The sequence below is a fragment of the Solanum lycopersicum genome, chromosome 3 (genome assembly GCF_036512215.1).
Source record: "Solanum lycopersicum chromosome 3, SLM_r2.1".
NCBI lineage: Eukaryota > Viridiplantae > Streptophyta > Magnoliopsida > Solanales > Solanaceae > Solanum > Solanum lycopersicum.
In genome coordinates this window covers 12,469,532-12,541,620 of record NC_090802.1, presented here as the reverse complement: position 1 = coordinate 12,541,620, position 72,089 = coordinate 12,469,532, and the positions used below count along the sequence as shown (strand labels likewise).

The 72,089-nt window shown below is 34.0% G+C and overlaps 2 protein-coding genes across 3 annotated transcripts; one reads left to right on the top strand and one right to left on the bottom strand.

Moving 5' to 3' along the window:
* The first annotated feature begins 27,181 nt into the window (after window positions 1–27,181).
* On the top strand, window positions 27,182–41,172 carry LOC101255771 (uncharacterized). The gene is made up of 9 exons (XM_004234640.5): window positions 27,182–27,315; window positions 30,629–31,033; window positions 31,244–31,325; window positions 31,737–31,812; window positions 37,719–37,799; window positions 38,840–38,973; window positions 39,590–39,839; window positions 40,005–40,068; window positions 40,383–41,172. The coding sequence occupies exons 2-9, from the start codon at window positions 30,649–30,651 to the stop codon at window positions 40,901–40,903; spliced, it is 1,593 nt and encodes a 530-aa protein (XP_004234688.1). The 5' UTR covers window positions 27,182–27,315; window positions 30,629–30,648; the 3' UTR covers window positions 40,904–41,172.
* Window positions 41,173–52,023: 10,851 nt separating this feature from the next.
* Window positions 52,024–62,164, bottom strand: LOC101255471 (nuclear matrix constituent protein 1-like). Of its 2 annotated transcripts, XM_069294867.1 has the most exons (9): window positions 61,436–61,835; window positions 59,786–59,858; window positions 58,209–58,418; window positions 57,355–57,608; window positions 56,987–57,257; window positions 56,820–56,903; window positions 54,568–56,609; window positions 53,129–53,288; window positions 52,024–52,641 (listed from the first exon to the last, which is right to left on the bottom strand). In XM_069294867.1, the coding sequence occupies exons 3-9, from the start codon at window positions 58,395–58,397 to the stop codon at window positions 52,354–52,356; spliced, it is 3,288 nt and encodes a 1,095-aa protein (XP_069150968.1). In that variant the 5' UTR covers window positions 58,398–58,418; window positions 59,786–59,858; window positions 61,436–61,835; the 3' UTR covers window positions 52,024–52,353. The 2 variants fall into 2 exon arrangements, with proteins under 2 accessions (XP_069150968.1, XP_004234687.1); XM_004234639.5 differs by lacking the exon at window positions 59,786–59,858 and having other exon boundaries at window positions 61,436–62,164.
* Between the last annotated feature and the right edge of the window lie 9,925 nt (window positions 62,165–72,089).

Here is a 72,089-nt window from a genome sequence, read left to right as displayed (position 1 = left end):
TTCTGGGAAGTAGCTGCGCGTCGCGGGGCCAAATCCCGTCATTTTTATTGAATTTTGAGTTGAGGCAGTGAGGTGCGTGTCAGCCTCTCATCGTGAGGTTGACTTTCAAATCTTGAGGCAAAAGTGTGTCGCATGATATGCCTCCACTTCTTCCTACTCGCAGGCTGCCGCCCACCCATGTTTGGGTCCTCCCCAAGGACCCTTAGGGTGGTCCTTGGGGTGTCGTTACCGGACATTTGGACCCTTTGTACTACATACTACCTATCCAAGGTCACTTTACAAGTTTTGGACTTCATTTGACACTTTGAAACCTTCACCAAACATAGGGACGTCAACTAGTTCAAATTAGCTAGTTTTCGGATGTCAAGGTCTTTCTTAGTCATTTTGGCTCTAACCTTTTCCAAATGAGTTTATTACATTAATATAGGTCTGGAAACATCATTTTAAACATTATTTGATGGATTAATTTCTATTCTATGTCATGGCATTTCCGGAGTGTTACATTATTCCTTCCTTAGGAACATTCGTCCCTGAATGACACCAAAATCTTTTGGAGGGTAGGAATAGACTCAATACTAGCAACACAACCAATCAACAACATAAAAATCATAACGAGCCATATCTCATAGGAGTATATCACAACTCCTTACAACACATACCATAACATTACACATAGCACTCAATTCATGATACACAATATATAAGAGCTCCATATTTTTAACACATAGTGAGGAATTTCCTTCTAAACCTTATCATAAGCTCAAAATGCATCAAAGAGTCACCATGCTATAGTTCTTCTCATGATGTCAACAAAACAGCAATATCTCAAGAAAATATATGCATACATATTTCACATAAGTCACAGAATAAAGTATGAAGACATTTTCTTAAAACTCTAGTTGGTACAACTTTTACCCAACATGCACCTATTTAAAAAACAAGTCGATTTCATGATCATGCATTAATTTCTCAACTAAGATGAATGTCTAACCTTAAGGAGTAAATAGATGAGGTTATCGGTACTTCATGTCGGCTTCAGGCTCCCATGTTTCACCCTCAACAAGATGGTTCCTCCATAGAACTTTTGTAGAGGCACCCTCCTTGTTTCTCAACTTCTTGACTTGGCGATGTAGGATCTCAACCGAAACCTCTTAATTGGAGAGGTTCTCATCAACCCCTAAACCTTCAATAGGTAGAATAGACACTGGGTCACCTATGCATTTCTTGAGCATAGACACATGAAACACCGGATGAACCAAAGCTAGTTCACTAGGTAGTTTCAACTCATAGGCAATCTTCCCAATTCGTTGTAAAACCTTATAGGGACCAACATACCAGGGACTTAACTTCCCCTTTCTACCGAATCTACCCTTTCATAGGTGAAATCTTGAAGTAGACATGATCACCTTTTTCAAACTCAAGTTCTTTTCTTCTATTGTCGGCATAAAACTTTTGCCAACTATAGGTTGCGTTCAATCTCTCCTTTATGATTCGAACCTTCTCTATAGCTTCTAGATGATCTCTGGACCAAGGAGTGACGACTCACCAACCTCAAACCATCCAACCAGAGATCTGCACCTTCTACCATAAAAAGCTTCAAAACGTCCCATGGAGATGCTCGAATGATGGCTATTGTTGTAAGAGAACTCAATCAAAGGTAAGTGATCATCCCTACTTCCCTTGAAATCAATGACACGGGATCTTAACATGTCCTCAAGGGTCTGAATGGTACGTTCCGCTTGACCATCCGTCTGAGGAAGAAAAGCAGTACTAAGTTTCACTTGAGTACCTAAACCCTTTTGAAAAGCCTTCCAAAAATGAGAAGTGAATTGGGCAACTCTATCCGAAATGATGGACAAAGGAATCCCATGAAGACTCACAATTTCATTAATGTAGATCCTTGCATAGTCTTCAGTCGTGTAAGTGGATGGGCAGATTTGGTAATAACCCATATAGAATTATTTTGCTTTCGGGTTTGAGGCAACCCAACAACAAAGTCCATATTAATGGCTTCCCACTTCCATGTAGGAACATCCATGATTTGGGTTAAACCACCCTATTTGAGATGCTCAGCTTTAACTTGTTGGCTGTTTGGACACTTAGCAACAAACTCTGCTATGTCACTCTTTAAACCATCCCACCAATAGACAACTCTAAGGTCATGATACATTTTGGTGGCACCCGGATGTATAGAATAGCGAGAACCATGGGCTTCTTCCAGAATCTGTTTTCTCAAATCCTCAACATTAGGTACACATAATCTCCCTTGGTACCTAAGAACACCATCCCCCCCTTGGGAGAATGACTCATTGAGCTTACTAAGTACTGATTCCTTCAACTCCATCAATAGAGGATCAAGGTGTTGCTTAGATTTCACCTCTACCACCAATGATGAGTCGGAGTTATGATGGACCATGAAACCACCATTTGGAGAATCTTATAATCTCACACCTAAACGAGCCAACCCATTAACATCTTTCACAAGTTATTTCTTCTCTTACTTTACATGAGAAACACTACCCATAGTCATTCGACTCAAAGTATCCGCAACCACATTGGCTTTGTCGGGGTGATAAAGGAAACTCATGTCATAATCCTTCAATAATTCTAACCATCTTCTCTATTGAAGGTTCAACTTCTTTTGTGTAAACACATATTGAAGACTTTTATGGTCAGTAAACACATCAACATGCACACCATATAAATAATTCCTCCATTTTTTCAAGTCAAAAACTATAGCAACTAACTCAAGATCATGAGTTGGGTAATTCTTCTCATGAAACTTGAGTTCCCTAGAAGCATAAGCAATGACCTTGCCATGTTTGATGAGAACACATCCCAAGCCCACTAGGGAAGCATCACAATACACTACAAAGCCTTCATTGCCGTCCGATAAGGTCAACACCAGAGCGGAGGTAAGCTTATTTTTCAACTCTTAAAACTTTTATCACAAGCTTCCGACCACTCAAACTTCACCTTCTTTTGGGTCAAAGGTGTCAAAAGAGAAGCAATGGATGAAAATCCATCAACAAATTTTCTATAGTAGCCGGCTAGACCCAAGAAACTCTTTATTACTGTGGGATTCAAAGGTCTAGGCCAATTTTTGACTGCATTCGTCTTCTTCAGATCAACCTCTACACCATCACTAGAGATAATATGTCCAAGAAAAGCAATCGACCTTAACCAAAATTCACACTTGCTAAATTTGGCATAAAGTTGGTGTTTTTTGAGGATTTGCAAGGCTAATCTCAAGTGACTCTCATGCTCATCTTCATTCTTGGAGTATATCAAAATATCATCAATGAACACAATCACAAATGAGTCGAGGTAATCTCGGAACACTCTATTCATTAGGTCCATGAACGTCGCCGGGGCATTTGTTAACCCAAAAGACATAATTAGGAATTCATAGTGACCATATCTAGTTCGGAAAGCTGTTTTGGAAACATCTTCTCCTCTCACCCTAAATTGGTGATATCCTGACCTTAAGTCAATCTTAGAAAAATAAATACCACCTTGTAGTTGATCAAATAAATCATCAATCCTAGGGAGAGGACATTTGTTCTTCATGGTTACCTTATTAAGTTAGCGATAATCAACGCACATTCTAAGGGACCCATCCTTCTTCTTAACAAACAAGACCGGAGCACCCCATGGAGAAATACTAGGTTTAATGAAACTCTTGTCTAGTATATCTTTGAGTAGGAGCTTAAACTCTTTCAATTAAGCTGGAGCTATCCTATATGGAGGAATTGAAATGGGATTTGTATCCGGTAACAAATCAATACCAAAGTCAATTTCCCGTTCGGGAGAAACTCCTGAAAGGTCATTAGGAAAAACTTCTGGGAATTCTCACTATAGGGACTGACACAATAGAAGGAATTTCACATTCTAGATCGTTAACTCTCACCACATGGTAAAAACAACCCTTGGCTATCATCTTACAAGCCTTCAAACAAGAAATAATTTGACCCCATGGCATAGAATTTCCCCCAATCCACTCTAGGATAGGTTCATTAGGGAATTGAAATTTCACTACCCCTGTTTAAAAATCTATGGAAGAAAAACAATCATGGAGCCAATCCATACCCAAGATGATATCCAAATCAAACATGTCAAGTTCTACCGAATCAGCAAGATTAACTCTATTGGGCAGCATCACATGACATTTCCTATAGACTCTTTTTGCAACTACAGAGTCACTCATTGGGGTACAAACCGAAAAGGGTTCAATCAAAACATCGGGAAGTATATCAAACATCCTAGCTACCAAAAGTGTAACAAAAGAAAGAGTAGCACCTAGGTCAAGCAAAGCATAGAAATTAACAGAGAAAACTTGTAACATAACATTCACGACGTCGGGAGAGCTTTCTTGTTAACCCTTAGCCTTGAGTGCATAGAAACAATTCCTTTTTGGAGCTTCAGAACGAGGATCGCTTGGTTGAGCTTGACCATTCCCCTTGCCTTGGATTCTCACATTAGGACAATCTTTCACCATATGGCAACCCTTGCCACAACAATAGCAACTATTAGTTCCAACAAGACATTCACCCACATGTTTGTTACCACACTTACCACAAGTTGGTCTCTCTTTTGGTGAACATTTCTCCCCTTTTGAGGTTTAGGTTATAGATTCTCTATCATTGCAATTTTTGGAGAAATTAGAAGGAACCTAATTTCAAAACCTCTTCTTAAACTTAGGCTTGTTTTGAACATCAAGCCTACTCTTAGAAGAGCAACTTTCAAACGACTTTGCTTCCTTAGCTTCCCTATTCCTCTTTCTTAGACTATTTTCCTCAACCTGTTGAACATTAACCATCAACCTAGAAAGATCCATGTTGTTATGAAGCATGGCTGCACGACATTCTTCTTCAAGCTCTTCGGACATACCCGTTACAAAACGGCTCATTTCATCCCTAGCATTAGAAACCAAAGAAGAAGCATATTTGGACAACTTAATGAATTTCAAGGAGTATTCCTTGACACTCCTACCTCCTTGATGAAGGTTAATGAACTCCTCTACCTTAGATTCTCTTTGATCTCTTGGAAAGAATCTGTCAAGAAAGGCCTTTTTGAAGATCTCCCAAGTCACTAGACCATCTCCTAAAGCCCGATTATACTTTCACTGGTTGTACCATATCTGAGCCACATCCTTAAGTTGATATGCACCAAGCTCAGCCTTCTCAATAGTACTCACCCCCATAGCAAACAAAATCTTGTAGATCTTATCAAGGAAATCTTGGGGGTCTTCATCAACTTTTGATCCAAAGTACATAGGAGGATTCATTCTCGTAAAATCTCTCAAATGACTAGCCATAGTACTAGCATGTTGGTTCTCTCGATGTGCAACCTCGCTGTTAGCTTATGCCAAAATAGACTGAGCTTGGGTGGTGATGGCTTGGGCCATTTGGAACAGGGCTGCCCTCACCTCACCATCCGTCATAGCCGGAGGATTCACCTGAACTTGATCATTTGCAGCAGCTTGCACTTGAGGAGCATTTCAATTGCATTGGGGAGTAGCTCCCGCATTCGCAATCTCTTCTCCTACTCTTCTCGCGGTTGTCCTTCTTGTGTTCGTTGCATATAACCATAAGAAAGTGATTAGATGCTAAAATACACATAGAGTCAAAACTCTAAAGGAACGACATAGGAGTATCAAGAAAAAGAGAAGTTTCCTAGTCATCACATAGCCTCTCATCCATAATTATGGCACGCTTCACAACCATGAACAAGACACTAGGTGACGTGGTTTAGTGAGACATTGATCCTAAGGATATTTAACCTCATACTCTGATACCAAGCTTGTCACACTCAGAGCGCATACCCCATATAAGACCAGCGTCGTCGTCCTCTCAAAGGACTCAGACAAGCCCTTAGCATTCGTCATAACATGTGATCAGTAAAAATTGCAGAAAAATTGAAACTTTTACATTCTACTTGAAATATACTTAGACTTCATACTTATCATTCATAAACCATACGATATTCTAAGAAATCTCACATATAAACCATATAAAGAGTGCAAATGTGGACTTAGCCAATACATAGTCAATATGCCATATAGGCCTTAATACAAAAGAATCCAAATAGCGTATTCTTGAAACTAGTAGAAATCTGCGTAAGCTAGATTATGAAACATAGCATCCCCGAACATGAGGACCTACCAAGACTTGGAGAAAGGGTTCCAAGCTTCTTCTAATCGACCTCCTTAACTTCAATGGCCGGATACTACAGTTGTAGTAATATAAAGTAATGGGGTTAGTATGCCACATGTACTAAGTATGAATATATGCACATAAGAACATGCATGAAAAAAGATCATTTATCATATCTTTAGAAAACATGCTAAGTCATGTGAATGTCTTCAATGCACATAACATAGAACCTATACAGGTTAAGGAATCCATCAACTTAAATCATGATCATAATCAAAGACATATTATCATAGAGTCATATTAACATTTCATATTCAAAGTCTCATATAACATACATGCAAAACACTTACCGATAATCCCATCCCCAACCTACAAGTGCAATGGTCATGTGAATCCCCATAACCATAAACAACCAAGTTAATAAGATAGGAGACCATAGGTAAAGCTTTGCTTTATATAACTTGTAACATAATTAGTCATCACATCGTATAGCAATATAACCCAATAACATATTCATCATAATGACCAACATCATGTATTATAAACATATACCTTTCATGTTATCATATTACATAAAAACAATCTTCTAGGAGTTCCATTAGAGTCAACTTGTGCTATGTCTAGGTAGAGTCTCATATCCCTACCTTTACTAAGTGGACTCCTCAAGTTACCCTAGTTAACGTTCATTTACTTGAATTTAATTTTACATGAGGGAACATACGCCTTAACTGACATAGACCATGTGAGCTAAACATGGAGTTCAGTGTCATAAAACCCCATACCGAAAAAAAAATGGTCTAGCGGCCAAAGTAGATTCTAACATGACATAGCTTTCTAGGTGGGTCCGCTAGCTATATCCTGTGGTGGCAACATTGTTCAAGAACTAGGAGATGTATTAGAGACTCGTAGTTCCACATACATGGCATCCTCAATCTCATGAAAGTCATTGTGAACCTACCTTCCAACTAGGGAAGGGATACCTCTCATATCTAGTTCATCGGTGCTTAGATTAAGTCCCTTTCTTGAATAACCTTTATGTTGTCTTTTATGATAAACTTATCATAGGTCATAGGAGATTAACTCCTTGTATAAACATGATCATGAGCTCTTTATGATTAGATGAGAATTCCATTTGATCATAAACCCTTCTTATGTGAGATTAACATAACATAGTCATCTTGTGTAAATCATACAAGAGAATATCATGACTTGCATTTATCATGTTCTTTTCATGATCTCACAAATAACATATTCATATCCCAGCATATCCACATAACAATATCATACGTACTTTCACAACATATCATCATGACTTATAGGCTAACATAAACATGGTAAAGTAATTACAACTTTAGAAGACTTACCTCTTGCTTCTAAGAACCTTATTTAAGAACTCAGTTCAACTTACAACATTCATAATCATAACATAGTGAAATACTCAATAGCATAACCAAGAACAACTCTTCAAATCATACACAAGATCAATGCATAATGTAGGGTAAAGAAAAGAGACATTTAAGATTCAGTGTAGTGTTAGTTTCAATCTCTACGTTTTCATATTATCAAGTAGTAGAAACAATCATATGAAACCATCGTGTAGATATGAACATGCTTCTCACGAAATTCAAACATAAATAACAACATACTCATCAAATTGTGTGGATTGCTTTGAAGGTTTATTGAGTGTATTATATAGAGGTAAAAAAGACCCAATTTAAATTTAAAGGTGGAGATACTAAGAAGTGAACATATGTAAACTGTAGTGAAATAACACTTCATGTAAGGAGATGATTTTGGAAAAGTTAAAGTTATAATTCTTTATTATATGAGTATATATAAGTCACAGTTAAATAAATAGTGGTTATCGATTTACCTCACGGAATAATACCAAAACAAAACATAGAAATATCAAATCATAATAAAATTGGTATGATAATGGTATAGTATTATGAAAACCAAGAACTTATATTAATTAATCGAAGTCTCAATTACGGCAAAATTGTATCTATAAAAATATGAATTATTCTTATCAACAATATCCAACTAAACTAAATAGGATTAATATTATGCGGAAAAAATAGAGGATAGGTACATTCCTTACTTCTTATTCAAAACATTGCTAATCAAAAACATTCCTTAAAAATTCTAAGCAAAAAAAAAGTGCACCTTTAAACCTTTAAATCACTACAAAAGGAATTACATAGGTACTACTATAGGTCCATAGAGCAGATGCCAGGGAAGAAAACTAACGTAAGGAATTGAGAAGCATTTGCCATAATAAATCTGGAAAGCCATCTTTTAAGTGTCAGAAGCACTTAAATGAAATATGAAAATAGAGAAATGAGAGTTCCTACTATATTGAAAGGGTAAAAAGTGGTCGATGGCAATTGAATAGTATTCCTTAAATTGGTTTCAATCATGATTGATCCATTTGGTGTCATTTGAGTTTTGCAATAATTTAACTTGTCAGATTGCTCCGGTGGCAACCTCATGGGGGTGGAAGCGGGATTTGAAAGTGGGATTAGAAGAGAAAATTAAAGAGGAGAGAGTTGCTTGTAAAGGATGATTTTATTATGAGGGGAAGCCCTCTTTTTATACAAGGAAAACTTACTACTTTGGCCAAGTAGCCGACACATTCTAATATTCTACTTTACACATGGCCCTTTTTATTTTGGTCGACACAAGAAAACAAAAGACTTTTTTTTAACATAACATCACGCATCACCAAAAATTGTCTGTTTGGCTAAAGAAAGTTCGAGATGATGCTCAACGTCTGACAAATCAAAGAACAAGTGATGAACCTCGCTCGTGGATCTACTACTTCGGTTCGCGATGATACCTACTACGACAGTTTTGACGATGAGGATGATTGTGTAGGAGTCACTCCCTAGCTAGTTTATATCTCTAGACATTTATGAAAATTTTTGTAAATTTGAAACGATCTAACAAACGTTCTTTATTTACACTATAATTTGGATCAAAAAAAAATATCTTTCCACCAACCTACTTATAATTTTTTAATCTGCATATATTTCTTTTACATTTCAAACTGGTAATAATAGCAAACTCTTTGATTTTAAATTGCAAGACATTTTCTTTGGAATGACGAATGTGTATTTCTTTATTTATATTATTCTACACAACCACTAAAAGATATAAACACTTGATAATTTGACCTTGATAGTTGCATTTGGAGATATTTAGGTATGGAGAAAATATGGTATCCTTGAATAATTCTGTATTTTCGTCCTTTATTGACAACACTAAACTTGATTAAATTTGAGTTGTAAGTAGGAACAAACTTTAGGGAGTGATTTGGAATATGTTTGAGTACATAATTCATATTCGGCAATTCCATAATGATGTTTATCAATCATAGTAAAAAGTTAGCTAAATCTGAATTTTTTCGTAGCTAAATACTTTTAGTCATAAAATACTTTTCTGTAGCATTCGTGGCAAGATGTAGGGTGGCTAAAAGTTAGCTACAGACTTTACATGGTATGTGGCTAAGGACTAATACTTATTGCTACTAAAAATTGTGTTATAACTTTCTTAGTAAAAAGGTCTTGCTACGGAAGATATACTTATAGCAAATATGTTTACTCCTTTACCACAATTTATTAAATCTATAGCAATTTTTATATCGTAGACACATATATTCTATTGTGGCAAATGTCTTGATTTATTTGTCATAAAAAAATTTAAAATTGTGGCTTTTTAATATTTTTGTCTCGTGGCAATGATACTTATATTTAGCTACCAATTAGAAAATTTATAGCTATAAAATTAAAGTATTTGCCACCAATATTTTTTCACAAAGCTAAGAGTCCAAACTTTTTGTCATGACAGACAAAATTTTTAGCTAAGTTTTTTAATTTTGCTATGAAAAATAAAAATATATCGCCCTATTTTTGATAATTACATTCAGATTTAGTGATAACTATAAAAATCATTACTACAAATTAAAGAATATTTTCATAAACATTATTCATAACAAGAATTTTCTATTGTAGCTGAAAATTAGATCTCAATAATTTTATTGCTAAAAATGGATAGATTTTCCACAAGCTTTGTTAGTAAATAAAAAGTTACATAATTTAACCACAATTACATTTTTGAGATTCTAAAATAATTCTCAAGTTAAATATACATGCATTTTACAATTTTGAGATTAGTCATAATATACAATTCTCAAAAGACATCATCTTGTGTGAGTCCAAAGTAGCATAGTCTTCTCCTATCTCTCCTTTCAAAATCTTCAATTGCACATTAGCTTGATCAACATTTGTCTCAATTTGTCATTTATATACTCTTATTCCATAAATATGCCTATTAATAATGGTAAACATTTTAGCACAAAAATATAATGATTTAGAATTTTAAAGAGAAAAAAGTATGTGTTTATGATAAATTTTTTTGCAAAAATGTTTAGCCAAATAAAAAACAAAAAACAAAACACAAACTAAGCAAAGAAGTAAACAAACCTATAACTATTTAACTTCTTAAAACCTGTAGATATAGATCTGAAATTTTACTATCATTATAAAACTTATACCTGGTCAACAAATTTCTTTTACATTGATAAATATATACAATCCATTGTAATATCCACCAATATAAGCCATAAATATAATCTCTTGAAAAATATAAAATATAATTGTGTATGATAAATCATGTTTAATTTAATATTTTCTTAAATCTTTAAATAATAGGACGTTTAGAATATACAACTCAGTAAAACAAAAAAAAAACACTCATTGTATAAAAACTTATCTCATCTGCTTGGAGGATGCTAGATAAGACCTACAAAAGAAAAGTTAACAAATTATTAAAAATAAAAATTGAACAAAAAACTTGGATAAAGAAAGGTGAGTGGAAGGGTGGACAAGAAGGAAATCGGGAGAGGAGAAATGATATATAGGTTTTGGTTAATTGAGTTTTAAAATATTGGGGGGAATTTTTAATATTTTGTAATTTTTTATTTTTTTTGGGAGGGGGGGAGAGAGGTTTTTGAGATCTAAAAGGGGAAGGGAGAGAGTTATTTTAGGTGAATTTTTATGTTTCACTTTTATAGTTATCATCTCTTATTATTATAGTATAATAATTTTTGCTTCTTTTAAAATTAATAAATACTACATTTGTTATATATAAAACAAAATACATTATTATACATGATAATAGAAAAAACTATCTCCATTCAAACAACAATAATTGATAATATGTTATAATAAAAACAAATTTATACTTTGCTTTAAGTTAATGGGAAAGGTCAATTATTTATAGAGATAAATATTTTTCTTAAATATATATATTCTTTGGTCCTATTAGTTTTGTTATCTATTATCCTTTTTAAAATAAATTTTTAATTTATACTTTTTATATCACGTATTAATTATCTAATACCCAAAAATTTAGTGAAAACTCCTAAGTGAGGTGTAAGAAAAATAAAGTGTATCCAGAAGCTATCATTATCTCGTGGAGATAGATAGACTATCGACTCATATTATTTGTTTATGTTAGAAAAATATTTGTCCTGAATTACTTGTCAATCTATGAAATCACGGTAGAATTAATTTTTTTTTTTTAATTTCCCTTAAAATTTATTCTTTTCTCTTTAGATCTCATATTTAATTAGTACTAGACTGAGCATTCAATATTATTTTTAATTTATATAAATTTAAAATGATATATGTAATAAAACATCAAGTTAAAAATAGAATATTTTAAAATAAAATAAAGGTTTCAAATTCGGAAAACATATTTAATCTATTTGTATAGAATTGGAGAAGCAAAACAATATTGTGTCGGAAGTGTCAATTACCATATAATTCAAGTTTGAGAATTATTATAAGATCGAAATTTTCAAAATAAAATAAGAAACTCAATTAAATTTTCTTATATCAACAATGTAAATTCAATTTCAAGTCAAATCGTTCAACTATAGTGAAAGTATACTTCCATATTGTTTAGTTATTTCGATTGAATTTAGATGGAGATGTGAATTTTGGCTAGTAGCTTTAAGTTTTTATTGAAAATTCAAAAAACATATGGATCAGAAAGTGAATATTAAAATAAGAAATTCAAAAATTGTCAATAAAAGAAAATTTTTTAAAAAAAGAATGAATTTCAATATCACTTTTTTGTATATTAATTATACGAATATACGTGTCTCGCGTTGCACGATTATTTGATAGATGTAATCATAAATATTAATTTACTGACAAATTTAAAATTTTAACTTATTGTAAGATAATAGTGTAAAGTAGATAATATTGTAAAGTTTATTTGACAATGTTGACATTTAACACCTTGATTTGTTATCATAGAATAATTATGTGAATAATTCAATATATAAGCTTAGTTGATTATCAAAATTTTAAAATAATATATTTTTGTCATTATTTAATCTATTTAAAATGAGAAATAATATTACTCTGTACATATTATCTTCTTATTAAAATAATAAATATATAACAAAATTTTATTAGTTAAATCTATATAAAATGTAACTACGAAAAGTCTTATCAAACTGTTAAGCATATAACAAAAAACTTTTAATTTGTTCAAATTTTTGTATTTTGTCTTTTAATTTTTCATAAAGTCATATATCAAATACGTCATATTCTAAAAATAAATTGTTAGTTATATTCTATAATTTAGTACAATATAAATCTTTCATACGAATACTAATTTTCTAAATTAATATTTTAAAATTAATTTAGTTTTAGTTGACTTCACATTTTATTTTATTTTGTCTCTTTATTTTCATTTTTAGAGATATTTTTATTTTCCATACCAAATATAAAAGTTATATTTTCATTTAAATAATCTTACACCAAGCAGGCTCTTAGTTAAACATAAACATTCAATCACCATGAATTTTTATTTTTGATATCACAACTCAGTTCTATTTTTAGAATACATTATATTTAAATAATATTAAAAAATATTTCATTTTTTCAAAATAAAATAAGAAAATCATATATTCATCAAATAATTTTTGTACGCTTCTCTTTTTCTCGATTACATTTTTCACTGCTTATTATTATATAGTCAAATTTGGCTAACATTCTTTTTAATGGTATATTACAATAAACAATTAAGATTTGAGCAAATATTTATGAAGAGTGTGATATAATTAACTATTACTAAAATTTGTATTTTACAAAAAAAAGTGAAAAGTTAAAGCAATAATAAAAAAATATTACTTTCTATTTTAAAAAAGAATTGATCATGGCTAAATTTTGCAAGGACGTGAGTTTTTTTTTTTTTTTTGGATTAGAAACTTTTTACTTTCTATTTTTAACTAATGCATATTATCTAGAGATTCTAAATTAATCACTATATTCTATTACATATAGATTATATTATAAATTTATTGTATGTTTTTATTTTTTTCATTTGAACTTATTACTCCAAAAGTTTTGATTATGAATGAGAAAGTAGTACGTAATGGAGTAATATCAGAGTGTAGTTGTTCGTTGATTTTTTTGTGTGTGCATTTTCATTCGTTTTCATTTGCTTCTTTATTATTTTTAAAATAATTAAATAAATAAAAATAAATAAAGATAAATATTCTAATTATGATAAAATAAGAGTTCCACATAAAATTCTAGCCTCATGTACTACAATTATCTTTTTTTAAAAAGAGTTATATTAAATTGTTCTAACTATTTTCAAAAAGATTATCTTAAATAAATTTATACTTTTTTACTTTTTAAATTTTACCGGATTTGTAATATAATTTTTCAGTTTTTACTTTTTTTTAAAAAAAACTGATTTTTTAAAATAAAATAGTTGAGAAACTTTATGGTGCTGACACACTTTTTACTTCTCTTATTATGTATAGATAGATTCAATAAACAACTGATTTCTTTATCTATATTCTAGAATAATACATATTGCATATTTCAATAAATATGACATTATTTAATAATTTTTTAAATTTATCATACATATTCTTTTTTATATAAAAAAATTCAATTACATAAAATTAATTAGACATAACTTCTATTTATTTTTTGTATAACTTTATTTATTTAAATTATATTGAAAATGGAAAAATTAAGATCGTGTAAAATTTAATTGATAGAAAGATTAACATCTCTAATTACGCTAGCTTGATAAATATATTGTTCGATAAAAGAATCCGAACTCATATATCGTAAATTCTTAATACAAGATAAAGCATCTCAGACCTTACGTTTCACCTTATATAAGATAATACGTATTACCTCAATTTACTCACATGGCTATATCATTTTGCCAAAAATAACTGTAACCGTTAATTTAATTACTGCAACAATTTTATGCTACTCAAAACATAATATTTATCAAGTTATAATATTTATTTTAAATTATTTCTTATATATGATCTTGAAAAAATTTAAAAATTAACTATAAAATTGTATTATAACAAAAAAGCTATTTTTATATTTTTAATATAACTTTTATAACTTGAAAAATACATTTAGCCACTTTTTGTTCAAATAATTTAATGTGGCCGAAAGATTATTATTATGATAAATTTAAACTCGTGAAAAAAACTTAATTATCAGCTATGAAATTTTATTATAAAATAAAATCTATGACTATTCTGTTTAATGATTGTCACAATATTTTATGACTTAAAAGCTAAGGTATTTATTTATCTACAAATATTTATTAAAATAATGGCTAAAAGGTTATTATTGTTAGGATCGAATTCACGCACACACATTAGATGAATGAAGAACACAAGAACTTTCTTGAGAAAGAGATGAGAGATCTAGAGAGCGAAAGAGAAAACCTAATATTTTGTGGTAACACCCCGTGAGTAAACTTCCATGGCAGTGAGGTATATTTATATTAATTAATCAGAGTATTTTTGGTTACAGAGAATAAATAGGAAAACCTAAACTAGAGAATAAATAGGAAACCTAAAATAGAGAATAAATAGGAAAACCTAAAATTAATCAGGCTCCACTACCTAATAATTCTCCCACTTGGAGACTAACTCAGTCATCCAAAAAATACATTCTCAAAAAAAATCTCTTCATCATCAACATCTTTACCGCACCGCAACATCTGTAGCAACAACTACAGAAGACCAACCGAGGTTTTACATAACCTCAGTTTCCCAACATCAACACATTTCGTCAATATGTCTGCCGCGTTCTTTGCACCCTCTATCTTCTCCAAGCACATATCACTATCCTCCACTGCCCTGCGAGTGAAATGGTATCGCTTTCTGATGTGCTTTGTCTTTGAATGATAGACTGGATTTTTCACCAACTGTATGGCACTCTGGCTATCTGAGTAAAGAATCTTCTCGCTCTGCTTCTTGCCCAATTCCTCAAGATAATCTGTCAGCCATATCATCTCTTTCCCAACTTCAGCTATTGCCACATACTCAGCTTCAGTAGATGAAACAGAAACACACTTCTGAAGCCTGTACATCCAACTCACTGCTGTTCCACCTATGGTATAATGTACCCGGATGTACTCTTGCTCGAGTCAATATCCCCACCAAGATCAGCATCCACAAAACCCTGTAGATTCACCTTGCCTTTGCCAAAACAAAGTGAAGTACTGGGTGTACCTCTCAGATATCTCAGAAGCCACTTCCCAGCTTCCCAATGCTCTTTCCCAAGGTTCGCCATGTACCTGCTAACTACTCCCACTGCATGTGCTATATCAGGTCTAGTGCAGACCATATCATACATCAAACTACCAACTGCTGAAGTATATGGAACAAGTGCCATGTGATCACGCTCCTCGGCAGTCTTGGGTGACTGCTCCTTTGACAATTTAAAGTGATTTTCCAATGGAGTAGTCCTGGGTTTAGCATCATTAACCCTGAATCTGCTCAGCACCTTCTCAATGTACAACTCCTGAGATAGATTTAAAGTGCCAGCAGATCTATCCTGAGAAATCTTCATCCCCAAAATCTGCTTTGCTGGACCCAAATCTTTCATCTCAAACGCTGCAGACAACCTTGTTTTCAGATTGTTAATCTCCCTCATACTAGATCCTGCAATCAACATATCATCCACATACAAGAGTAGAAAGACATATGAATCAGTGTATTTCTTGGAGTAACAACAAGGATCCTTTTCAGCTTTGCAGAATCCACTCTTGGTCATGAAGGAGTCAAACTTCTTGTACCATTGCCTTGGTGCTTGCTTTAGTCCATACAAGCTCCTGGTGAGCTTGCACACCATGTGTTCCTTGCCTGGAACTACAAATCCTTCCGGTTGCTGCGTATAGACCTCTTTGTCCAGATCTCCATGTAAAAACGCTGTTTTTACATCCATTTGCTCTAGATGCAAATTCTCCGATGCAACAACACTCAACAGAATTCGAATAGAGGTTAACTTCACAACAGGAGAGAATATTTTAACATTATCAATACCTTTTCTTTGTGAATATCCTTTAACCACTAAACGAGCCTTGAACCTTCTTTTGTCATCTGGTTCAGTCTTGATTCTGAACACCCACCTGTTCAGCAAAGCTCTCTTCCCTGCAGGTAACTCAGTCAACACTCATGTGTCGTTCTTCTCAAGTGACCTCATCTCATCATCCATGGCTTGCTCCCACTTGATCAAATCCTCCACATGTAGGGCCTCGTCAAAAGATTTTGGTTCCCCCTCATCAGTCAGCAATAAATAGTGTAATGAAGGTGAATACCTATCTAGTGCCCTGATGGATCTGTATGATCTCCTTAACACCTGCTCAGGTGTAACTTGCTCCACTTCAGATTCTTCAGTAGGAGTTGGTTGAGTATTTGCTTCGACATCTCTGGGGTTACTCTTCTCCAACTCAACCTCAACTCCCACTTGCTTTGTAATCTCTACAACCTTCTGCTCTCTGTCCTTGTACAGGACATACTCATCAAATGTCACGTCACAATGTCTCAGGATCTTTTTGTTCTTGTCATCCCAACACCTGTAACCAAACAAATCAAAACCATAGCCTATGAAGTAACACTTCACAGCCTTGGCATCAAGCTTGTCTTTCTTTTCTGGATCAACATGAACATAAGCAGTGCAACTAAAAGTCCTCAAGTGTGAGTACTTGAGTTCTTTTCCTGTCCACACCTCCTCTGGAATCTTGAACCCTTAAGGAACTGATGGTCCCCTGTTGATCAAGTATGCAGTTGTGCTCACAGCATCCGCCCAAAGTGTTTTGGGCGGCCCACAATGTAACCTCATACTCCTTGCACGCTCATTCAATGTTCTGTTTATCCTCTCAGCAATTCCATTCTACCTTGTCTTACCAGGAACTGTTCTCATCAATTTGATTCCCTCAGCTGAACAAAATGCCTTGAACTCTGATTTGTCATACTCTCCTTCATTGTCAGACCTTAGGCATTTGACTTTCAAACCGGCCTGATTCTCAACTTCAGCTTTCCACTTCTTGAAAGATTCAAACACATCTGACTTATGCTTCAAGAAGTAAACATATACCTTCCTGCTGAAATCATCAATGAAGGTAACATAGAATCTGGATCCTCCAAGTGATGATACTGGAGATGGTCCCCAAACATCTGTATGGACCATTTCCAACCACACTTTCTTTGGCTCTCTAGGAGTCTTTGTAAAGCTTACTCTTTTCTGTTTTCCCATAACACAGCTCTCGCAAAGACCCATATTAACAAATTTCAGACCCTCTAATGCTCCTTTTGCAACCAGCATCTTCATTCCTTTAGTACTCATGTGTCCAAGTCTGTTGTGCCACAGACATGAACTGGAAGCACCTTCAGCAACATCGGCCATGTTTATACACCCTGCAGTGGTGTACAAGGTTCCAGATTTGGTGCCACGAGCTACTACCATAGCACCTTTCACGATCTTTCACGAACCTTTCCCAAACTCTGCTGCATATCCCGTGCTATCCAACTGACCAATAGAAATCAGATTTTTCTTGATCCCAGGAATATATATGACATCCTCCAATGTCCACTAATTTCTCGAGGTGGTCTTTATGCAAACATCCCCCTTTCTTTCAATCTCTAAGGCTTTATTGTCAGCAAGATATATTTTTCAAAAATTTCCAGATTTGAAGTTTTGGAACAACTCCTTGCTTGGAGACGAATGGAAAGATGCACCAGAATCCAAAATCCATGATTCAATCGGGCTGTTCACACTAAGGATTAGAGCATCCCCAATGTCCTCTGCTGAATTTACAGAATCATTGTCATCTCCAAATTTCTGATTCTGTTTCTTCTTTTGCTTTGTACAGTTCGTCCGAAAGTGCCCTTTTTCTCTACAGTTCCAACAAGTCATGTTTGATCTGTTCAGTGATTTTCCTCGATTCTTTGATTTTGATCGACCATGTTGATTTTGGTCTTTCGTCTTACTTCTCCCCCTTCGATCAACGCTGAGAGCACTGCCCGATGAATCTCCCACTTCTCGTTTGCGAATACTTTCGCTAAGAACAACATCACGGATTTCATCAAACTTCAGTTTCTCAGATCCACGGGAACTGCTAATCGCAGCAACAACAGTATCTCAAGACTCGGGCAGAGATGACATCAAAATCAACGCTTTAATTTCATCTTCGAAATTAATATCCACAGAATTGAGTTGACTCACAATTATATTGAACTCGTTTATATGATCAAAAACGGATCCAGTTTCAGACATCTGTAAATTGAACAATCTACGCATCAAATATACCTTGTTCATAGTCGATGGTTTTTCATACATGTTTGACAGTGCCTTCAACAGACCGGACGTAGTCTTCTCCTTCACGATGTTGAACGTCACGTTTCTTGACAAAATCAACCGGATCAACCCTAGAGCCTGGCGATACTTGAGTTTCCACTTCTCCTCCGTCATGGATTCCGGCTTCACCCCTGTCAACGGTTCGTGAAGATCTTTCTAGTACAGATAATCTTCGATCTGCATCTTCCAGAAACTGAAATCGGATCCATCAAACTTCTCGATTCCAAGTTTCGAACTATCCATCTTCTGTGATCGTGTTGAATCTCCTTAGCTCTGATACCAGTTGTTAGGATCGAATTCACGCGCACACACTAGATGAATGAAAAACACAAGAACTTTCTTGAGAAAGAGATGAGAGATCTAGAGAGCGAAAGAGAAAACCTAATATTTCGTGGTAACACCCCGTGAGTAAACTTCCACGGTGGTGAGGTATATTTATATTAATTAATCAGAGTATTTTTTGTTACAGAGAATAAATAGGGAAACCTCTAATAGAGAATAAATAGGAAAGCCTCTAATAGAGAATAAATAGGAAAACCTTAAATAGAGAATAAATAGGAAAACCTAAAATTAATCAGGCTTCGCTACCTAACAATTGTCACTATGATAAATTTAAATTTGTGACAAAAAATAGTAGTTAGTTACAAAATTATGTGGTAGCAAATATTCTATTGCTATTTCATTTATCTATTATCACATTTTTTATAACTTGAAGCAAAATTATTTATTTTGCTACGATATTTTATTTCAAATAACTTATTATGGCTAAAGATTTATTATTGCTATAATTATTTTTATGGCGTAGCAAAAAATTTATAATTACCTACAAATTTTATTATAGCATTAAAATTGTAGCTATTTATATCATTATTGCCACTATTGTTAGCATATTATAGCAAATACAAGGATTTGACTTTGTCAAATTATTATTTGTGGCTAAGAAATTTTATGAAATTTTAGATAGCCACAAAATTTAAATTTTTATGGCTATAAGTAGGTAACAACTATCATTTTCAAATTCATAGCTTAGATTTTGGTGGCAATAAGTATACTTTCTTGTAGTTGTTTCACTTTATTTGATACCAAAATATAACAAAATATAATAGTCACACAAAATCAATTGCTCAGTATATACAATGACAAAATTGAATGTGATACAAATAAAAAATCTCATAATCATTATATGTTATTCAAGTATTATTTGCGCAATTAACTATGACTATGACACACTGTACAAAAGACAACCTATATGCCAAATTGTGATTTAAGCAACTATCTTATATAAAGTACTCTTCACTTTATTTGATACTAAATAATAACAAAATATAAAAGGTACATAAAACTAATTATTCTGTATATCCAGTAACATATATTTGAACTATGATACAAAATATAAAAATCTCATTTCCATGACATGTGATTCACCATACTATACTTGTATGGTACAATCCAAAAGAAAATGCAGGTAATTTTTCATTTATATATATATATTTTTTTAATTTTAGTATAGTAATATAAAGGTATTCAACACTTTATTCATTGGTAGTCTCAACATGATAGTCCTTTTAACGAATAACCTAAAAACTTAATAAGTTTCTTTGAGACTTACTACAGGACAATGCATTTTCAATAGTTAATATTGTTCCCCCAGGTAATATTGTTCAACTCATACTATTTTAAGAGAAATGAAATATTTCTCTAATTTGACTATGAAAAAAGCTTATATTCAGGGTCCTCAATTAATTTTGCACTACCAGATTGTATTAATATAAGCTTTTTTCATAGTCAAATTAGAGAAATATTTCATTTCTCTTAAAATAGTATGAGTTGTAGCACTATCAATAAGACACATATCTCCATTACTCATCTTGAACCAATTGAAGATTGGAAAATTTTATTTATCTCACAAGAAATGTTGTTCAACCTTAAGACTTTGTGCTGATAACGTGCTATAAAACTTAAGAATAAAAGAAGGAGAGAAAAAGATTATAAGACAATAGAGGAACAATATAAGCTATCTTTCTTTCTTTTCAAGTGTATCCAACATTATTATCAGCGCCACTATTTATATGACTACATTGAGGAATACCAAAGAGTATCATAAACATTACATTAAACCTTGAGAATTAATACCCATTAACAAGGAAATAAACCGAGGAGTTATGGTCATCTATTTGACCACATTATCAACAACATTACTACCAATAAAAGATGAAATTAACCTAGAGTTATGGTCATCCATTTAATTACATTATCAACAACAATACTGCTCATAAAGAAAGAAATTAACCAAGGAGTTATAATCATCCAATTAAACACTAAAATGATTTACAACATTGGTCATATAATTTTTTCATTACCCTTAGTTTTCAAGTTCTAGAAAAAACTAAAATTTAGACCAAATTCGAACCAGATTCTAAATAGTTGGGAACTTTTAGAAATTCACAAATTTCTCAAATTTATATATTATAAAAACAATCATTATTTATAGTCTTGAACTAAATTTTAATATTTTATACAAAATATATATCGTTATATATATTTTTATCCAAGCTTACTTTGAAAAGTCACTTTCAATTACAAATAATAATAATAATAATTTTTCCTCTATAAATCAATGGTACTGTTGTAAATCCATTGTATAGTATATGTGGATTACCCATTAGATTTATCCACTATTAAATGGGTTCATGTATAGGTGCTTCCAAGGTGATAAGAACTTCCAAGATAACTATGTATCTATTAATTACATGACTTTTGGAGTGATATCTCAACACTATAAATAGAGAATCACTCACAATTCGGTAGACATACTTGAATAAGAAAAATTCTCTCCTCTATCTTATATTTCTTGTCTTTTTCTTATATTCTGAGCTCTCTTTACAATACGTTACCAGCACGAAGTCGCTACTTGCAAAGGTATTATATAAATATTTTTATTTAATTCACATATTCTCTCATAATTTCATTATGTCGAATATATCCAAATTTGAGTTTATGGCATCAGATATTTCTGAAAAGAATTATCTTTCATGGGTGCTCGATGCTGAGATTCACTTGGCTGTAAAGGTCTTGATGCCACTATTATTAAGGGAAATGAAGCATCGAGTCAAAATAAGACGAAGGCTATGATTTTCCTTCATCATCATCTTGATGAGGCCCTGAAGATTAAATATTTGACGGTAAAAGATCCACTTGAATTGTGGACTGATTTAAAGGAGAAATATGACCACCTAAAGACAACAGTGTTGCCAAGAGCTTGTTATGAGTGGATGCATTTACGGTTTTAAGATTTTAAGATCATAATTGAATACAACTCTGTTGTATTCAGGATAACCTCCCAGTTAAAATTATTTCGGGAGGCTATAAAAGATGAGGACATGTTGAAAAAAACACTTACTACTTTCAATGCATCAAATGTGATATTGCAGCAGCAACATCGTGAAAAGGGTTTTCAGAAATATTCTGAACTAATCTCATGTCTTTTGGTGGCTGAGCAACATAATGCTCTTTTAATGAAAAATCATGAAACTCGTCCCACTGGAGCTGCTCCATTATCGGAAGCAAATGTGGTGGGAGCACTGATCAATCTGAAGTAAAAAGAGATGACCATCGGAGCTATAATAATGCGCGGGGACGTGACAAAGATAAGAGATGATACACTAATCGTCGAGGTGGTGTTCATAATAAAAGGGAAAACAACATGAGTTCTCAAAATAACCCCTCAAAAAGTAATTGTCGTTGTTGTGGCATGAAAGACCATTGGAATAATGAATGTCGCACACATGAGCATTTTGTAAGGCTCTATCAAAATTTCTTTAAAAAGAAAGGAAATAAAAGTGGTTTTTCCTCTGCCAATTCTCGAGCTAAGTTAAATATGACTCTTAAAGATGATAAGCCGGGAACATCTCAGAAATATGATAAGGATGTTGTAGCAAATTTGACTTTAAAGGATGATGTTTTTGATGGCCTTGGTGACATTACTCATATGGAAGTTGATGACTTCTTTGAAGATCGAAACTGATGTTTGATTTTTTAGCTGGGGAATGAAGTTTGTTAATATTTTACATAATATTTTACTTATGTGTTTTTAATTATTATGTTATTCATGTTGAAATATTTAAATTTCTATTGTTAATTTTGTTTCTTCCTTCTTTTAATGTATTTTATTTTAATGAAAATTAATAGAATTCCCCATTTTCAGTTGGATTCAAGATGAGTAATAGAAATGTATGCCTTCTTAATAGTGCTACAACGCATACAATATTAAAAGAAAAGAAATACTTTTCTAATTTGGTCATGAAAATGGCATATGTCAACACAATATCAGGTTGTACAAAATTAATTGAGGGCTCTGAAAGAGCGACCTTATTACTACCTCGAGGGACAATATTAAGCATTGATAATGCATTATATTGTAGTAAGTCTTAAAGAAACTTATTAAGTTTCAAAGTTATTCACCAAAATGGATATCATGTTGAGACGGCTAATGATGGAAAGGTTGAATACCTTTACATTACTACAATTAATGTTGAGAAGAAAATTGTGCATGAAAAATTATTTGCACTTTCTTATGGGTTGTACTATACAAGTATAAGTACAGTTGAATCACATGCAGTAGTAAACAAAATGTTTACTAATTTTAATGATTTTATCATTTGGCAAGACCGGTTGGTCCATCCAGGATTTAATATGATGCGCAAAATCCTTAAGAATTCACATGGGCACACCTTAAAGAGCCCAAATATCCTTCAATCAAAGGAATTCTCTTGTGCTGCTTGTTCTCAAGAAAAGTTGATCATTAAACCATCAACAGTTAAGGTTGGAATTGAATCCCCTGCGTTTCTGGAACGTATACAGGGTGATATATGTGGACCAATTCAACCTGCATATGGACCCTTTAAATATTATATGGTCTTGATAGATGCTTCTACAATATGGTCACATGTGTGTTTATTACCAACTCGCAACATGGCTTTTGCGAGATTGTTGGCTCAAATAATAAGATTCACAATTTTTAGACTATACAATAAAGACAACCCGTCTAGATAATGTTGGTGAGTTTACATCTCAAGCATTTAATGATTATTGTATGTCTACTGGTATAACAGTTGAACATCAAGTTGTGCATGTTCACACTCAAAACGGTCTAGCAGAATCATTGATTAAACGTTTGCAATTGATAGTTAGACCATTACTAATGAGAACAAAGTTATATGTGTGTATGTGGGGGCATTCTATTTTGCATCCAGCAGCACTTGTGCGCATAAGGACGACCAATATCATGAATTCTCCACATTACAATTGACTTTGGTCAAAAGCCAAACATTTCCCATCTTAGAATTTTTGGATGTGCGGTGTATGTCCCAATTGCTCCACCACAACGCACAAAGATGGAGCCCCAAAGAAGGTTGGGGATATATGTTGGGTATGAATCTCCTTCAATCATGAAATATTGGAGCCTATGACTGGAGATTTATTTAAGGCAAGATTTGCTGATTGTCATTTTGATGAATTAGTATACCCAACATTAGGGGGAGAACATAAGTCGTTGGGAAAAGAGATAGATTGAAATTCATCATCTCTATCTCATCTGGATCCTCGAACAAACCAATGTGAGCAAGAAGTTCAAAGAATAATTTATTTGCAGAACATTGCAAATCAGCTACCAAATGTATTTACTAATCTTCCAAGGATTACTAAATCGCATATTCCAGCTGTTAATGCTCCAGTTTGAGTTGATATCCCGACGGGACAAATTGTTAAGGCAAATGAGTCTAGATCACATTTGAAGCGTGGTAGACCAATTAATTTCAAGGATAAAAATCCTCGAAAGAATAAAGGAATAAATGATCAAGATGATCACGGGTTGAAAGAAATTTCTCAAGATGAGACCCAAGTCATAACACATGATGATGAGGAGGTTCGAACTTCTGAAAACAATGAAATTTCAATGAATTATGTCTCAACGAGAAAGTTGTGGAACCGAAATAATGTTGTGATTGACAACATATTTGCCTATAATGTTGCTATTGACATAATGCAACAAGATGAAGATTTTGAGTCAAGTTCACGAATGTAGAAAGAGAAATGATTGGCCAAAATGGAAGAATGCAATTCAAGTTGAATTGGCTTTACTAGAAAAATGTGAAGTTTTCGAACCAATAATCCGAACACCTGAAGGTATCAAGCCAGTGGGGTACAAATGAGTTTTTATACGAAAAAAATGAGAAAGGTGAAGTCGTGAGATATAAGGCCCGACTCGTTGCTCAAAGTTTTCTCAAAGACCTGTCATTGATTATATGGAGACATATTCTCCAGTGGTAGATGCAATCACCTTCAGTATCTCATAAATCTGTCAGTTTATGAAAAACTTGAAATGCGTCTAATGGACGTTGTCACAACCTATCTATGTAGCTCATTGGACCACAACATTTTCATGAAAATTTCTCAAGCATTCAAAGTGCCTGAAGCATACAAACATTCAAGAGAAACTTGTTCAATAAAGCTTTAGAAATCTCTGTATGGATTGAAACAATCATGAAGGATGTGGTACAATCGTCTGAGTGGATATTTGTTAAAGAAAGGGTACAAAATGACTCGATTTATCTCTACATTTTCATTAAATGGCCGGGGTCTGAATTTGTTATAATAGCTGTGTATGTTAATGATTTGAATATCATTGAAACTCGTAAAGAGCTTTTACAAGCTGTTGAGTGTCTAAAAAAAGAATTTGAAATGAAAGATCTTGGCAAGACAAAATTTTATCTTGCCCTACAGATTGAGAATTTGTCAAATAGAATACTTGTTCATCAATCAACGCACACAGAAAAGATACTAAAACGTTTTTACATGGATAACTCACATCTATTGAGTACTCCAATGGTGGTAAGATCGCTTGACATCAATACAAATACATTTCGACCTGAAGAGAATGATGAAGAGCTTCTTGGTGATGAAACACCTTACCTTAGTGCAATCGGAGCACTAATGTACTTTGCTAACTATACTCGACCAGATATCTGTTTTGCAGTAAGTCTACTGACAAGATTCAGTTCCTCCCCAACAAAAAGACATTGGAATGGTGTTAAACACATACTTCGATATTTTCGGGGGACCATGGACATGAGTTTATTCAATTCCAATGAATCCCAAGTCAGAACTGATTGGTTACGCAGATGCAGGGTATTTATCTAATTCGCATAAAGCTCGATCACAAACAGGCTATTTGTTTACATGTGGAGACACGACAATATCTTGGCGATCAATGAAGCAAACGTTGGTAGCCACTTCTTCAAATCATGCAGAAATAATAGTCATCCATGAAGCAAGTCGAGAGTGCATCTAGTTGAGATCAATGACCCATCATATTCAGAAAATGTGTGGTTTTCCTTTGAAAAAGAATATGCCAACCACAATGTACGAAGATTATGCTGCATGTATAGCTCAATTGAAAGGAGGATACATCAAAGGAGACCAGTCAAAACATATTTCACCAAAGTTCTTTGTGACGCATGATCTTCAACAAAATGGTGAGATAGAAGTTCAACAAATTTGTTCAAGTGATAATCATGCTGATTTATTCACTAAGGCATTGCCAACATGAACGTTTGAGAAGTTGAGATACAAGATTGGGATTCGCCATTTCCGCGATATCAAGTAAAGTTTTCATTAGGGGGAGCGAAATACACGTTGTACTTTTTTCCTTAACTATGGTTTTGTCCCAAGTTGGGTTTTCCATGTAAGGTTTTTAACGAGGCAACATTCAAAGCGTATCATGAGATATGTGTACTCTTTTTCCTTCACTAGGCTTTTTTCCACTGATTTTTCCTAATAAGGTTTTAACGAGGCACAAAATCTATGAATATCTAAGAGGGAGTATTGTAAATCCATTGTATAGTATATGTGGATTATCCATTAGATTTATCCACTATTAAATGAGTTCATGTATAGGTGCTTCCAAGGTGATAAAAACTTCCAAGATAACTATGTATCTATTAATTAGATGACTTTTGGAGTGATATCTCAACACTATAAATAAAAAATCACTCACCATTTGGAAGACAGACTTGAATAAGAAAAATTTTCCCCTCTATCTTATACTTTTTGTTTTTTTTTTATATTCTGAGCTTTCTTTACGATATGTACTTCCTTTTTATTTTTCTCTTTTTACAAATTCATATTAATTCTATTTATTATCATGACTTTTTTCGGAATATTTTCATTAGAATAATCTAATTCAAATTACTCATAATTTTAATAATTTTTAAAATTAATAGGTATTTAATAAAAGTCGAATATTAATCCCAAAAACTTTAGCCAAAAATGACTTTGGCCAAAAATAAATGAAAAATTGTGATTGCTTCATTCTGCTATTACTTAAATAGTGTTCTTTTAAAGGCATTAATATTTTACTTCGCGTTCATCAGATTTGTTCTGCTCTGGTTATCTATGTATGTATCTCTCCTTCATCTTTTAGGTTTACTGTCTCTCGGTGCTTTTCGTTTGATCTCGACTTGTGTTTCTTGTTTAATCTTGCTCGAATTTATTTCATTTCTGTGCAATTTCGCCTCTTCGGATGTATATCTGTTCATTTTGCGTTTGTTTGAACTGAATTTGGGGCTGTTTGGTCCGAAGATTTGTAATTTTGAGGCCCTTAACTTTTTTGGGGCTAAAGCAGTTGCTTTAGTGGCTTTAGGGTTGAGCCGCCCTTGGTAGTGTTTTGATTTGAGATTCTTGGAACTCTATTCTGTCAATGTTGCATGTTTCCATGCTTTTGAATTTTTATTACTTCTCTCCATTAGTCAGTTGTTCTCCTTCGACTTAACAAACCATTCCCTTTTATATGCAAAGATTCTTTCCATTAGCCAGTTGTTCGGCTTCGGTTTAACGGACCGTTCCATTTTATATGCAAATAAAATGGTAATTTGTGTTCTTTACAGTGTTGTCTAAGGCATTCTTAAGCCTTGAACCAAGGGTCGAAAGGTGTTGATCGCTTCACCTAGCTTAATGTATGTTTCAGTATCGCCATCAGGATTCTAAAGCATACTTTTACTTGCCAATGAGCCTCTTTAGACACTAAACAATTGATATATCACTTCGTCGTAAATTTTTCTTTTTCGATTTCTTTGTTCATATATTTATTATTCATGCTTATAATTATTAGTCTTGGACTAAACAGATAGATATTTGTATGTTTTCTCCCGTTGTCTCTTTTCATTAAGCCCCACAATTTATTTGCGGTTAAAAAACCCTAACGGACCTTAGAGCTTTTTTGTGATTTTTGCTTCTGATAACATGGGTTCTTTTAAGTCTGATTTGCTTCCATTTTGTTTCTAATGAAGTTGTTTGGTGTATTTGGAAACCAAAAGTTGTGAGGGAACCCACCTGGCGCTCAAGTAACTATATTCAATTCATTTGGTCATTATTGTATGAAACCATTTTAAGAGCTGGAGAAGAATTTTGTGGAAAAATATTAGAGTATCGTATGTTTATGTAGGGGTGGATGCATTTTTATCTGCAGCGGGTGTAAGCACACACAGTCCATATATATCTTGCAAAAAATATGCCTCTCAAAAAAAAAATGCACTGCATAGAGTTTTTATAATTATATACCTATACAAATTCTTGCCAATTTTCACAAAGGAGTAGTGGTTGGACTAATATGCTGCGCCTGTTAATTCAACTTCTAGAATTGACCTAAGTTTATATACGAGTTCTGGACACTTTTCTTGTCGATCTTTTTTAGATATCGAAGTTGACGAAAGGCCTATATCCCAGAAAAATTAGCCTTCTTCAGTTAGTGTGGTTCTTCATTCAAATGGATGAAATGAAGATACTAATGCTTCAAACTACCTAAACTTCATTTTAGTTGCATTTGCTTGTCCTTTGTCACAATAGAAAGGTGTGAGATATTCCTACTAAGTTATATAGATGACTTTTGTTATGTGCCACTGTGCTAGTGTTTGATCCTTTTTACCTAATTAATGAGGTAAGATTCATCATCTGAATATTTTTTATGTTACCTTGGTGTTGGACTCTCTTCTTTCCTGTACTATAAAACTTGTATTACACTCAGTAGCGTAATTGCCATACTGTATGCAATTCATTCCTTGCACTTCTATATGAGCCAAGATTATGACTATGATTTCATCAGCTGAGTATTTTTGATGTTACCTTATCATTGGACTCACTTCTCTTCTGTTCTTCAAAACTTATATTACTCTCAGTAGCATAATTGCCAATTTGTATGTGATTCATTTCCTTGCACTTTTATGTGAGCCTCCAAAGATGCATAGATTATGACCTATCTACTTAGTTACTTAGCAGAGCCTATCCTACGATTCGTGTTTGCACCCTAGAATTCTTGTGTGATTTGGCAATTTTATCTGGAAATGTGCAGTCACTTTAAGATAACAAAAATTGTGTCTCAATTTGAAAAAAGTTAGGTTCAATTATATGAATCTTCACTATGTAATACAGTAGATGATAGTGGGGACTAACAACAACAGCATACCAGTGTAGTTCCACAAGTTGGGTTTGGGGAGGGTAGAGTGTACAAAATCTTACCTCTACCTCATGGAGGTAGAGAAACTGTTTCCAAAAGACCCTCGGATCAAGTGCAACTGAAAATGGGCACTAAGTGCACAATGATTCCTGATTAGACAACAAGGTTGACCTGAGTTTATATATGAGTTATGGACACTTCTCTTCTCCATCTTCCTATGATATTGAAGTTGAAGAAAGGCCTATATCCCAGAAAAATTAGCCTTCAACAATTAGTGTGACTTCTTCATTCAACTGGATGAAATGAAAATACTGATGCCTCAACTTACAGTTAACTTCATTTTAGTTGCATTTTCTTGTCCTTTGTCACAATAGAAAGATGTGAGGTATATTATGTTACCTTAGTGTTGGACTCACTTTCACTAATGAGCTATGATTTCATCATCTGAGTATTTATTATGTTACCTTAGTGTTGGACTCACTTTTCTGTTCTACAAAACTTGTATTACACTCAGTAGCGTAATTGCCTTACTGTATGTGATTCATTTCCTTGCACTTCTATATGAGCCTCCAAGATTATGAATAAGATTTCATAAGCTGAATATTTTGATATTACCTTATCATTGGACTCACTTTTCTTCTGTTCTTCACAACTTGTATTGCTCTCAGTAGCATAATTGCCAATCTATGTGTGATTGATTTCCTTTCACTTTTATGTGAGCCTCTAAAGATGCATAGATTATGACCTATCTACTTGGTTACGAAGAAGATCCTGTCCTACGATTTGAGTTTATGCCCTAGAATTCTTGTATGATTTGGCAATTTATCAAAAAAATGTGCAGTTACTTTAAGACAACAACAACAATTGTGTCTCAATTTGAAACAAGTTAGGGTCAATTAAATGAATCTTCACTATGCAATAGGGTAGATGATAGTGGGGGCTAACAACATTAACATACCCAGTGTAATCCCACAAGTGGGGTTTGGGGAGGGTAAATTGTATGCAGACCTTACCGCTACCTCAGGGAGGTAGAGAGACCATCTCCGAAACACCCTTGCCTCAAGTGCAACTAAAAATGGGCACTAAATACACAGTAAAATCCTGATTAGACAACTACAGTCTATATGTTGTAGATTTTTAATTAAATTTAGTGAGCAACACCAATTATATTATTGATCTTCTTAGTTTATTTAAAGAGACTTGTTTAGCAAAAGACTATTAGTGTTAAACCATGGTGTTCATTTGTGGACTGTTTGCAGGCTATAGTAATTTCACTTTCATGGGGACTGAGGATCCAAACAACCTTCCTGCATCTGATAATCTTGAAAGAGGAATTGAAAATATTGAAGTTGGTGCAAATGGAGACACTTCCAAAACCACTAATTTCGAAGTCAGTGAAAGCAACGAACCTTTACGTGAAAGTGATAGTGACATGGATTTGGAGAGTGACCCTGGCTCACAAGTTGGTGTTGACTTGACTGGAACACCATCACAAGTTTGTGTTGAGTTGGCAGAAACAGTTGGGATAACAGAAGAAGTAACTATGGTCGACTCTGTAATACATGCTGAGAATGGACTTCTAAGTTTGCCAGACGCAAACTATAGTAGTAATCAGACAGAGGATCAAGATCATGTCAGCACTCAGGAGATTGGTGGTGTCAAATGTATGTTGTTTGTTTGATCTTTTCTGGTTTACTTTTGCCCAATGCGTGTTTTATGTCTTGTAATTCCTTATAATTGGTCTTGGCTTTTGTAAGCAATGGTATCTTTATGCCTATACTCATTGTTGAGTTTGCATTTTTTTATTAGTTTCTTTTACGCTTTGTCTCTAGTGGTTGAGATAAATTTCTCCAAATATTGACTTTCTTTGGCAGGCTTATCTGGAGTTAAGAGACCTCGAGCAACTCTTGATGTTGAGCAACCGTCAGTGCATGTTGTTTATGATTCTTTAACAAGGTTTGCTGAAAGTTCTCATGTTCTATTACATTCTTCCATTGCCACATTAAGATTATGTTTATTTTGGAGTGACAAGGGGAAGTACATGAGGAGGGATAAGGATCATTTCTCATGTTTGGTTCAAACTCAATGAGGATTGGAGGGGAATTTGTACCCCTAGATGTCAACTTTTCCCACCTGTTTAAAATTGAATAAGAGGAAGTACATCTCATATACTTTCTGTTCCTATTATGAGAAGAGATTAAACTGTCACATAAAGGAGTAAATCAATCATCCTCTTCAACACTTCTCTTTCCCTTTTGTTGAACCAAATGTAGAAGTCGTGATCCATTTATATGATTAAACGTATCTTGCTAGTAAAAATGTCATCTTTGCATTTCGTGATCCTGACGGGTTCACTTATGTTTCCAGAGAGAGTAGAAAGATGCTTGAGGGGCTGCTACAACAATGGTCAGAGTGGCATGCCAAACATTGTTCTTCAGCACAGGTAAGCCTTTCATCTTCTTCTTCTTATTAATTTTGATAACAGTGGTGTCTGGTCTAGCTAGTACGTACCTCAACTATTCTCCGGGTTCGTGCTATTTTCCACTAGTACATGGTACGCGCACCTCGATTATTCCCTTTCTTCACTGAGATTTGATTCACCTTTGAAGAACAACATGGTCTTTAAGTTTTGCACCACTTCATTGACTTCTAGGCCACTTTCTTGGGTGCTCATGTAGGCCTTTCATCTTTGATTGTCAATTTTAGAGCTGAAAGGGAATGATACTTTGAAACGAAAAATTGGTCAAAAAAAATAAGGCAATTCCCTTGCTGTAAGAATTTGTATTACTCAAATTTTGACCTGGTTGCAACTCATGTACCAATCATTTTGTTGCAAGTGGAAATTATGTTTTTAGTAATTTGATTTCAAAAAGCTGTGAGTAAGGTCACCATTCCAGCATATGAAAACTTTTTTTGCTGTCCATGAGGATATTACCACAATATTTTTTGCTGTCCATGAGGATATTCTTGCCACAATTTCTGTGTTAGAGAGGCTGCCATAGCAGGATAGTGAGTTTCTTTGTGGCTACGGGTTCCCCAGATATATGAAAGGATGTTCTCCATGTTCAATACCCGACACCTGTTCTATATTAGTCGTCACTGCACTAGACACACCTCTAAAGTAGATACAGCTTTTATTTTAGGTTATGTTGAAGTCCTGAAGCTTGAGAAAACATGGTTAACTTGTCAAAGAGCAGTTGAATAGTTCATCACCCTAACAAAAAGTAGTAAGTCATCTACTTAAGAGAGATGAGTAAGTTTTAACTTAGGGCACATAGGATGGTATTTAGTATTGCATGTCCTCAGCTAGGGTTTCTGTTGACATATTCCATGGCTATGGCAAGCAGATAGGGAGACATAGGATCTCCTTGTCTCAGTCCCTTTGCTGCGTAAAATGCTCAATGGTACTCGATGGTGATTGAATAACTGACTGTCCTGTCAAAGTGCATTAACATTATTTAAGTAATGATTTTTCTTGGAGAACCTAGTCCCACCATAATTTGTTCTGTGTAAACCCATTCCGCTGAATTATAGGCTTTTTGAAGATCCACTTTAAACATACATCTAGGTGAAATATGCTTTCTAGTGTAATGCTTAAGCAGTTCCATGAGCCATGATTATGTATATCTGCTATTTCCTCCTTGAATGAACCCTGCCTGATTCTCACTTACAATGTGACGCATAATGTTTTCATCCTAGCAGTTAACACCTTGGAAATAATCTTGTACAAAACCGTACAACAGATTATTGGCCTGTACTCTTTGATGCTACTAGGTGGTGCAATTAATTTCCTTCTACATACTATTATGAAGGAAGAAACCCTTAACAGAAGCGCACACATTAATCTTAATTCTTGCCAAGATTTCTCGAGGAACAAAGCACTGTACCCATCAATTCCTTGTGCATTGTCATCCCCTATGGAGCATAGACCATCATATATTTCCTGATCAGTGATATTCCGGATTCAGTCTTACATGTCATAATTATTCCTTACTTCAGCCAAGGTGATAACGATCATAGAAGCATATTGTAGTAGTAATATAAGGTCAGGGACTAATGAGATAACCAAAAGAGCAATGGTTTGTTAGAGTACAACACGTCTGCCACTGCTGGTGGATTACACTTGTTAGATATTAAGTTAAGGGACAAAGGTGCAGTAGAAAAAATGTGCTGGGACTTGATTCACAAATAAGGAAGGCCCTGGATTAGATGGATTCGTTCAACATGTATCCAACGGAGGCCACTTGAGCAGATTTCCGAACCCCAGCCAGTCAGGTGGATGGTGAGGAAAATTCTGGCAACAAGAAAAGTACAAGAGTAGTGCTGAGTGAAATTCATGAGCTCTCCTCCAATAACAAGAGAGAGCAAACAAATTCACTCTATGGGTATACAGGCATGGTCATCTTAATAATGTTAATAGGTTATTAAGATGAGGAGCAAATCTTGATCCAAATTTGTGATGTGTGACACTAAATTGGAAACTGAAGAAGCATTTATTCATTGAGTGCTCATTTGCCAGGGAGGATTTGGAAGATATTAGTGAAGTGGCTGCAACGTACATATAATGATACACTTGACAGCCTTCAATTGCAATAGAAGATAATCACAAAGACTAGAGCCTCATTTGTTCTCATTAAAGATTAAGACATCTGAATTTGAGTCCACATTTGAATGATTAAGATGTTGTCCCTAGATTTTACATTGGATGATTAATATGTTTATTTTTCAACATCTGAATGTACATAATTTATTTATTTGTAAGCATAGTATATATACAATTCAACTAAAGTAACTACATATTAGAAAAATATAAATTTGATACAATAAAAACATTTTTTGATTAAACAAATGACACTTTTATATTTGCTAGTGATAGTGGAGATAGTTTGTAGTGGTAACAATTGATATTAGTAGCTAGGAATGGTGTTGGTGATAGTTGGGACCGGCATGCATGAGGTGGCAGTTGGTGTTAGGACTGGCGTGATGGTGGCAGTTGGTGTTAGGACTGGCGTGATGGTGGCAGTTGGTAGTGATGGTGGTGGTTGTGATGATAAAGTTGATTGATGTTAGTAGTTGACAATGTTGATGATGGTGGTTGAAGAATGTGTGATGTGTTGGTGGTGCTAATTGTGATGGTGGAGGTGGTGATGACTATGGCGACATTGGTGGTGGTGATATAATAATAATAGTAGATGTGGTAGGTGGTAGTGACTGACAGTAGTGGTTGACAATGTGGTTGGTGGTGGTGGCATGTGGTGGCAGCGGCATTGGGTATAATTAAAATGATGGAGGTGGTAGGTGTGGTAGGTCTAACAGTAATGGTTGGCAATGGTGGTGGTTGTGATGACAAAGCTTGGTTAGTAATGGTGACTGCTGATTGTTGATACCTCTTAATGATACTAAGGCCTCAGTTGTTTGCATATAATGAATGTCATAATCTTTAATCATTCAGATCTCAATCATTACAACCTACGTACTCCTTGTGAGAAATATACAAAGTTACCAGTTCCAAAAATAATTAATCTCAAGTGATTTAAATTGCTGAATATTCCTAAATCTTGTGTTCCTCCTTTGTAGCCTACAACAATTTGAATCCTACCTTAAGTATTCATATTAAAAAGAAGAAGATAAATCTACCTAAGTGTTGAGAATAGTTTGCAAAAGTCAAACTAAATTGTCTTATGGTGTAATCAATTATACTCAAATGATACTATCTCCTTAATTGATGTACTAGACTCAATTTAGTTAAAGATAGTAGAATTTGAAGTACATGTTGTAAATACTGATTAGTGTACTGTCTTTTGAGGAATAGACGAAGTTACCATTTTCAAAAAAAAAATAAGGATATAGCTTTTTTGTACTTATTCCCACCTTGTTGATTAAATAATACAAACAAGACTCTAAATTACAAATTGAAATATTCAAATAAATACTGCCTTAGATAAGTTCATGTATCATCTCTTTCTTTCTTTTTTGGTCCGAAGAGATTATCTCATTAAGTAATATAAGACCAATTCCATTAATTTCTTCTTGTTAAGTTAAACATTTGGGAACTAATTAATTATATTAGAATTGTTAGATTAAAAAAACTAATATTCGGAATGGACACCACATTTTTCAAGAGATCATCTCATCAAGTAATAAGACCATTTCCATTAATTTTCTTCTTGTATAAGTCAACATTTGGGAATTAATTAATCATATTAGAATTGTTAGATTAAAAAATTCGGAATGGCCACCATATTTTTCTATTTGGAACTTCCATATATAAAATAATTTAGTTAATTTAATTAAAGAAAGAGTTGATGTGAATTAACAAAATTGTAATTGACTTTAAAGTTTTAAATATTAGAGCTTTTATTGTTAGTTCGAATAAGGAAAGACTTGAGAATCAAAATTTTAGTCAATTTTAAAGTCTTAGATATTAGGACTTCTTATATTTTACAAATAAGTAAAGATTTAATAGCTATAGCTTTTGATTAATTTTAAAGTCCTAAATCAGGTGGCGGATCCAAGAATTTTGTTCGAGGGGTTTGAAGTTTAAGAAATAGCTCAGGTGGACAGTGGTAATGTAAGTGTGCGGTGAACGTAGTAACCCGGGCATGCTCTTTGTACAAGAAACGTTCATTGCTTGATAAAAGTAAACACCAAATTATTCGAAGATACTGAAAACAAAGCTACGTTGATAAAAAAAATTGTATTACATAATGTAATTCCTAAAACACGTGAAATTAAAGGATGCAAAAGGAAGCGAGACGGGAAAGACCTTAACCCGCTAAATTTAGCTTACCTTATCATACCGCATTAAGCATTTCTTCCTACTTTTACCCTGCTCCATTGAACATTCTTAAAATTTCTCGTGTTTTTATACTTCTATTTTGTAATGTTTTACTTTATTTTGCACTTCTTAAAAATTTGAGCCAAATTCCATAGCATTAGAAAGGTTTAAAAAAAAAAGGACTTGCTGCGCATGGGATCGAACCCATGACGTAAGGGAAATTCTTGAACCCCTTATCCACTAAGCTAAGCCTCTCACTTGTTTTCAGAGGGATCATTTTATTATATGTACTCATTAAATCAGAATTTGGCTTTATATCTATAGTGTAATTCTTCAACGATGGGGGCACCACCTAGATCCGCCCCTGTCCTCAATATAAGGATAATAATAACATGACAATTATTTGAGAAAATTGTAAATGACAGTTTTTTCTATTGAACAATTTTAATTATGGACTAAAGTTAAATCAACATTTCTAAGGACCTTCGTGCTTTTAATATAATCTACCTGAGTCTGAATGGTGTCAAGATTCTACTACAGATCTGATTCATTGAGATCTTTTTCACATCCATTAAGATGTTTTTATTAAAAAATTAACAAATGGACTTAATGGAATGAATCTTAATCATTAAGATTTAGAAGTAAAAAATAAATGCAATTAATGGGCAGAATATGAATGATTAAGATTCAAACCTCCATTAAGTGCAATTAAATGAGGCCTAAGTGCTTAAATCTGAATGTAAACAAATGCACTCAAACACGAAGATCTGAACCATAAGATAGATTAAGATATCCATCAAGGGCAAATAAACGCTCAAGTTCTTAAACTAGTTTTCATAGGCACCATTCAATCTATTTGGTCCGAAAGACACACGAGTCTTTGAGTGGAGGAATAGAGAACCAACAAGTTTAGCAAGAGAAATTGCATGTGTTTTGAAATGTTTGAGCATTATTAAAGCTTAGGATTATGCTTCACCGATGCTATTTTTTGATGTTATAAGTTAGTTGAAAGATTATGGAGGCTGTGTGATTGACATTATGAGTTCGCAAGACTCTGTAGCCTTGTTATTTACTGATTGGCTACTTGGTGATTAATACGACAATTAGTTACCAAAAAATATATTTTAACCTAGTTGGATCAAGGGTGGATGTCTTTTATTCTTTTCCATTGAATAAAAACTAATAAGTAATTACCTGGTGGGGGGCAGATAGGCAAAGTTAAGAGAATGTTATCCACTGTCTGGATTTTGCACCAAGGTGGAAATTAGTTTGGCATGGGCAGATAGCCAAAGTTAAGAGAATGTCATCCACTGTCCAGATTTTGCACCAAGGTGGAAATTAGTTTGGCATGTTTAATGCACAAGTTAAACTGGTTTAACATTGATGTTTGCTATTCTGGCATTATTTTACTCTCTTTGCTATTCCTAATACTTTTTACTATATTATGTTGGTGGAATATCTGACGGTGAGTTTAACCTTTTGTGTAGTGCTTATTGGGGTTTTTCTAGTAATCTTCAGTGTCTCTGTAGGTTTCATCCTGAGAGTGCCGAGTCTTGTTTCTTTGATTTCAGGATTCAAGAGAACTGTTAGAATCTGGTGAAGAGACATATTTCCCTGCTCTTCATGTTGGTTTGGAGAAACCTTCTGCAGTGGTATATTTCTATCTCTGCCGCATGTACAAATTTGAATTGTCTGTTGAGCTATTGTTACCGTTTTATTTGAGGATGTTTTTAGTTAAATAAGTAAACAAAAGACATTTGCCTCCACTAATTTTGCACTGTTTTTTTGCTTAATGCGTAAAAGTTGACTCTTATTTTGCCAGCCACCATGGGTTCCTTGAATAGCAAATCAGACTGATTTGATTTTGCAAATTGCATCTTCATTGTTAGTGAGTTGATGATCAGGGAAGAAGTTTGTAAACCCCCCCCCCCCCCCCCCAACCAAAAAAAAAAAAGAAGACCCCAGAAGATCTAGAATTGGCTTGATGAGGATCAGTTGATCTCTGGGTTAAATTGGAATCATTCAGTATTTTGGTTAGCATCTATATTTTAAAATTAAGAACGTTGCAATATTATCTGGAATATGGTAAGTCTATAACCATAGTAATCTGTGATAGCAAATGTTACGACTTCATAGTTGACCATGTAAAAATGACCTTTATTTTGGATCACATAATTCGCTGTGTTTTCTTACAAATAACTACCTTTATTGTTAACGGCTCGTTTTGGTGCTGAAGCTAAGGGCAAAACAGTCTGAGCACTTCCCATTGCTTAAATATGTAATTATCAATGCTGGGCTTGTGTCTTAAAATTCTATACGGTATTAAGTGTATAGATCATATTCATAAAATTGTGGGCCTGTTCAAATGCTCAATCCTAAAATTAATGCTCTTAACAGTTTCAAAAAAATAAAATAAAATTTATGCTGTTAATAGTTGCTTTCGAATTATGGTGTAAATTCATGGTTGTCTGTAAGTGAAACAAATTTCCTGTAGGTATTGTTAATTATGCAATACTATCAAATTCTTATCTGACCTCTGATGGTGGGCAGGTGAGCATTTCTGTTATTGAATACAGTGTGGTATATCTGCCATACTGCTCAAATTGAGAAGAGTAGTATTGTACTTTGACTATCTTGGCTGCGTAGCATTGACTTTTTTATTAATAGGCTAAAAAGTAATATTTTCTGTTAGACATATTGGGTGGACAAACAAGCAAGTAACAACAAGAGCGAGTTTATTCCATTGGACGGCAACTCTATTCCTCTTTATGATCGTGGATATTCATTTGCTTTGACTGCAACAGATAGTTCAACCAATGTGGAAAGGTAAGTTACAGTCTCAGTCTTCGCGGGCAGCAAGTTCATTCCTAGAACATGTGTCTTATATTCTTTCAGTTGTTAGTTTGAAGTACTGTATGGGAGAGGAACACTGCAGCCAGGGTGCTCATGTTGTTTAAAAATACGGATATAAAGGCTTATACACACAAATTGTTGACTGTAACTGGTAAAATTCAAATATTTTCCTTTTTTTAAAAAAAGGTAAATGATTTTATTAACAATGGGAATGAAAACTCAATATACAAGAGGTAAACCCAAAAAGTAGAGATTTTACTTTAAAAAACGTTTCTCTACAAAAGAGACCCCCAATCATCTATACAAGAAGGATTGTTAATGGCAGTAGTTTTCCTCGCCAGTATAGAGATTATGCCCATAAATATCCTTGTTCGCAAATTTGATGGCACAGTTGTGTCCTTTGATGATCTGTGTTCTCTGCTTATGTTCTTAATTGTCAAGGAAAACTTGAAAAAGCAATACAAATGAAGGAAACATGTAGGGTACTGTGAGGAGATCCTTGACCTGATATTTGATGTTTACTTGATGACAAGAATTTTGTTTGTTTCATTTTCAGGCATAATCTCTTATTATGTCTTTTGTATTGCAGAGGAATAGAAATGGTTGATAGTTCCCGATGTTTCAATTGTGGTTCCTATGGCCACGCGTTGAAAGAATGCCCTAAGCCTCGTGATAATGCAGCTGTTAATAGTGCCCGTAAACAGCACAAGTCCAGAAGGAATCAAAGTGCCAGTTCTCGCAATCCAACTCGATATTATCAAGATTCTCCGAGGGGAAAGTATGATGGTTTAAGACCAGGTGCCCTGGATTCGGAAACCCGAAAACTTTTGGGCCTTGGGGTGAGATTATGTTCTGAATTAGCTTCTCATGTGATCAATGATTTTACGTGTTCTGAACTGTTTTTAGTTTTTGATCCAATGCAATTCATTCTAGTTTTAGTGGTAAGACACTGGTAGCATGGTATCTTGATTTTTCTCATCAACACTTTTCTTTTCATTTTTCAGGAGCTTGATCCACCTCCCTGGATTAATAGAATGAGGCAAATGGGATATCCACCAGGATATTTGGGTAAATAATCATATCGCGCATGCCTGTTTATATTTTGTTGGTATTCTAGTTATATATTCTTAGCTTTTTGTCAAGGTGTAGTATCTGACCTCTGGTTAAACATGAGCCTTTTAATAACTAAATGAGTAAGTTAGGCCTAAATTAGTGAGCACCCTACTCTCTCTTCCCGTACTAGTATTCATCTTTACCCCCAGTTTTTTGTACATACCAACTTTCTTTGGTTTTGCTTCCAGAGAACAGAATGCTATTTTCAATTTATTCAATAGCTATTGTTGAATCTACTCATAGTTTTGCAATTTACATGACATTTTTAGAAGACGACGAGGATCAACCCTCAGGAATCACAATATTTGCTGATGAGAAAAATAAGGAAGAAACAGAGGAAGGGGAAATTCTTGATAAAAGCCTTCCAAACCTGCCCAGGAAGATGACCGTTGATTTTCCAGGTGTAAATGCCCCAATACCTGAACATGCTGATGAAAGACGTTGGGAAGCTGCGCCTTCGAGTTCGCGTTATTCGAGAAGTCATTCACACAACCGTTATAACCATGCACAAGACTATGTCAACAGAGGGCATTATCATGAACAGCGTCGGTCTAGGGATTTTGAAGATGACGGACCTCCTGGTTGTGATCCTAGAACTAGCCCCTTGTTGTCAACCTATTCTTACAGATATGGGGCTTATGACCCACGATATTCATCTCATAGCCCAAGGGACAGTGCTTCAATGCCAAGAAGCCATAGCTTTGGAAGATCCTTGTCAGAGAGAGAGAGGAGAAACCCAATCGTCAAAGAAGGTTCCTATCACCACAGTTTCTATGGTTCCCCTAGGTAAACTCTGTCTAGACAATCTGATTGAATGAAGGATCTGTACTCTGATTCAGCATTCTCTTCGCCATCATTCCGTCCAGTTTAATGGCATATTTAAAGATGTACCTATTATCTCTGTATTCCCCCTGCAAGTTATTGAAATGTTGTACATGAGCTAAGTTCTTATAGGAGTTGCTAAACTGGAACTGCTGATCTGTTGATGTTATGTAAAATAGCGGGAGTATGATTTTCTTTCAAGTTTGTTGATACAGTTTTACGCCTTTTGGCATTGAACGTGCTTGGTCAAGTACTATAACTTACTTCTTTTGAGGCTTCAACTTAGACCAAGACTTGATTAATTGCTCAATCAATGGTTAGATTTGTCAGCAAAATGATGAGAGTTCCATGGGGTTCTTTGTTCATCTTTGTTGTCGTAAGAAGGGATAACCCTTATGCAGTCTCAGATTTAGTTCATTTTGGAATACGCACTAGGTTATCAAATAAAAATGAGGCATTTTCAAACAAATGCCTTTTTGGGCAAGAGCTAAATCTTACTGCTATAGTTATCAAAAAAATACGTTGAACTTTTGTGCTGGGGGTGGGTGTTCAGTTTTTCGGTTTGTTTTTTTGAGGGTGTTCAGTTTTTCGGTTTGTTTTTTATCAAAATTAGTTCAAGTTTGGTAAGTTGGGAAGTGTAGGCCTGATGCTGGTTGGAGCAGCTATATACAGCAATACAACCTATACCTACAACTATATATTATAAACACAAATACATAATGATTGCTTGCTTTTGTTGACAGACCATAATATGGTCCTTTTAAGTTATTACCATTGGTGCCAACATACATAGCTTATCACCTGTCAAAATTTTATGTATGTCGTTGTCAATTGGAACCCTCAATTTTGAACTAATTAAAGTTCCCTATATTACATTCCATAAATCTACTATTACTACTCTCTCTGTTTTTTTTTTAAAAAAAAGGAAATACATTTTTTTTTTTAGTTTTTTTAAAGGAATGATCAATTTCCTCTTTCGTAATATTTAATTTTAATTTTACATATGATATGTTTAAGACCGCAAAATTAAAAGACATTTTATGTACATTTGACATACCTGTAATTAGGATCACAATTTGAAAAGTTTTCCTTATTTTCTTTATCTTCATGTCAAGTCAAATTAAGTCATTCGTTCTTAAATGGAGGGAGTAATATAATAAGTAAATTACTAGTGATACAATTCTAAATTAATTTATATTAGATTAAATTTGTGGGGAAACTAAGCAAATACCCCTAAAAACAAAATAATTACAAACACATACCCTTTACACTCATACCCCCACTAAATAATTACATTATATACCCACCAATTAATTTCGCTTAACTGATATTAAATAAATATCATATATTGTATTTATATCATTAAGGCTGCTAATTTCGCTTAACTGACATATACTGCATTGGTATGATTAAGACAAATAATTTTGCTTAACTGATAACAAATCAATATATGTATAAAATGTATTGATATCTTTAAGGTATGTTGTTTCCCTGTCATGTATTTACGTCGTCTAGAAAGGTTCTACCCGTCGCTCGATAGAAATTATATTTCAAGGCGGTCACTGCGACACTTCCGTCGTCGTGATGACTTAGCCAACGACACGTGCCCTTGGGGCCCTACTGCGGGTCGGCAAGTGGACGCGGGGCACATGCATTGCTTCTAACCCGAATTTTGACTTAGAGGCGTCCAGTCATAAATGAGTAGTTTCTAAACAAGAAACCTTAATGATCTCATTAAATATTTATATTTATATAGACTCTTATGGTATCATTAACTAATGAGTAGTTTTTGAACAAGTAACCCTAATGATATCACAATAATAGACATAAACTTTTATAATATCATTGATTAATGAGTAATTTCTGAACGAGAAACCTTAATGATATCAATACTATATATACTATTTAGTATCAAGTTAAGAGAAATTATCAGTCGTAATGATACTAATACAATATATGATATTGCTTTGTTATCAGTTAAGCTAAAATTATTGGCCTTAATCATACCAATACAAAATATGATATTGATTTAGTATCAGTTAAGTGGAAATTGGGTTGTAATTATTTATGAGAAAATGGGTATTTCAGAAATTACTTTGGATTTGGATATGAACTTGGTTAATTACTTGAATGGATCCTTTTTTAAGAATAATTACTTAATTTATGTATACTTTTCAATTATTACCATTTATAGCAATATATAATAATATTATATATTTTATTAAGCTTGTCTTTCTCTGTCGCCTCATTTTTTTTGTCGCCTTTTTTAATTACTCACTCTTTCTCTGTCTCTCTTTCTTCCTTTCTTTATGTTTGTTGTTATTTTATTTTTGCTTTCTTTTTTGTTGCTCTTTCTTTCTCTCCTTTGTGTTGCTCTTTTTTTCATAGATAGTCAATGATTCTAAGCTGAATAAATGTAACGACCCTCTTAGTCATTTTATGAATGTTATTCTTTTTTTCTATTTAACTCAATTTTATAGTTTTATATATAATTTATGACTTGTGAGGGTAAGTGGGATGATTTTAAATTAAATAAATGAGTATATAATAATTAATTAACTAAATAAAATAAAATAAGGGCAAGGCCTTATATGGTTGAAAGCCAGAAACTGACGAAGGAACAACAGAAAAATAAATACTCAGAAGGAAAAGGAAAAGAAAGAGAGGCAGAAAAACTTACCTGTAAAATAAAGGAGCCGCAGGTCAAGATCAGGTAAAACTACATCTTAAATCTTAAAGGTTTGTTGGAATGTAAAATTGTTAAGATAAAGAGGTGTATATAGAAAGTATAAATTGTCTACCGATCTGGAGGCTTTTATTATTTAACTATTGGATTAATGTTTAGATTTCTTAAATATTTTTCTCGTTACTTTAGTCATATGGGTGGTAGCAAATTTCTGACAGGTATAAACTAGTGGGAAAAATCATGAAAGCAATTAATAATTGATAATTATGCACAAGTAGGGTTCTGCATATTTTTATAATTTTTTTATGCAACTTAAGTATGGGTCATGTGTGAATTAAGCAAAACGTGGTTACTTTCTTTAGTTATCGCCTAGAAATTCAATGTGTTGAAATATTAAGATAAGAAATCAAGTACTAGGTGAATTATATTCCCTGAATGCCAATTGTTTTTTTCTTATGTGGAGGAATTGGAACTTAACCCTAGGCATGAAACTTGAAAAAAATATGATAGTTGAAATGTTAGTTGGCATCAAGAATTATGAACTTGATTATAAATCTGGGTGAATTTTTTTAATCAAGGTTAAACACATAGTAATGTGGGTGTTGTTAGTTCTGAAACCTTATTGTGAATATATATATTTGAATAGATCCCATTGATTCGGAAGCTCAACAGAAAGGAGAGACTCAAGTCCTAGAGTGATTATTCGATTGACAAAGGCAAGTGGATTTCTAAACCCTTGTTAAGCGTATGAAATTCGTGTATTTCCTTGTGTGGTATTGAGAATGACTTGGAGACTTGTTGCTTATTTGTTGGTGTTGTATTCCTGGTTGTAAATTGTGCTTTTTTATCAAAATGGTTCTCTCCTCATTTTCAATTGAGCATGTCATTTGCATTGTATCTGAGACATGGTAGTGGTGAGAGGATGTACCATTTCGAGGGTCGTATCGCGCACTGCGATGGATATTATATTTCGAGGGACGTATCGCGCGCTGCGGAGGTTACTATTATCGAGGGTCGTGTCGTGCGCCGCGACAGATGCATGGATAGATATGTCCCCATGGGTCCCGGACTGAGAGACAGCGGGTGTGTATCGTTAAGAAAGACATGCATCACTATATTTGACATTGCATCTCATGGCATTGCACATTTCATTATTGATGAACTTGAACACGTGTTTTGCTGATCTTGTGATTATTTCTTTGAAAAGCTTGTGATTGTTGAATATTGAGTTGTTATTGAGAATGTGTAAACTGATAGAGTGTGGCTATTGAGTTGTGTGTTTGGTGAACTGTAAATTGTTAGGCTGTAGCGTGGAGGTTTAGATAGGGTGTAAGGAGTACCCGTATTTTGTTCACTTAACTTGTGTTTAGAGGTTTGTTTGTTGGGTACCGCGTGGTTTGGTACTCACCCCTTGCTTCTACAAATTTTTGTTGGTTACGAGCCTGGATCTTCGTGATACCTGTCATTCTTTTCGTTCCTGAGGCATCTTGCGGAGGATTGTGAGGTAGCTGCTTGCCATCTCAGCGAACTTTCCTACTCCAGTTTATGACTTTGTTTTTACTTGAAAGACAACTTCATTTTAGACTTCTATTTTATTTCAATTCTAATATTTACATTAGAGGCTTGTGTACGTGACAAACCTGGTTTTGGGAATTGAATTAATATGAGTTGGTTTCATAATAGAAATTGTTGTTGGATTGTCATTTACTTTCGCACTTTGTTAGATATTGGATTTTAGGCTGACTTGTCTTGGTGGGATAAGACAAGTGCCATCACACCTATTTTTGGGTCGTGACAATAAAATTTGTATCAATGATTAATTAGAGAAGTAAACTAATTTTAACAAATGAAGAGCCATAATAAATTACAAAATGAATTAAACTTTAATTAAAATGTATTACACACATATTAAAGTTGAATTAGAAGAGAATAAACATGAATGCAAAATGTAGTAGATGAAAGATCATTTTTTGATGTGTAAACTGAATAAAACCTGTATCAATAATGAATTAAACAAGTAATCCAATTGTAACAAATCAACCAAGAAATTGCAAAATGAATTAAACTTGTATTAAAAAGTGTATTATACAAATATTAAAGATGAATTAGAAGCGAGAATTAAGAATGAATAAAAAAGGTAACTAATGAAAGACGAGATAATGGTCTATAGAATGAATCAAACTTGTATTAATAATGAATTAAACAAATATTTAATAGTAACAAATAAATCAAAAGGCAGCAAAATGAATTAAATTTGCATTATACAATGTTAAAGTTAAGTTACAAGAGAGAATCAAGAATGAATGAAAAACGTAACTAACGAATGACAAGACAATGATCTATAAATTGAATTAAACGTATATTATTGTTCATGAATAAAACATATAATATATGTGTGATGCATCTTATAAATTAATTTTAATTTATATCATTAAGAAAGAGGGTGTTTGTAACATTTATTAAATATGTGTTGTGCATGTATTATAAATATATTATAAGTGAAATACCTAAATTATTTTAATTGGTATCACCAGAAAGATGATATATTTGAAATAAGTATTATAAATGTATTGTTCATGATTTTAGTTCAATTTTAATACAATTATGAAATAAATCTAATTCAATTTTTAATACAATTGCAAAACAATTCCGAAATCTTCATCGTCTTTTGAGTTTTAATTTGAAATTTCTCCTAATATAAATGTTAAACTTAATCAATCTCCCTTAAAATTAAGATATAAACTCCAAAATGTTAATAATATGGAAGAACAACTTATACAAACTCATCACAATTTAGTAAAATCGAGATAATGAATTCAAAGTTTGAAGCTTCAATGTTCATCAATGGTGAATTTTTGTTACCGAAATTTTAAAAATTTGAAATCTCATTTTGCGCACACAATTTTGTACAATTTTTGGGTCTTGATATTCTTCTCCTCGTGATATTCTGGATGTAAATCGTGCAATATGAATACAAGTCTATTTAAAGATATGAAGAGTTAAAGATGGTTATTTGGATTAAAAATTTGAAGAAGAAAGAAATATAAAAAGAAAGAAAGAGAGATCATGTGTAGAGAAAGAGGCAGACAAATAGAAAAGAAGATGGGTCCAGACTCTAGAGTGATTTCAATTTGATAACACTCTTAAATTTAATTTAAAAAAATATTATTATCATAAATAGTAAATATTTTCTTAATATAGCATAGTTAAGTGATTTATTATTTTAGACTTTATAGCCCATTTTGTTATTCCCCATAAATTTGTCCACGGTTGATTTGATATATACCTTTAAAACATAAGTAATGAAAATAATTTTATTATATTACTCTTTAAATATAAGAAATTTAATACTTTAGAAAACACATAAGGTAATGGATAGTAACTAATATCAAGGGTAAATTATTCATTGATTTTTCAAATTAGACAAATAGCGTAAGACATTTATTTTTTAGTATACTGGATGAAGAAACCTTACCTCTAGAACAAGAACCAGGTTCCTGTAAGTTGGTTTAAGATAGAACACAAACACTTGTTAAATTAAAAACATTCCTCAATCAAGGAAGGAAAAACCCTGCTTTATTAATTCAACTAGATGATTTTATGATTACAACTCAATAGTCAATAACTTCACCACTACAACAACTCTCGAGTAACTATAAATCGACTACCTCTACTCTCCAAAAGGCCAAACCCACCTCTTGTTACAAACCTCACCAAAACTCAACTCTACAAGAAGTCAAACCCACTTCTTGGACAAAGAAACGTAATTATCGACTCAACAATGAATCAAGAAAATAGTTTTACACATTCAAGACTTTCTAACTGAAGAACTTCTTGAACTTAGTAACAATATTGATCTCACATGATTTTACTTGATGAATGACTCTCGCTTTTCTCTTGATGTAAAAGTCGTGTCTTGTCTTTCTCTTCTGCGTTTGATATTCTTTTATAGAGATTTCTCGTGCCTTGAATCCTTATCAAATAAGGTAAGGAAGTTGCAATTATAGTTAAACAAGGAGTACTGATTTTACCTTTTATTGTACAATCCTTTTTCTATACAACTTCCTTACTTAATAAAATATATAAGGTTTCTAGATTTGTATTAACTTGTATTTTCAATGTTTTTAGCACTTGATTTAATTGTTTAATTCTGGCTGCGACAATTAATTCCGATGGCTGCTGGCTGCGACACTTAATTCCAATGGACAAATCTGGCAAACTCATGTATACATATATTTGTATTTCTTGTCTATCATCAAAACACCAATTTTATATTCTTGTAGAATTATCAGGTTCTATCATATTCCCCTTTTCATCTTTCTTAATGTCCTTTCCCTTCTCTGAGGTTGTCTTTTTCTGCTCTAAAGCCCAAAGTGGACAGAATTTGATGAAGTGATCTGGACTTCCACACTTATGACAAACTTGGTCTTTAGTGTTTTCATTGGATTTTTGAGGAGTTTTCTTTTGGAATGTTTGTCCTCTTTTCAGCACTCTGGTGAACCTTTTGGTTATAAGGGCAATATTTTCATCCTCAAAATCATCTGATGCAGTGGCCTTCAGAACTAGGTTCCTTTCCTTTCTCTTCCCTCCGATTTTTTTCTTGATTTTTCTTGAGTTCATATGTGATGAGGTTTCTAATCAACTCATCCATGGCCAGTGCATCTAGGTCGCTGGCTTCAGTGATAGCCTCGACTTTGCTTTCCCATGTTTCAGGAAGGACACTCAAGAGTTTCCTTACTGCCTTTTCGTTGGGAACTATCTCTCCCAAGGAATACATCTCATTAATGATTGAAGTGAACCTGGTATGCCTATCTTGTATAGTCTCTCCTTCTGCCATTCTGAATAGTTCGTATTGTCTGTTTAAGTTATCAATTTTGGACTCCTTGACTTGCGTTGTTCCTTCATGAGAGGTTTGTAGTGTTTCTCATATGGCTTTAGCATCTTGACAAGATGAGATTCTATTGTATTCGTCTGGTTCTATGCCACAGATCAGGATTTTCTTGGCTTTGACATTGTTTTGGATTGCAAGTTTGTCTTCAGCATTCCATTCTTTTCTTTCCTTTGGGATTTCGGTGATTCCATCAATGACAGTTTTCATAGGTATAGTTGGTCCATCTAGAATGACTCCCCATAAATCAGGACTTTCGCCGATAAGATGATCCATCATACAATTCTTCCATCATCCATAGTATTTTCCATTGAATAGTGGTGGTCGTATTTGTAGAGCTCCCTCTTGTGGGGTAGGTGGTGTTGCCATTGAGTCTTTTCAAGGTGTAAATCTTTTATCGAAAAGCCCCGCTCTGATACCAATTGAAGAAACCTTACCCCTAGAACAAGAACCAGGTTCTTGTAAGTTGGTTTAAGATAGAACACAAATACTTGTTAAATTAAAAACCTTCCTCAATTAAGGAAGGAAAAACCTTCCTCAATTAATGAAGGAAAAACCTTGTTTTATTAATTCAACTAGATGATTTTATGATTACAACTCAATAATCAATAACTTCACCACTACAACAACTCTCGATTAACTATAATCGACTACCTCTACTCTCCAAAAGGCCAAACCCACCTCTTGTTACAAACCTCACCAAAACTCAACTCTACAAGAAGTCAAACCCACTTCTTGTACAAAGAAACGTAACTATCGACTCAACAATGAATCAAGAAAATAGTTTTACACGTTCAAGACTTTCGAACTGAAGAACTTCTTGAACTTAGTAACAATATTGATCTCAAAGGCTTTTACTTGATGAATGACTCTCGCTTTTCTCTTGATGTAAAAGTCGTGTCTTTCTCTTCTGCGTTTGATCTTCTTTTATAGAGATTACTCGTGCCTTGAATCCTTATCAAATAAGGTAAGGAAGTTGCAATTATAGTTAAACAAGGAGTACTGATTTTACCTTTTATTGTACAATCCTTTTTCTATACAACTTCCTTAGTTAATAAAATATATTAAGGTTTCCTTATTTGTATCAACTTGTATTTTCAGAATCTTTAGCACTTGTACATTTAATTGTTTAATTCTGGCTGCGACAATTAATTCCGTTGGCTGTTGGCTGCTGGCTGCGACACTTAATTCCAATGGACGAATCTGGCAAACTCATGTATGCATATATTTGCATTTCTTGTCTATCATCAAAACACCAATTTTAAATTCTTGTAGAATTATCAGGTTCTAACACTGGATAAATTAAGAAGGATAAGTTAATTTTTTAATAAGATCTTACACAAGAGAGTTTGGAGACTTGTCATTGAATCGCTACCTTGGAGCAAGGGCGTGAAGTAGAAGGATCCATGTGGGGAGAAAGAAAGGTTATGAATGCAAAAATGACTATTCTTGAAATGCAAACCCTTTAACTAAGAAGACTTATTTCGTTAAGGTATTTATGTAATACCTATTTTAGGCATGGAGAATAACTCCTCTAGACTTACATTATTTACATATATTGTTGAATTCTCATGAATTGGTGGGAAATATTTGCTTAACAATCATAGGGTTATTCGGAGAAAGGTTCGTGCTTGAGAATTCGTTTCTATTATAGATGGATTAGGTTTGTTTTCTTTCTATTTTATATTATTTCAGATGCAGTATATTCGACTCCAAAACCTAAAGCGCAAAAAAAAAAAATCAAAAATTTCAAAGGGTTACATCAAAAAAAAAATTATTCAAAAGGGCAAAATCTCAAAAGAAAAATCACCAACATATAATACGACTTTTTAAAAAAACAGTTGGCAACAATATTTTTAAAAACAAAAATTTACTAGAAGTGATTTGTTTTATTAAAAAGAAAAAACTTTTTTTTATAAAACACTGATTTTAATTATTTTTTAAAAAAATCACCTACATTAAATAATTTTTAAAAAATAATTGACATCTATATTTATGAAAAGTAGTATACTTTAATAGCTACCAAGGCCATATTTAAAATAATAATAATAATAACTAAAGCGATTTCCTTTTAAAAAGAAGAAAAAAAAATATTAACGAAATCGCTGATAGGTCAGCGATTTGAGACTTAACGAAAAATAAAATCGCTATATCAATAGCGATTTTGCCCTTTTGGTTTTTTTAAAAAAATGATATACCCCTTGAAATTTTTAATAATTTCTTTTACCCTTTGAATTTTGAACTCCGGTATATTATTTCTTTTAAAAAAATTATTTTAAATATATCATTAATCATTAATATAGATGTGCATAACTTCAAGATGTAATACCAACCATTATGTGTTGTAATAGTCATACCTCCCTATTGATCTTCCACACCTCCAAATTCTTCCCCTCGTTCGCAAAATTTAATGTCATGTTTAATATTTCTCAATATCACCCTATAAATATGAGTATTAAGAATCACATTATACACACTTGATGACTTGAATCACTTTAAAAAATAAAAAAAGCTCCTATCTTTGTCTATTTTATTTCTTATTTACTTTCTTGCTTCACCATTATTCTTGTTCCTTGTTTTATTAGCACAAGGCTCACAAATTAAGGCAAAATTAATTGGACAATTGAATTGTGGAGATGGTGAGTTTCTCTTCTTTGTTGTTGTTGATTTCTAAAATTTCAAATTCTTTAATTTAAATACAATATATCAATATATTTATGTTATTTTTATTTTCAGGGAAAATAATTATATGTTTTTGAACTATTAATAACGCTATACATATATTCTTTGTTATGCTATTGAGACATCAGAATTCTTGGAACAAAGACCAAAACAACCAAAAATCTCAGGAGCAAATTCAAAATCAGGTTGTTTAAAAAGCACTGTGTCCTTAACACTAATAGACGACACGTGTCCTAATACTATGCATTTGCTCAATATTTTACTTAAAACTAAAAAAATCCACCCCTTCACTATTTTGAACCCACCCACTCACAATCAAAATAAAATAGTTATTCATCTTTTTCTTATGTAATATAATTGATTCTTTGCTTGATTAACAAAAAGTTCCATCTTCAAGAAAAAAAAAAGTCGGTTCATCTTCCAAAAAGTTTTATACAACATTTAACACAAATTGATTCGAAGAATATTTTTAATCTTGGACTAATGAAAATCTATTTCAACAATATTTTCAACCCTAGACAAAGATACTAAATTAAAATCAAAAGCTTTCCAACAACAAAAATCAATTGTGCATTGCTCTATGCTTCAAAATCTTTTAAAAATCTATTTGAAGAATATTTTCATACCATTTCAACAACAATCTATTTGAGTTCAAAATTTTCAATTTCATTGCAACCCCATTTTGAAGCTTGGAGATTTTAACATAAGAAATCTAAAGGTCAAAAATACCACTCGGCTCTGTTTTTAAGGTTAATTGTCAGTAAGCAGACACATAAGGTAACAAATAAAGATGTCATCATGAATCAACTTACAAAATAGAACACCATACGACTAAATTATTGTAACATTGTTTCAATGAAAAGGGAAATCTAGTGTTACAATTTCACTAGTTAAATCATGCTACCAAGATTATGGACACTAAGATTGTTAAAACAAAATGAAAGCACCTGGCAACCCTAATCACAATCATTAAAAAAGCTACGACCTCAAAAGACACTTCTGTTTTCATTTCAAGAAGAATACACACCACCACTAAACAAACTCTAAAAGCATGAAACCGCTCTAAAAGTGTACCAAAATAAATGGAATACTTGTCAACATGCCTAGAAAACTACCCTCAGACATGCATGCAACCCATGTGCACTGTCATTTCGGCCATTCACTATGTGGTGATGAAACTCCAAATCTTCTTCCCTATTGAGACTTCACCAGGATGCGGAACCTCTTCCTCCTCGTTGCCCTCATCTAATTCATCGTTCTCATCAGCATCCTCATCTCGTTCTCCATCTTCTTCTTGCACAATGGTGTCACCTTCATGTTCCTCGTCGTAGACATTGTAAGCTGAGGGACCTTCTGGTGTTCCATTTATTTCTTCACTTAAACCTGTATCATCTACCAATTCATTAGCTATATCACCAGCGCATGCCTGATCATCTGCTGCTTCAATCAACTGCCAGAGAAGCAATAAACAAACTTTAGAGATCATTTGATTTAGAGACTTGCAATACAAAGATTAATAATGAAAAGACCAAAAATAATATATGGATCATTTCTTGTTGGATGTGTTTGCTATGATAAAACTACAAATTAATGTTCTATGTATAGTTTAAAATGTGCATGACCTTTTACATAAAATAACCTGCTTTTCACTAGCCATTTTAGTGTTTTTAATTCATATATTACTACTACTTGCATTCGTGTTCCACATTCTATACTGCATACAACAATACATAAGTTTTTGCATAATTTACGAGGAAAAACAAAAATAGCAAAGCATATGTAAAATAATGCTTGGATTTTAAGGCGAGATTAAATCTCCTCACCACACCATCCACAGTTGTCTGATGTCACTAGAAAAATGTACTAGAATGTTTCATTTGAGCAAAAGATCCAGTTTTACTAATATCAACGTATATCTAATTAGATAGTATACTTACAGGGCTATCGGCTACAGCGGGGAGAGCAGCATCAGAGTTTCTGAGTTCTCCATCACTGATGGCTGCAGGAGTTTCTGGAACGACTTTGGAGTCCCCATTTTCTTCCTGAGATTTTGAGACCAGCTCTGGCAAGGATCCATTAGCTGTTGCTACAGCAGCACTGATGGCAAGCATGTAAAGTTAAGACACCATTAGCTTTCAAAATAACAGCTGTTCCTAGCTCATAGAATGTGAGAAACATGGGGAAGGAGCACCCAAGAAAAGAGAAGTAACTAGAAAGTTGGTCATCTCCATCCAATGTTGGAGTTCCATGAGACCTAATATCTTTTATCAGACACAATTGAATACCAGACCACTCAATGGACTCTCAAACACCTATAGTCCTTTGGGTAGATTGAATTAGACAACTTCTAACGAGAAGGAAACTAGGAATACCACTCTGACATCCAGGTAATTAAAGGACTAACCACTGCAAATAACTTCACTAAATTTAATCAAACCAAGATCATAGACATAAATAGGTCATGAAAGGAGTGCATTCGAATGGAACCACCTCTTCCTTCCCGTATAACAAGCATACTTAGAGCTATATAGTAAACTGAACCAAGCTGTCTGATGTCTTGGAGCGCACAAGATTAGTGTATATATATAAAAATGGTATTCCTCAGTGTATGATGCTGGCACTCCAAAAGAGAGACGATTATAGAAAAGAAAATAGCTTACAAAGAGCCTAGCAAATGTAAAATTTGATCTAAAACCCTCTATACATTGCTGGTTACACCAACAAAACAAAGACACAATACCTACAAACCTAGAACTTGTACTGAAGAGGAAAATGTTCAGGCCAATAGAATTCTCAGGTGTCAATCTTGAGGGACAAGGTTGAGGACGGAATTGTGATATGAGTAATTTTGAATTCCACAACTCCTTTAGGAAAGTTCATCCAAACTTGAACAGTCAACTACCATTCATAATCCTAAAGAACTCATCATTTCATATCTAAATGTCCACAAGTGACCTTATCCAAGACACTTGAGGATGTCAGAAGTCACTGATGTGTCGACTACCATTCATAATCCTAAAGAACTCATCATTTCATATCTAAATGTCCACAAGTGATCTTATCCAAGACACTTGAGGATGTCAGAAGTCACTGATGTACAATTTTACCCATGAAGTTAAGTTTGATAGATACATTGAGGGACAAGCTTAAACCTTTCACCTCTCCCAATTTATACTCTGTTTATACCTATTGGACGCGGCAGTGAAGGAGAAGGTGATCTTCTTTTTTTCCTCGGGCAAAAGCCTTCTAAATGTTTGTATAAAAATTAATTTTAGCGCGACACCTTTTTTTTGGAGGGATCTCATTCATGGTTTGGTTCATTTTATCTACGCACTACAATGAAAAGTAGAAACTAAAAAGCATACAAGGGATGTACCTTCTGGGATGACGGAGATTGTATCTTTTTTCACCAGGAGCCTGCACAGACGGGGCAGCCTTTTGCCTCCTCTTCCTCCTGCTGGTGGTTGTCACACTATCTGACTGTCCATCACTATGACTTCCATCAAATTCACTTGCTGTTCCATGGATGCGAGTACGCTTTCTGGTCTTACTTGGCGCTTCACCAAAGAGACTGGAATCTTCTTTCTGGCTCTCATTCACATTAATTGAGGTCTCAAAACCTCCATTGACGAGTATATTCTCAGACTCCTTAACATTTTCTCCAAGGATAATTTTTGCACTTGTAGCTTTCGAATTAGTGTGACCTGTCTTACTGTTTTTACCACGCCCTTTCCTGACGGGTCTGCGCTGGCTATTTCTGTTCGAATGCTGAGAGTCTTCAGGAACATCTTTGCCAACTTCCACCTCTCTAACACTGTTATCTGTTTGAAGTTTTTGGTCATCAAATGTGTCTTTAATAGAGATAGCCAGATCTACTTGATCTTTTTTCACCATAGTATCAGGTAATTCACCTTCGAATTTCTCTTCCGGAGAAGATCCGCCAATGAGATCTTGAGATGCAGGATGCTCAATTTTCTTACCTGGTGAAAACTTCAGAAGCTTTGTTGTACATTTGCGAAGCCAGGACATGGTTCCAGCAGAAGCCATAGATCCTGAATTAAGAGCACCTGGCAACAACTCATTGTTAGCCCTTACAGGTGTGTCCTGGAAACCATCAGTTAAATATTCCTGTGCAACATTTCGCAGGGAAGGGGCCTCTAAATCCACCACATCATTTAGAGGTTGAAGGTCAGAAAGCTCAAATATACGAATCCCCTCTCCACATGAGCTGCAATTCTCCTGCTTCTTGACAAAAGCAAGAAACCTCTCCCTTTCTTTTGCAAAAGCTTCCCTTTGATCCTTCAACTTCCTGCTTAAACCATCGAGCACATCAATGTCCTTTTTCATCTCTGACTGTTGTTCCACCAGATGCATCTTGTTTGATGAAATTTCTTGTTTTTCGTGCTCCAGCCTTACTCTTTCTGACTTCATCACTTCCATTTCCTTATGGGCTACTTCCCTTAAATAGTTAGCATTGCTGAGTTCCCTCTGCCTCTCTTCCTCAAAGCGTTTCTTCTGCTCATGCAGTGCGGATTCCATTTCCTCCCGCTTCCGCTGCATTTCACTCTCAAGATCTCGTTTTTGTTTTTCGAAATCATGAAGCATTCGGATCTTCTCACTTTGAGTTTTCTCAGATAATACTGATCTCTCATGATCCATTGTAGCTGCAAATGTCTCTTGTGCCACCTTAAGGGCTTCCAACTCTCTCTGAACATAATTTTCTGTTTCCAGCTTCTCCTTCTTCAACCTTTCCTCTTCAGTGTGCTGCAGTTTCTCAAATTTCTTTTTCGAATCATTAACTTCCTGCAACTCCTTCTTGATCGCAGATCTTTTCTCATCCAGCTCTTCCCATTCTCTCTCAAATCTCTCTTTTTCCTGCTTTAAATCTTCAGCTTCATTCAAAAGAGTGTCTCGCAAATCTCTGCACTTGTCGATCTCCTGCTTCAGTTCTGATTGAAGGCGAGCATGTTCCATTTTCTCATCTTCGGTTATTTTAAGCTGCTCGATTCCCTCATTAATCTTGAGCTGTTGTTTTTCAAGTTCAGCTCTTCTGTTCTCAAGTTCAACCCTTAAATCCAGTAAACGATCCTTCTCAGTAAATATCTGCTTCTTTTCAGTTTCCAATTCTCTCTCATCAATTTTCAGAGACTTCTCCCTTTCCTTTAGTGCTTTCAGCTTCAATTCAAGATCTTTTTCCTTCTCTTTCATTTTGTCACTTTTCTTTTCAAGTGCCTGTTCACGTTTTTTGAGTTTTTCTTCAATATGACCAACTTCAGCCTCCTTCTTCTCCAGTTCAATCACCTTGTTTTCCAGTTCCTCATCTAGTGATGCATGCCTCTGTCTCATCTCTAATTCAAACTCCTCCTCCTTAGATTTCAGGATAGCTCTATGTTCATCCATTAGCTTTTGAATTTCCTCCTGTTCATTATTTATCACAAACACAGTAAAAATATGATAGTTAAATACTTGAAAACTTTTATTTTCCAAGTTCTTATCTTCCTCAGAAACAAAAGACTTTATAGGGGAAATTACCGAAGAGAATTTGAATTAAAAAGGGAGGGACTATCCTCATAAATAACAATCAAGAATTCAGAATAACAAATCAGTATAAAATGCAGGTACACTTACTCTTTCTTTTGCATTTAGCTTTTCCTGTAGTTCATCTAATTCTTCCTTTTTTATCTCCAGGCTCTTTCTCACATCCTCAAGTTCCTGTATAAAATGGAAAATTCATAAACATGAAGATAGATATGTACACATTAGCTACTCCATTGGAGAATTCAAAGGACACTTGCCTTCTCCTTAGAAGCAAGGATAGCTAGTCGGCTGCTCATGTCAACTTCTTTCTTCCTCAAAACTGAGTTAGCTATGTCAATCTTCCTCTGCTCATCTTCCAGGTCACTCTGCTTTTGCCTCAGAATGCCGTCATTCTCATTTGCTCGCTGCTCTCTTTGATTAAGCAATGTTCGAGCATCAGCCAGCCTCTCCTCTCCTTCCTTTAGTTTTCTTTCCCATTCTCGCAACTCTTCTCTGTGTTTAGATATAGCACTCTCATGAGCTTCACGCCTGACATAACAAGGGGGGGAAACTGTTACTGTGAAACCCAAAAAAGAACAAGTAGCGTAAAAAAATGAGAAAAATAATAACTTTCAAAGGAACATACTCGGTATTGAAAGAGGACCGTTCTCTTCTAAGTGCATTTTCTTGAGCCTCGATATCACGCATTTTCCTCTCAACATCTGAACTTTTTCTACTCACCTCAGCGGTCTTGGCGTCAGCTGCACGCAATTTCAGTTCTACATGTAGTGAATTCTCTTCAACACTAGTAGCCAATGCCTTTGCCTCATCTAATTTCGAATCAGCTACATACTTGGTCTCTGCATACTGAGAGCGCATCTCACGCAGTTCCTTCTCTAACTGCACCAGCCAACAATTCGAAAGTTACCAGACACATCGCTAGCGGGGATCCAGGATGTTCAATGTTCATTTAGGAGAATCGAGCAAGTTCACCACATAATAAACATGGAGAAATCAACAAAATTACCTCGCTAGTGCCTCATATAATTCGGCTTTTGTTCAGAGATTTAGAAGTTCTGCACCCTCTTTGATCATTAGATGACAAAAATAAATTGTATCACCCCAGAAACCAAGGTAAATGTTCGTATGACAGGTTTGTGCTACATAGAAATATTCCAGATAAACATATGTGGCTCTAGCACAAATGCTGAATTTGTCTGCCCATTAGTTACATAGTTTACCATACTGTATGGTTACAACTGACACGTATCATTATTACTAATTCTTGGCAACATAAACCGGTGATGTTCTAAAACACAAAAGATGGAATGCATAGGAGAGCAGCATACTGTATGGTCATAATTGACACATATCATTGCTCATCCTTTTTATTTGTTTAGTCTGATTGTCATAATCATGTTAGCTATCGCATCACACGTTTTTGAAAGAACAGTCTGATCCTAAAACACATGGTTGGCTAATAAAGTAGAAGAAATGTACCTCACGCACACATTGGTTCTCAACACCCAATGCCTTCCTCAAATTCTCCTCCCGTTTCTCCACTTCAGATAGAGCAATTAAGTGAGCTGTATGTTCTCTTCTATAGGCCTCATTTGCTTCACTTAAGGCTTGCTTAATTTCTTCAAGCTTAGCAGACCACTCCTTTTTCTCAATCAAGAGAAGGCCCATATTGTACTGATAGTCAACAAGCTACAGAAAAAACACAGATACAAAAAGATCCTTGTTTAATTAGTTCAAACTCATACACCAATGACACAACATGTATATACTGAGAAACACTAACATATACTTCAAAGAAACAAGCAGCAACGTCTTGCACTATATACCTTTATCTTTTGGCTATAACAAGGGCAACCCCCTCCCCTTCCATCGGTGGACAGGGAAATTAAGTTTAGGTTGGGACATATCTTGCAAATACAACTTACAGGAAATTTCTATATGCAAAAGCATGGATAATACCAGATATAGAAAGAAAATCAAGGCTATTTAATAGATTGATGAACTCATAAATAACAAGGAACATCTAACTGTTAATTAGACTGATATGTCAAAACAGTACAATCAGTCAATCAGTAAAAGAGAAATGAAGATTATATTATTACCAAAACTTGGATTTCATAATATCAGCTCCACTTGCAAGAAAGGAGTTCAAAATTGTCACCGAATTTAGCAAGATTCTTGAATATTCAAATTTAAAAAAGAAAATATCTCCTATATCAAAAAAGAAATCCCTATGTGGGCTTCTAGCCAACTCGAGTCGGCACACATGTTCAAAACTCTATGGGGACTTAAACCAGGTTTTGTTCACAGTAGAGTTCCAACCCGTGACATGGACCCAATATCATGTCTTTTTTGTCCTCACCGGAGAACCAAGGACCCGAAAAGCAGAAACATTTAAAAAAAATGCCTCTGAAAAGGGAAAGTTGAGTCCCAACTTGCTCTGTCAACCAAAAACGGTATTAGAATAAATCATTCTATTTTACTGGACTTTAACTTGGGAGCATGGAACAATAGTATGACATTCAAGAGTTCAACAAAATTTAGCAAGCTGTTTTGGTAAATTCAGGAACTAGTAGAAAATTTTCTCAACTCAGGAAGAATTCGTGATTCAGAGACCAACGTTTTGTCCTAGTGGCAACAGTCAGTTTCTGAATTCGAAAATTCACGGTAGAGGAACCAATATGTTGTCCTTGTGGCAATATAGATTGTCGTTTCATCATACAAATGTGGAATCTTTCTGGAAGTCAGCTCTCTCCCGTCCACAGGAAACATAAGTTAGAAAATGTGCTTGTATTAGGATTGTTGTCTCACATACTTTAGATGGACAAATGCTCTCAGATAGCTTAATGAATAAACTCTGAGCTTCAATTAAAATGTCTGTGGCTCAACATGTCAAAAGTTCTATGTCCAACCAAGTGAGGGTCTAGCAATCTATGTCATTACTAATCTTAGTTCGGTACCAAGTAACATTATGATCACTGTTTGACAATGTATACATATAAGTTACCCAATGTGTCAACCCCAAGGAAATCATTGTAGCACCAAGAGAAGAGAACCTTGGAAATCAGTATGAAAATAAGTACTCATTGACCGCCTCTTCAACCGTTCCCTTGGTGATTTTGACTGGCACTGAAGTTTAAAAAAGAAAGATAATACTAATTACAATAAGCTGAATATAGATAACATACCAAAAGTACCCTTACATCTTTTCGTCTTCAAAATGGCAAGTCATTGCAATATGAGAAGGCTAAAATGAGAATGTTACAGATAAATTGTTTTCAAATATAAAGCAATCTTTTTCGAATGGACCAAAAAGAAAAGTGTGTCAAGAGTATTATGCTAATAATAATGGTGTTGGCAGCGTTTACAAAGGCTCATTTAAGGTATGCTTAAGCCCTGAAATTCAGAAAATCTCAGGGAGGTGATCTTCACCTGGCTTAAGCTGCACTTCCGTGTAGGCAAGGCACTGAAGCATGCCCCTCATTTCCCATGAGTTCTATCTTGAATCAAGGATACTAAATAATAGATAAAATCAGTAAAGAGATATATTAATTGTCAAGGAGAACACTATGAATGAATTTGCTACTATTTCTTACATTACAAATATATTTTATTTTTATTTTTATTTCTTCATAGTGGTTATACATAAACCCCACACTGAACTGGTCTCAGGTTCAATTCCCAGCGGAGACAAAAACAATAGGTGATTCTTACTCTCTGACCTAGCTTTGGTGGACAAAGTTACCTTGAATCTTTTGTTGGTGCAGGTGGCAGGTATTCTATGGAATTAGTCGAGGCGCGCGACAACTAGCCCGGACACCACGATCATCAAAAGAAGAAAATAAACCCCACACACACTGAACTGTGTGTTGCAGTTAAAGCCCGAATAGACCTAGAATGATTTCAAATATTTTCACCCTTGACACTATGCATTGCAACCCACATGTGCACACCTTGATTTATCCATCAGCTAGCTTCTACCTCCCACCAACACATATAACAAGTAAACCTGTTGATCGGCCAACACTTCACATATATGAATGGTCCATCTCAACTTCATTGACAATAAGGTCACACACCTGGACATATGATTGTCATCTAAAAACTAACCACTTACTAGGTGAGGGGAAATCTTAAAAGTCATACCATGTAATGAAAGGATAGTGAATGGACACTGCATAATAACTTCTAACTTTATTAATCATTACAAAACACATCCTATAGTGTCCGGATCAAAAATCAAAGGATTTCTGAATTCAGAGTAAAAAAACTAGTTTCTCGTTTCCCATGAATTAAAGGGGGCTTTCCCTTTAATTAAACAACCACAGTGCTACCCTGCCTGAGGATCTCACAACTTCTGAGGGTTTTAGCAGGTAAATTTGAACTTGGGATTCTCCTTTTCAATGTATTATTTGAAAAGACATACTACTACTTAAGAAGCATATAAATACAAACAGAACAAGCACAGCCTACTTTCCAACCAAGCATATAAATACAAACAAAACCCATTTTTTTACAAGATCCATGTACAAAATACAAAATAAGCTCTTCATAACTTCATTAAACCAAGCAAATAACAACTGTTTCTTCCTACACCTATTTCTTCCAACAAAGTTTAAGACCAAGAAAACTAAAAAAAAAAAAGTACCAAATAGCAAAACAATCATATTCCATAAAAAAACACAAGTGGGGTTAGTAAAGTTAACCTCATTTTCAAGCTTCGACACCTTATCAAGTAGCACTACTTTATCCACGGTATCATAATCTTGAATTGATGACAAAACCTTTTGTCCAGAACCCATAAAAACAACATCTTTACCCTTAGAAACTGTCTTATTAGCCAGATCGGTTCTGGGTGTCAAAGTCCAGCCGGAGAAAACCTTTCTCGGCGGGGTAGACATTATCAGAAAACCCCAATAATCACCTTTCCAAGAATCTCAAAATTCAAAGATTTCAACTTTCGATTAAAAAAAAAAAACCTTTAGTGGGTTTCACGATAGCAGAAAAAAAAGAGTATATTATTGGAAAAAAATCGGATTTTTTGAAAACCCTTCACCGGAGTTTTTGAACCACCCCCACCCTACTTACGCTCTTTATCGCAACCTCACTTTGTTTAATTTCGATTTATTTACTGTTTGAAGTCCAGCAGCCATTCGTTTTATATAAAGTTACAATTTTGTCCTTCTTCTTTGTATAATTATATCCGTTACGTTAGGGTGTTTTCGGAATTTTGGGAGCCGCCTTTGGATGTAAAAGTGACTTTTGTTTTCGTATTGTCGAAAATACCCTTGTGAAAGTAGTTTAAAGGAAGGGTATAAGATGTAAATAAGGAAGGATCTAAGGGTATTTATGGGGATAAGGGAATATGTTGCTTTGTAATGCCACGGTGTTAACAGGTTGGTTCTTAGGAAGCTTTGGGAAGAGATGGAATGGGGGTCTTCTAAGCCATGTATTTTTGCCTATCTACATATACACTTTACATTATCCATTTCTAACTAATAATAATAAATAATGTGTTTCGTATCGACCCATAAAATTAGATACAAGAAAAAAAAACTTCTTTTCCTATTAGTTTGGTCTATTTTGATTTGGCATAAAGTTTTTTTTAAAAAAAAAATTGTAATATTAAATATAAATATACCAAAATATTTTTTAATCTTGTCGTTTACAGCATGAAATATGAATAATTAAAATTAAAGAGTTATTAAAAGAAAAGTAGATCAAACAAATTAAAACAGAAGAAGTATTAAATATAACAATTGACATTAAAAATATATGCTAGCTCTATGCAATTGATAAAGAATTTTATACGAAAAGATTAGAAAGGTATTTTAAACAATCTAACCTCTTTCTTTAATATTATTAACTAGTGAAATCGTCTACGCTTCGCGCGACTATATAAAATATTTATAATATAATAATATGTAATGTATATATTTATGTTAGTTTTAGATATATAAAATAATTAATATTGATATTCCTCTTCATCAGCATAAGAAATGTTTTCTCATTTTTGTAAACAATCTGCATATGAAACGTTTTCTCATTTTTTAAAACATATATAAATGAAATTTCTTTTTGTATCTTTTTAAATGCAAAACTATTCATATTTATATAGATACTATAATGAAATATTCACCGTGATAAAGTAAATGGAATTAGAGACAATATTTCAAAATAACAATATATTGCATTATGTTGAAAATATTACATATGTTTTAATTTACTCTATTTTTTATAGGACTACTATTTTCTATACAAATTTTGATTTCGTAAAAAAATATTTTGATTTTTTTATTATTTCGTTATTATTAAATTTGTTTATTATAACTTTTAAACACTAATTAAATATTTATAAGAATTATGAACAATGAAACATATAAAAATTATGAACAATATTTAAGATTATAGTTACAAGTAAGATGAAGAGATGTGAATTATAAATAATTCAAATGTACAATTTAATTAGACATTGAAGGCATTGATAATTACGCATTGATTTTATTGTAAAATAAATAAATAAAAATAAGAACTCAAAATACAAAAAAGTGAACAAAAATAATATAATAATTGGTGAATCCATATTATAAATACATTTCAAACAAACAAGAATAGCCACAAAAATAGATTGTTGCATACGCGGAAGATGGCATCGTGAAACTAGTATTTTCAATTACTTTTTGCAAGTATAATAAAAATGAAACTCCTAATCATCATAATTTTTTGTTGTTTAAAAGAAATAATTATATTAACTGTGCTTCATACTAATTAAAAAAAAGGTAAAATACTAATAGACCAAATGATAAGCATTGGCAAACATACTATTCATACAAATCAAAATTTAATTATTTTTTTAGCAAAAAGAAGCTAAGTAACTAATCCAACTCGAAGAAAAAAAAATCCAGCAAAAATAGTCTCTAATTATGCTTCTTTTTAATCTTCTACGGTACTATATATTCCTTTGCAAGTAGATTCGCAACCAAATTTTCGCTATATATCAAACTCTTCATCATGTGCTACTAAATTGAATAAAAAAAATTATGAATAAATAAAATATCATATACTAATTTTAAAAAATAACTACATCAAAAGAAAAAAAATTAAACTATATTTAACATATATGTATATTAATTTTTCAATAGTACCAACAATACTAAATAATAATCATCTTATGAAATCTAACAAATATTATAATCAAAATACATTATATCTTGAAAATTGACTATTAGAAAGAACTATTACATATTGCCAAGACATTAATCATTGTTAAAAAGTCTTTTTTTTATCATACTTGTTTAGTGAATGATAATACATACAGATATAGAATATTAAGAAAGCATGTCAAAATAAATGAAAATAAAAAGAAAGACTTGAGAATTAAATATATTTTACCTTCATGTAATTTTTTGTTACATGTCACAAAAAAAAATGATGAAGAAGAGCAATGACAATCTTGTATGTGAATACTCATGAAACTAAATTTGAATTTATAAATGCAAAATAGAGGAAATGAAAAACAAAGACTTGAGAATGGAATGAAATATAATATTTCTTACCTTGATGTACTTCTTTTTGGTTACTTGTTAGTCCATTCACAAACCAATATGACGAAGAAGACAAAGAATAAATTTAAATATGATTTTTGATAAAACTAAATATGAATTTATAGGATTAATAAAGAAGTACCATAAGACATTGTAAACTTACAAGTTTGAAGGTATGGACATAAAAATGATGGGAGTTATGAATATTATTAAAATAAAATTAAAGAGGTATAAATCATGGGTAATAACTCATAAATAAATTTAATATTAAAGAGAAAACTACTTATTATATTAAATAATATTATCATTTTATGATTAGAAGTAAGAAAAATAAATAAAAAAAGAAAAAGAATGTGAAGAGTTTTTTAATAAATCTTTCTCTATTAATAAAATATTTATTCGTAATAAATTAAGTAATTTACTTTTACAATACAATAGTTAATTTAAATATGAAAAAGATCCAACAAAATGCAAATGAAATCATAGAGATGTGCCATATTATCTCATCTATGTTTCTCTTTATATATATATATGATTTCTTTATTTAATTATTTTCTTTGTTATAATTTAAAATTTTAAATGTTAGGACGTTTAATAATTCAAATAAGAAAAGATTTAACAAATCGAATTTTAGAAATTTGTATCTATTACAAGTGAGTAAAAATTTAGTATGTACAATTAACTTTAATAATATCAAAGTCCCAAAATTTATTTTTTTAACCGGACCTATTAGGTCGGATTTATCAAATAAAGAAGAGAATTACAAATATGTGTTAGTAGGTTAGGCCAAAATAATGCTCAACCATTAACTCAATCAACTAATCTAACCAAATAAAATTAATTAACAGAAAGTGAAAAAATGAATGAATTAGGAAAGTGAAGAAACAAGGGGTTCTAGAATAGTCAACTCCATCGAGCTTGGATGAAGGTCTTGAAAGTGTGCTCTTTGCTATAATCTCACAAAGGATGGAGGTATGGGGCTTAGAAAAAATTGGGTCACAATTGCAAATCGCTGAAACCATCAATACCACACATTCTTTAAAGATCTAGCACAAATATCAAAATCAAATATACTTTCGTAGTTATTTAAAAAATGTAAGGTCATTCACCAAACTGACCAAACTTCTTTTAACCAAATGACATATGTTATCACCTATTGCATCTAAATCCGGTAGAAAATACCTCATTCAATGTTTTTGTCTTCGTCTATAATCTTTGTACACCTTAGACTTTCATCAGGTGACACAATAGATACATTATATAAAATCATTTCCGACCATTTAAGCATTTTTTTAAAAATTTTATAATAGTGCAATCAAAATGATATACGTCACTGACCCTAACTTATCTGTTTGTGAAGTGGATTGAGCCTAAATTAGACATACTTCACTTATCCATGTTAATGATTTGCTTTACAACATTAGGAAGCTCCTAAAAATTATCCACTATATGAGTATCTGTAAAATTAACAACCAAGTTAGCAAAAATATTTGTCAGTTTTGCCTTCCCTCTGAGTGTGGTTCAACCGTAAGTATATCTTTCCTCATCCTGTTGATTGCTTCAATCTCCTTAACCACACATCATGGTACCTCTCAATTTTCGTCAATGAATTTTTTTTTATAGATAGAGAATCAGTCTCAAAATTGAATCCCCTCTTGTATAGCAATTGCTTCAGCAACAATATTGGTTGTAACCCTATGATTCGATAACCTTCATCATTATTTCTCACACTAAAGGAGTTGAGCTAGGGCCAGGATTGCACTTGGATGCACCATCAATATTTCATTTGTACAATCCAGAAGAAGACATACCATCTTATAATTTTGTTATCGTGACTCGGATGATATTCTTTCAAAACTTTATCAATATGAGACCGAGTTTTATATAAATTATGAAAAAATAAAGATATTTGGTAATAATAAACTTTGAATAGTATCACTTGTATCCCTAATGATCTTTTTTGAAAAGCATATAAATCATCATGAATGATATTTCTGCATTCCCATAAGAACCAAACAACTATATGAGGATAATATCAAATGATAGTTTTATATATTATAAATTCTTTGAATGAAAGGCATAATGTTCAAGCAATATTATGTTATTGTTAACTATTATCATATATTAATGCATCTTCTAAAGCATTAAATAATTAATATTTTAGTAAATAATTAATTTGTTTTACGCATAAAGTAAATGTTATGATGCAATAAAAAGGACTGAGCTTCAACAGTTAAAGACCTCTCCTATCTACTTTTTCCTATACATTACCTATTTCTAGGTAGGGTAGAAAATCAATCTAGGTAATTGTGCTCTTGATCTGCTACACATATTGACATTAAATTAAATGTTAGCTCTATTTACATGATAAAAATTTCATATGAAAATGTTAAGAGGCTATTTAAAAAAAATAAAAAATCAACACCTTTCTTTGATATTTTCAATTATTTTGTTTATTTATTTTTCCATAATTTTAAGTAAGATTTAGATAAGGTGAAAATATTGATTTTGAAGTTTTAAATATTATGATATTTGTAATTCAAACTAGGTAAGAGTTGCCCGTGCAAGCACGGGCACAACGTTGCAATACTTTTGTGAGTTGAATGTAATGATAGTGCATACATTGAGACACGAGATTTTACGTTCTATATGTTGCATTTTAACTGCTACATTTTGGCCCTTTTTCAGTGTTATTCAGCGGCAGAGAGCACGTCTAAGATAAGAGGGAATGAATTTAGCGTTTAGTTATGGAGAGGATAAATGTGGAGTGTGATTGCAACATTTAAGTACCTGATGGTTTTCAAGAATAGCAGCAAAATCCACGATATCAACAACAAAAGTGTCCGTCATCAATATTTATGTCACGACCCAAACCGGGTTGCGACTGGCACCCACACTTACCCTCCTATGTGAGCGAACCAACCAATCTAACCTTAACATTTCAATATAATATCAACAGAAAGTAATGCGAAAGACTTAAACTCATTAAATAAAGACCAATTCATTAACTTCTAAAATTCAACATCTATTATTCCCCAAAATCTAAAAGTCATCACCACAAGAACATCTACTTTAAACTACTAATTCTAAGAGTTTCTAAGAAGCTAAAAATACATAAGAAGCTAGTCCATGCCGGAAGTTCAAGGCATCAAGACTTGAAGAAGAAGATCCAGTCCAAGCTAGAAGCATTAGCTCACCCTGAATTTTCGATGTAGTAAGACTGGCTTGAATTACTGTTGAGTTGAAGACGATGGCACGTTTGCTGCACTCCACAAATAAACAAGAAGAGAACATAAAAGTAGGGGTCAGTATAAAACACGGGTACTGAGTAGATATCATCGGCCAAATCAAAATAGGAATCAATATATACCGAGTAATATCATAAAATCAACTATGACACTCAACATGTAGCAACAACAAATACTATATCATTAACAATTACCGTCAAGTTCACACATGAGGACTCAAGCCTCGATACCATACTCATTTGGGAATCATGTTCATTAGATTGAGTATATTAACATCTTTCAAGATTCATTATCTTTATTTCTCTTGTGTCGGTACGTGACACTCCGCTCCCTCAATATTCATTAATCCTCTTGTGTCAGTACGTGACACTCCGATCCCCTAAATCTATGTGTCAGTTCGTGACACCCGATCCCCTAAATCTATGTGTCGGTTCGTGACACCCGATCCCCTAATACTACGTGTCGGTTCGTGACACCCGATCCCCTAATACTACGTGTCGATTCATGACACCCGATCCCCTAATACTACGTGTCGGTTCGTGACACCCGATCCCCTAATTCTACGTGTCGGTTCGTGACACCCGATCCCCTAATACTACGTGTCGGTTCGTGACACCCGATCCCCTAATCTCCTTCCCTCAATTCATCAATCCTTCTTTCTTACCAAGGCATCATTAATCCCATTATTTTAGTTCATCACGCCTTCTTTGATACCAAGGCCTCATTATTAACAAAGAGATTAAGATTTTGCAAGATTTGGGATTCAATAACTTCATCATGCTTATATAATCACAATTATATAATTACATTCATGCAAGCATACAATTAAGCACATAGCAGGGTTTACAATATTATCAATACATATCATTTTCTATTAAGAGTTTACTATGAATATCGTAAGAGAAACCATAACCTACCTCCACCGAAGATTAGTGATCAAGCAAACAAATTTTTCTCCAAGCTTTGTTTCTCTTCGTTTCTCCTCTTTCTCGTTCGACTCTCTCTCTCTCTTTCTCTTGTTCTTTCTATTTTTTTTATTCAAAACCCTCTTCCTTTTACCCTAATTAACATATAATTAAGAATAAAAGATGGAAATAATGCCCCACTAATTAACTTAAGGTTACCTCTTTTAAACTCCCAAGTAATTAGACTTATTAACATTAACCCACTAACTTTAGAATTAAGGCAAGAATAGTCAAAAACGTCCCTTAAAACGTATCAAGAAATCCGACCCAGACTGGGATTTTGCAGTCTGTGATGGCCCGTCGCGCCTGCGACGGTCCGTCCTGCTGCCCGTCACAGAGTTCAGAGACTCAATTTCTCTGAAGAATCTGTGACGGTCCGTCACACCTGTGACGGTCCGTCCTGCCATTCCGTTACGAAGTTTAGAGAGTCGATTTCAGTACCCAATTTTCAGTTTTTCTAAGTGTTTTGAAACGAGACCCTGCGACGGTCCGTCGTGCCCATGACGGTCCGTCGTGGGGTCTGTTGCCTCAGCCTGTTTTTCCAGAAATAAAATCTGCTGCTCAAAACGACTAAACAATAGATACCAATTTACCCATCGTTCGTCCCCGAACGATCACAAGAAGGAAAACAAGGGCGAAAAGGAGTACCTGAATCTGCAAACAGATATTGGTATTTTTCTCGCATATCCACCTCCTTCTCCCAAGTGGCTTCTTCAACGGGTCGATTCTTCTATTGAACTTTGATGGATGCAATCTCCCTTGATCTCAACTTGCGAATTTCTCTATCTAGAATGGCAACAGGTTCCTCCTCATAAGACAAATTCTCATCAAGCAAAACTGAATCCCAACGGATAATGTAATTTCCATCCCCATGGTATCTTTTCAACATCGACACATGGAATACCGGATGCACTCCGGACAGCCCTGGAGGCAAGGCTAACTCATAAGCCACCTCTCCTACTCGCTTAAGTACTTCAAAGGGACCAATGTACCTTGGACTTAGCTTACCCCTTTTACCAAACCGCATCACCCCTTTCATGGGCGAAACCTTCAACAAGACTTGTTCACCCTCCATAAACTCCAAGTCTCTAACCTTCCGATCTGCATACTCCTTCTGTCTACTTTGAGCCGCTAGAAGCTTTTCTTGAATAGATTTCACCTTCTCCATCGAATCTCTCAGAAGGTCAGTACCCCAAGGTCTAACCTCGAACGCATCAAACCAACCAATGGGGGACCTACATCTCCTACCATACAATGCTTCAAATGGAGCCATATCAATGCTCGAGTGATAGCTATTATTGTATGAAAATTCCGCTAAGGGTAAGAAGCTATCCCAATGGCCACCAAATTCTATCACACACGCCCGAAGCATATCCTCCAACACTTGAATCGTTCGCTCAGACTGACCATCGGTCTGAGGATGGAACGCAGTACTAAGGTCCAACCTAGTACCCAATTCCGCATGCAATGTTTTCCAAAACTTAGAAGTAAACTGCGTACCTCTATCTGATATGATGGATAGTGGAACCCCATGCAATCGAACGATTTTTGAGATATAGATCTTGGCTAACTTCTCGGCATTGTAAGTCACCTTAACCGGAATAAAATGAGCAGACTTAGTTAACCTATCAACAATCACCCAAATAGAGTCATACCTACCCATTGTCATTGGAAGACCAACCACGAAATCCATTGCGATTCTCTCCCATTTCCATTCCGGAATGGGCATTCTCTGAAGTGTTCCTCCGGGCCTTTGGTGTTCATACTTTACTTGTTGACAGTTTGGACATTTGGAAATAAAATCCACAATATCACGCTTCATTCTACTCCACCAAAAGTGTTGCTTTAGGTCACGGTACATCTTGGTTGCACCCGGATGTATCGAATACCTTGAACTATGAGCCTCTGTCAGAATAGTGTTGATCAAATCATCAACACGGGGCACACATACCCTTCCCTTGATTCTCAAAACACCTTCCTCATCGATTTGTGCTTCCTTAGCCTCTCCTCGCAATACCTTATCTTGGATTCTTCTTAGTTTCTCATCATCAAGCTGTTTTCCCTTAATCTTGTCAAAAAAGGAAGATCTTGCCTCCACACAAGCCAACAATCCTCCCTTCTCATTTACTTCTAATCTCATCAAGTCGTTAGCTAGAGTCTGAACCTCTCTAGCTAATGGGCGTCTAGAGGCTTGCAAGTGAGCTAGACTTCCCATGCTTCCCGCCTTTCTACTTAAAGCATCTGCTACAACATTCGCCTTCCCCTGATGATACAAAATGGTGATGTCGTAGTCCTTCAGTAGTTCCATCCATCTTCTCTGTCTCAAGTTCAAATCTTTCTGAGTAAAGACATACTGTAGGCTACGATGATCCGTATAGACCTCACACTTAACCCCATATAAATAGTGTCTCCATTGCTTTAATGCAAACACTACCGCAGCCAATTCCAAATCATGAGTTGGGTAGTTACGTTCATGCACTTTTAATTGTCTTGAAGCATAAGCAATCACATTCTTCTCTTGCATTAGCACTGCACCCGAACCCGAATAGGATGCATCACAATAGACAATGAAATTCTTACCTTCCACTGGCAAGGTGAGAATGGGTGCGGTAGTCAACAAAGTCTTGAGCTTCTGAAAGCTTTCTTCACACTCATCCGACCATACAAATGGAACATTTTGCTTAGTCAAGTTCGACAGTTGGGAAGCAATAGAAGAGAATCCCTTGACAAATCGGCGGTAGTAGCTAGCTAACCCAACAAAGCTCTTTATTTCTGACACATTAGTAGGTCTTACCCAATTCTTTACTGTCTCAATCTTAGAAGGATCCACCATCACTCCATCCTTAGAAACCACGTGCCCTAAGAAGGACACTGCATCTAGCCAAAACTCACACTTAGAGAACTTGGCATAAAGCTTTTTATCCCTCAACATTTCCAATACCATTCTCAAACGCTCTTCATGTTCCTTCTTGCTCTTTGAGTATACCAATATATCATCAATAAATACGATCACGAAGAGGTCCAAATATGGCTTAAAAATCCCGTTCATTAAGCTCATGAACACAGCAGGGGCATTCGTAAGACCAAAAGACATCACTACAAATTCGTAATGCCCATACCTCGTTCGAAAAGCAGTCTTTGGCACATCCGTTGCCCGTATTTTCAATTGATGATAACCGGATCTCAAGTCAATCTTAGAGAAGACACAAACACCTTGTAACTGATCGAACAAGTCATCAATGCGGGGAAGAGGATACTTGTTCTTTATGGTTACCTTGTTTAGTTGTCTGTAGTCTATACACATCCGAAAACTCCCATCCTTCTTCTTTACAAACAAAATCGGAGCACCCCAAGGAGATGCACTTGGTCTAATAAAGCCTTTGTTTAACAATTCTTGAAGTTGGGCTTTTAACTCTCTTAACTCTGCGGGAGCCATTCTATAAGGGGGTATCGAAATGGGGCGAGTACCCGGTTCAAGGTCAATACAGAAATCAATATCCCTATCTGGTGGCATACCAGGAAGATCTGAAGGGAACACATCCAGAAACTCACGGACCACCGAAACCGACTTAATCGAAGGTACTTGGGTAGTGTCATCCTTGA

Coding starts and splice junctions, on each gene's coding strand:
- LOC101255471 (XM_004234639.5), bottom strand. CDS start 61,630: ATGTCTACCCCGCCGAGAAAGGTTTTCTCCGGCTGGACTTTGACACCC. Junction 57,609..58,208: donor AGAACCAATGTGTGCGTGAG/GTACATTTCTTC, acceptor TGGCTGGTGCAG/TTAGAGAAGGAACTGCGTGA. Junction 56,904..56,986: donor TCCTTGCTTCTAAGGAGAAG/GCAAGTGTCCTT, acceptor CATTTTATACAG/GAACTTGAGGATGTGAGAAA.
- LOC101255771 (XM_004234640.5), top strand. CDS start 30,649: ATGGGGACTGAGGATCCAAACAACCTTCCTGCATCTGATAATCTTGAA. Junction 31,326..31,736: donor GTTTATGATTCTTTAACAAG/GTTTGCTGAAAG, acceptor TTATGTTTCCAG/AGAGAGTAGAAAGATGCTTG. Junction 40,069..40,382: donor ATATCCACCAGGATATTTGG/GTAAATAATCAT, acceptor TGACATTTTTAG/AAGACGACGAGGATCAACCC.